Source organism: Staurois parvus, unplaced genomic scaffold (assembly GCF_062004578.1).
Source record: "Staurois parvus isolate SC_StPar_1 unplaced genomic scaffold, SC_StPar_1.0 ptg000231l, whole genome shotgun sequence".
In the NCBI taxonomy this organism is placed as follows: domain Eukaryota; kingdom Metazoa; phylum Chordata; class Amphibia; order Anura; family Ranidae; genus Staurois; species Staurois parvus.
In genome coordinates, this window is record NW_028318027.1 from 1 (window position 1) to 72,089 (window position 72,089).

The 72,089-nt window shown below is 44.8% G+C and overlaps 1 protein-coding gene across 1 annotated transcript; it reads left to right on the plus strand.

The window, feature by feature from the left end:
- Positions 1–309: 309 nt before the first annotated feature.
- Positions 310–27,620, plus strand: LOC149460359 (tripartite motif-containing protein 60-like; the record flags this gene model as incomplete). The annotated part of the gene is made up of 5 exons (XM_089679789.1): positions 310–423; positions 664–847; positions 8,749–8,853; positions 9,076–10,260; positions 27,574–27,620. Coding segments are annotated over 5 exons (1,635 nt in total), but the record flags the coding sequence as incomplete, so codon positions are not given.
- Positions 27,621–72,089: the final 44,469 nt, after the last annotated feature.

Consider the following 72,089-nt stretch of genomic DNA (forward strand, 5'->3'; position numbering starts at 1 on the left):
GATGAGGAGAAGGATGAGAAGACGGAGAAGGATGAGAAGACGGAGAAGGATGAGAAGACGGAGAAGGATGAGGAGAAGGATGAGAAGACGGAGAAGACGGAGAAGGATGAGAAGACGGAGAAGGATGAGGAGAAGGATGAGAAGACGGAGAAGGATGAGGAGAAGGATGAGAAGACGGAGAAGGATGAGAAGACGGAGAAGGATGAGGAGAAGGATGAGAAGACGGAGAAGGATGAGGAGAAGGATGAGAAGACGGAGAAGGATGAGAAGACGGAGAAGGATGAGGAGAAGGATGAGAAGACGGAGAAGGATGAGAAGACGGATGAGAAGACGGAGAAGGATGAGGAGAAGGATGAGGAGAAGGACGAGAAGACGGAGAAGGATGAGGAGAAGGACGAGGAGACGGAGAAGGACGAGGAGACGGAGAAGGACGAGGAGACGGAGAAGGACGAGGAGACGGAGAAGGACGAGGAGACGGAGAAGGACGAGGAGACGGAGAAGGACGAGGAGACGGAGAAGGACGAGGAGACGGAGAAGGACGAGGAGACGGAGAAGGACGAGGAGACGGAGAAGGACGAGGAGACGGAGAAGGACGAGGAGACGGAGAAGGACGAGGAGACGGAGAAGGACGAGGAGACGGAGAAGGACGAGGAGACGGAGAAGGACGAGGAGACGGAGAAGGACGAGGAGACGGAGACGGACGAGGAGACGGACGAGGAGACGGACGAGGAGACGGAGAAGGACGAGGAGACGGAGACGGACGAGGAGACGGACGAGGAGACGGACGAGGAGACGGACGAGGAGACGGACGAGGAGACGGAGAAGGACGAGGAGACGGAGAAGGACGAGGAGACGGAGAAGGACGAGGAGACGGAGACGGACGAGGAGACGGACGAGGAGACGGACGAGGAGACGGACGAGGAGACGGAGACGGACGAGGAGACGGAGACGGACGAGGAGACGGAGACGGACGAGGAGACGGACGAGGAGACGGACGAGGAGACGGACGAGAGACGGACGAGGAACGAGGAGACGGACGAGGAGACGGACGAGGAGACGAGGAGACGACGGAGGAGACGACGGAGGAGGAGACGACGGAGGAGGAGACGACGGAGGAGGAGACGGACGGAGGAGGAGACGACGGAGGAGGAGACGACGGAGAAGGAGGAGGAGACGACGGAGAAGGAGGAGGAGACGACGGAGAAGGAGGAGAAGACGACGGAAAAGGAGGAGAAGACGACGGAAAAGGAGGAGAAGACGACGGAAAAGGATGAGAAGACGACGGAGAAGGATGAGAAGACGACGGAGAAGGATGAGAAGACGACGGAGAAGGATGAGAAGACGACGGAGAAGGATGAGAAGACGACGGAGAAGGATGAGGAGAAGACGGAGAAGGATGATGAGAAGACGGAGAAGGATGATGAGAAGACGGAGAAGGATGAGAAGACGGATGAGAAGACGGAGAAGGATGAGAAGACGGATGAGAAGACGGAGAAGGATGAGAAGACGGATGAGAAGACGGAGAAGGATGAGAAGACGGATGAGAAGACGGAGAAGGATGAGAAGACGGATGAGAAGACGGAGAAGGATGAGAAGACGGATGAGAAGACGGAGAAGGATGAGAAGACGGATGAGAAGACGGAGAAGGATGAGAAGACGGATGAGAAGACGGAGAAGGATGAGAAGACGGATGAGAAGACGGAGAAGGATGAGAAGACGGATGAGAAGACGGAGAAGGATGAGAAGACGGAGAAGGATGAGAAGACGGAGAAGGATGAGAAGACGGAGAAGGATGAGAAGACGGAGAAGGATGAGAAGACGGAGAAGGATGAGAAGACGGAGAAGGATGAGAAGACGGAGAAGGATGAGAAGACGGAGAAGGATGAGAAGACGGAGAAGGATGAGAAGACGGAGAAGGATGAGAAGACGGAGAAGGATGAGAAGACGGAGAAGGATGAGAAGACGGAGAAGGATGAGAAGACGGAGAAGGATGAGAAGACGGAGAAGGATGAGAAGACGGAGAAGGATGAGAAGACGGAGAAGGATGAGAAGACGGAGAAGGATGAGAAGACGGAGAAGGATGAGAAGACGGAGAAGGATGAGAAGACGGAGAAGGATGAGAAGACGGAGAAGGATGAGAAGACGGAGAAGGATGAGAAGACGGAGAAGGATGAGAAGACGGAGAAGGATGAGAAGACGGAGAAGGATGAGAAGACGGAGAAGGATGAGAAGACGGAGAAGGATGAGAAGACGGAGAAGGATGAGAAGACGGAGAAGGATGAGAAGACGGAGAAGGATGAGAAGACGGAGAAGGATGAGAAGACGGAGAAGGATGAGAAGACGGAGAAGGATGAGAAGACGGAGAAGGATGAGAAGACGGATGAGAAGAAGGATGAGAAGAAGGAGAAGGATGAGAAGAAGGACAGTTCTGTCACAGTTTCTGTCTATTTCTGACAGTTCTGGGACATTCACTCCATACAGCTGTTTCAACCGCTGTATGGAGGGAATGTCATGGAACTATCAGAAATAGACTATTAATGACAGTTCTGGGACTGTCCTTCCATACAGCGGTTGAAACATTGTATCTATTTGTTTCCATAAATGGATCCATTTATGGAAACAAATAGATACAATGTTTCAACCGCTGTATGGAAGGACAGTCCCAGAACTGTCATTAATAGTCTATTTCTGACAGTTCCATGACATTCCCTCCATACAGCGGTTGAAACAGCTGTATGGAGTGAATGTCCCAGAACTGTCAGAAATAGACTATTTATGACAGTTCTGGGACATTCCCTCCATACAGCGGTTTCCGGCAAAAAGTGTATGTGCAGAGTTCCTCTATTCTGCAGATACACTTAGAGGAGCTCTGCACATACACTTTTCTTCCTCTTCCTCATCTTCTTCTGAGGATGAGGATGAAGAAGAAGAAGTAGGATGAAAATAAGATTAATTCCAAGCCGGCAAAAAGTGTATGTGCAGAGCTCCTCTAAGTGTATCTGCAGAATAGAGGAACTCTGCACATACACTTTTTGCCGGCTTGCAATTCTTCTTCTTCTTCCTCTTCCTCTGAGGATGAGGATAAAGAAGAAGAAGAAGAAGTAGGATGAAAATAAGATTAATTCCAAACAGGCAAAAAGTGTATGTGCAGAGCTCCTCTAAGTGTATCTGCAGAATAGAGGAACTCTGCACATACACTTTTTGCCGGCTTGGAATTATTCTTATTTTCATCCTACTGCTTCTTCTTCTTCATCCTCAGAAGAAGAGGATGAGGATGAGGATGAAGAAGAAGAAGTAGGATGAAAAGAAGAATAATTCCAAGCCGGCAAAAAGTGTATGTGCAGAGTTCCTCTATTTCTGACAGTTCTCTCACAGCTTCTTCACATGTACAGTGGTTGAAACATCTGTATCCTAAATGTAAACTAATAGATACAATGTTTCAACCGCTAAACATGTGTTCCTTCTGTCAGAAATAGCGGAGCTCACTGCAGGGACACTTTTGCCGGCTGATCGGGAAATGTTCGATTCGCGCACCCGAAGTAGGCAAAATTTCGGTTTCGCCGCGAATCGAATATTTCCTGAAATTCGACTCGAATTCCGGTTCGCCTGGTTCGATTCGCTCATCTCTAATTATAAGAAAGTGGAAGCAACTGGGAACAACAGCCACTCAGCCACCAAGTGGTAGGCCACGTCACATGACAGAGCGGGGTCAGCGCACAAGTACTCAACTGTCTGCAGAGTCAATAGGTAAAGACCTCCAAACTTCATGTGGCCTTCAGGATTAGCACAACAGTGCGTAGAGAGCTTCATGGAATGGGTTTCCATGGCCGAGCAACTGCATCCAAGCCTTATATCACCAAGTGCAATGCAAAGCGTCAGATTCTGTGGTGTAATGCACACCACCACTGGACCCTAGAGCAGTGGAGATGTGTTCTGATGTGTGAGTGACCAATCACGCTTCCCTGTCTATCGATCCGATTGACGCGTCTGGATTTGGCAGTTGCCAGGAGAACTGTACTTGTCTGACTGCATTGTGCCAAGCAGGGGCAGACTGACCATTTGGAAACTTGGGCACTGCCCGAGGTCATAAGGGGGCCCCATGAGATGCCCCTGGTACCTTTTACACAGGCTTTTTTTGAGTTTGGGCAAGGACACAGGGGCCCCATGATCCCCTATTGCCCGGGGGCCCCCATGATTTGTCAGTCTGCCCCTGGTGCCAAGTGTAAAGTTTGGTGGAGGGGGGATTATGGTGGGGTTTTTTTTTTCAGGGGTTGGGCTTGGCCCCCTAGTTCCAGTGAAGGGAACTCCTAAGGCATACCAAGACATTGTGGACAATTTCATTTATTAACTTTATGGGAACAACCACTACCTGTTCCAACATGACTGCGCAAGTTTGGGGTGGAGGAACTTGATTGGCCTGCACAGAGACCTGACCTCAATCCCATAGAACACCTTTGGGATTAATTAGAGCGGAGACTGCGAGCCAGGCCTTCTCGTCCAACATCAGTGCCTGACCTGACAAATGTGCTTCTGAAAAAATGGTCCAACCTTCCCATAGACACCCTCCTAAACCTTGTAGTTGGCCTTCCCAGAAGAGTTGAAGCTGTTCTAGCTGCAAAGGGCGGGGCCAACTCAATGTTGAACCCTACGGACTAAGGCTGGGAGGCCATTAAAGTTCCTGTGAGTGTAAAGGCAGGCTGAACAATACTTTTGGATATATATATATATTCTGGGGATTACACTCACACTGGTGCAAAGTAAAATCAAATTCCCCTTTTCACACAAAAACAGCTTTCTGACAGCAAAAAGAAATCAAACTGTCCCAGCAGCTTGATAATAGTCCTTTACACAGAAATAATCTTTGTGGCTTACCGCCATCCACAGAATAGATAGCACTGTCACTCCAGGGCTGTGTGCTCACCTTCCTCTGAGGTTCAAACAGTGCTTAGCCACTCCACCAAAAATGGCTCAGCAGTTTAGGAGTAGACAGTGTTCCTCAACCATGTATCTACCTACACAGCTCCCACAGCCCTCTACCATTAACTCAAAGTCTTCAGAGACCCACAAACTAAAAAACAGGAGAAACTGCTAACCAATTTTCCCTTGTCAGCATTTCCCTGAAACCTCTCAAAAGGAGCAAAAATACCACCCCTCTGACACATCCTTGGTGCCTTCTAACATATATGTAGTAATCTGGGGCAGCTCTGGAATGACCACCAGCTAGTCTGGTGAAAGCAAAAAAGACAGCTTACTTCATCCAAAGTCTAGAAACAGTCCAAAACCTGATATCTGAAGCTAAACCACAAGCTCACCATTAATGTTCAATCACATACAGGGGGTTAACCTCCTTCACAGTAAGGGCAGCAGCCCATATCTTGTCTGACCACTTACCACACAACTTCTGAGTCTCTCCCATTGACTTCCCTGACACACCTTTTGATTTCCCTTTGCTGACATTTAAACCTTCCTCACCTGGAACTTAACCCCTTTGGGCCCAAAGTCCTGGTAGTCAGGACTCTAATACAAATGTAACCATCTTGGGAGTACTGCAATGTCTGTGTAATTGTCTCCCTTAACAAGACCACACCCTAAAAATTGGGGAACTATATCTGCCATCCAGGATAAATTCCCAGTGTCCTGTACTATACATATATATATTTGCAGGTAGCCTGGGAAAGTCCTGTTCAGGATTTACACATCTCCCAGGCACCTTTGGAGACCTTAGTCTATTCCAGGTTTTCCGCCTCTCCCTTTCAATTTAGTCTCACCTGGACACCCAGTCAGTACTCTGCAGTCTGGGGAGAAAACAGGTCTTCTCTGTTGGAACTAAAGGTTGGTAAAGCTGTGTATGTGGAGGCTGACAGTAGGTTTGGGCAGCCTGTTTGTTAGGATTGCTCATGTGCAGTAAAAGTTGAGACATGGATAGGCTTTGTAGAAAGTTTCATTTTTCTTCTCAAGCATTGTCCAGCACCTGGGAACGTCACCAGTGTTTGCTGCAACGTTACTGGACTGGTATAGACATGTACACACTCTCAATGAAGAACTTATTGAACAATTCCAATTTCCTCTGAAAGGAGTGGACAGTTGTTATAAATCATATAGTATTGTTCTTGCCACTGATCTACACGTTAGCTCTTTTGGGTCAAGCTGGCTGCTCTATAGTAAAGGTTGCACACACTGTATGAAGCCTCAGCTATATACTGTATTCAGCTCTGTGATCCAGCTCTGGGACAGGAACTATCCCTTCCCATTTTGGAATACAATTGAGTTGGGCTGAGTGCTGACCTCAGGAGTAATCCATAGACTGGGGAGAGCTCTGAATGGAAGGTGGATGACAACCAGCATTGAGGGACTCAGAAGTAGACATAAGTGGTGTGTGTAGGAAGATGGGATAAGAATTTGAGCCAGACACCGTGCTGTACAAAGGGCAAAGTCTGCAGGGTTGTATTCCAAAAGGAGAGCCCTACACATTGTTCTACTATACTGTCTAAGGACCAGGGGTGGACTGATAACTCATGGGGCCACCGGACAATAGGGGATCATGGGGCCCCTGTGTCCTTGCCCAAACTCAAAAAAGCCTATGAAAAAGGTATCAGGGGCATCTCATGGGGCCCTGGGGCCCCCCTACTGACCCCGGGCCCTTGGGCAGTGCCCGAGTTTCCAAATGGTCAATCCGCCCCTGCTAAGGATACATTGTCTGGACTGGAGATGAGGCTGGATGAGAGATTTATCCAAATTAAAGAGTGGAATGATATTTAGTATCCGATCATAGGTATTATTTCTCCTGAAGTGTTTGTGTGTAACTCTATGGAGTACTGTTGTTGAAGATGATATTCATAAGCTAGTGGACAGACATCTTTATTTCCATAAAGGGTCTAGTGCAGGGGCGGACTGACCATTTGGAAACTCGGGCACTGCCCGAGGGCCCGGGTCAGTAGGGGGCCCCATGAGATGCCCCTGGTACCTTTTTCATAGGCTTTTTTGATTTTGGGCAAGGACACAGGGGCCCCATGATCCCTGTTGCCCGGGGGCCCCATGAGTTGTCAGTCCGCCCCTGGTCTAGAGAGATGCACAACAGAAACATTTGTTTTGGTTCTACTCCATTGTTTAATATGATAATAATTTTGTTTCATCATATTCAAATGGATTTGAAGTTCAAATTTTGGAAGACAGTGTGGTGTGTGTGTGTTTTTTTTTTTTTTTTTTTTTTCCATTCTATTCCTTTTTTTTATTGGAAAAACAGAATGTTGGCCACACAAACAGCAACGTGGTAGATGGAATCCTTTATTTGGAATCATTTACATGCAATGTGATAAGAACATGACCGCTCCAAGACAGGATAGAGGAGCAGGACATATTGCATGTAAAGGATTCCAATAAAGGATTTCATCCACCACATTGCTGTTTGTGTGGCCAACCATTCTGTTTTTCCATTGCATCTGTGATCATGGATTGGGCCAGCACCTGCGTGTCTGTGGAGGGGTTCTGGAGATCCGGCACTCACCTGGAGTAGATATTTTGCTCTTTCAGTTGGTCTTTACACTTTTATTTATTTATTTATTTTTTTATTCCATTCTTTTCTATTTAACCTTTTCTGTTGTGGTGTTTTTTTTTTTTTGTTTTTTTTTCTCTTTCCAACATCTTATTTCTCTCTTTATTGCAATATGTTTCCATTTCGAATTTGAAAAAAATTAGTTTTGGATTCCGTACTATTTGGATTCAGAATATTGTATACAATATCAAAATAACAAAAATTTGTCTGAATTTTGATTGGTAATTAAACTAATTGCACATGTTTAAAAGTGTCTTCTAGATTTGTTTAAAATGAAGTGCTGACATCCAGTATATTCATCTAATTTGTTCATTTAAGGTGAGGTGGAGAAGCCAGCAGACCTTGGGTGGAATACACCCATCATGACGTTGTTTTCGTAAACTAAACAATAATTCAACGACTTACTAAATGTCTCTTATTTTTTTCCAGATTGTCAGGAATCCTCCCATGCATTATCTATGTTCAGGGGTGGACTGACCATTTGAGCACTCAGGCACTGCCCGAGGGCCCGGGGTCAGTAGGGGGCCCCATGAAATGCCCCTGGTACACTTTTTTTAGGCTTATTTGAGTGTGGGCAAGGACACAGAGGCCCCATGATCCACTATTGCCCGGGGGCCCCATGAGTTGTCAGTCCGCCCCTGTCTATATTCCTCCCTATAAGGAAAGCTATGACTACCAAAGATGAGCTTTACATACTGTATGCTTTGGGGAGCAGGACATTCTTCCGCTACCTATGACTGGCTGTCAGCTTTGACTGCTTCCCAGCAGGATAGTTCAGACTGGTTAAACATTATTAATATTATTATTATTTTTTTGTTCAGCCACCAGGTTGTTCAGATTCCCCCATCCACACAAGAAAAGTTGATAGAGGAATCTTCCCCGCTGTGCCATTGTATTCTGACAGCGGGGAATCTTCTGCTGTCAGAATGCATTGATCAGTGCAGCAACCAATTGGCTGCAAGCATTGATCGAATGAAAGTTTCCAATATTACCATTGGAGAGAAGCTGATCATTAGACTGACTTTTGTCAAGCAGGAGCAGCCATAGATGGATCCAAATTCAGCCAGTCCCTGTTGAATGGCCAAATGTTGATCCATCTATAGCCACTTTCAGTCATGCCCTGGGTGGGAAAGTATACAATGGGTCACATTGGAGTGTCAGAGACTTTCATTATCGTTTCTCTCTTCTGCTTTCAGCAATGGCATCTGCTGATCTGAGGAAGGAGCTGGAATGTTTCATCTGTTCGACCATTTATACAGATCCTGTAACACTAAAATGTAGACACAACTTCTGCCGGGACTGTATTGGCCGTGTGTTGGATACACAGGAGGGGTCTGGAGGTTATTCCTGTCCTGAATGCAGAGAAGAGTTCCAGGAGCGGCCTGAACTGCAGAGGAACATAACACTGCATAACATAGTGGAGAATTTTCCATCTGTTCAGCCAGATCAGGAGGAGTCCAGGGTCTCTACTAACTGTATTCACTCTCTTGTACCTTCTGTGAAATCCTGTCTGTGGTGTGAAGCTTCTCTGTATGACAATCACCTGAGAGTCCACAGCAGGTCACCAGAACATGTCTTATGTGACCCCACCACTTCTCTGGAGAGCAGGAAATGCTCCCTCCATAAGGAACTACTGAGGTATTACTGCATTAAGGACTCCACCTGTATCTGTCTGTCCTGCAGGTTGGATGAGGAACACTGGGAACACCAGGTGGAGACTCTATATGAGGCCTGTGAGATGAAGAAGAAGAAACTGAGAAATGTTCTACAGAAAATGATGACCAACGGGGAGGAGACGGAGAATAGAGTCCAGAGTCTGCAGGAATGCAGGAGCAAAGTACAAGGAAAAGCAGATGATGAAACAGAGAGAGTCACGGTCCTGTTCAGAGACCTCAGGAGACGTCTGGAAGACCTGGAGAAGAGAGTCCTGAGTGAGATCTCTGAGCAGGCAGAGCGGGTCTCTCTATCACTGTCTGATATGATCCGGGATCTGCAAATAAAGAAGGAGGAGCTGTCCAAGAAGATGGGTGACATTGAGAAGCTGTTTAACATGACGGACCCACTGACTGTCCTACAGAAATCAGATATAGGTGACTTGTGTGATACCGAAGATGAGGACAGAGAGAGACATGAGCAACTACTCCATGATGGAGGAGGTCTGGAGATGGCAAGGATCTCACACACATTACATGCAGGTTTATCTGAGATCTTGTCTGGGGTAAATAGACAGAGATATACAGGCACACCTATCTATCCAATTTCTAGTGCAAAGGACAAAGTTCTTTCGAGGGTTACAGACTTATTACTGGATGAGGGGACAGCTGGGAATACTCTACGTATATCGGATGACAGGAGAACTGCATCCTTCTCAACATCACACCAGAATCTCCCAGAAACACCAGAGAGATTTTGGTGTTCTCAGGTGCTAAGCAGTCAGAGTTTCTCCTCAGGGCGACATTGCTTGGAAGTGGAAGTCGGGGGGTCAGATTGGTGTATTCTTGGGCTGTGTTATGCCAGTATAGACCGGAGAGGAGTTCAGTCAATGATTGGATGTAATTCAAAGTCCTGGGGTTTGGAGAAGTTTGGGGGTAGTTGGTACTCATTGACACATGACAAGAACAAGATTCCATTACCTGGCAGGATCTACAGTAGCAGAGTCAGGATCGAATTGAATTATGAGGCTGGGCGGATCACCTTTTATGAAATGGGTGACCCGATCCGACACCTCCTCACCTGCACCTGCACCGCCACCTTCACTGAGCCCCTCCATGCTGGGTTAGGTATATGGAACGGTTGTATAACGCTATCTGTATCGTATCAGTTGTGAGAAATCTACCCGAAGACTGGTGACATCAAGGGGGGGATCTGATTCATAAAATACTCAGCCAATGCTAGGAAGCAGTGGACAAGAACCAACGCTACTGATTTATTTATAAAGCTGCACACTCTGGGGCCATCATCTTCACTTCACCACCTAGTGGGTCCCTTACCCAGGAGCAGGCATGCAGGAGTTCAGATTATTTAGGCTTCACTAGCTGCATGCTTGCTCCAGTTTGGTGAAACAGAAGGTGATGAAGGTTGGGGTTACAGCCCTGGAGCCTCTACCTATGCAGCGTATCTATAGCCAAAACCTATTTTTTTTTCTGTTTTTGGATGGAGTTGGGAAAGATTAGAACTGTCAGATTTATACTGCTATCCAGGGTTCCATTGGATTTTTTTTTCCTCAATTTCTGTCCTAAGTTTTACCAGACAGGATATGCGGAGAATTCTCCTACAACAGGGACCAAAATAAAAATGTTTTTCTTTTATAGAACAGAGGGAGGAGTGAAAACTCGAACATGCTTTTATTTATTTTGGGCATTGTTGTAGATTTTTCTTTTATATCCTGTCTGGTAATATGTTGTCACCGGGACAGGAAGTGAAGGAAAATTTTTATTTTGGGCCCCTTAGCAGTAAACAACTTGCCAGGGGATTCAGACCTCCCTCACTCCATCCGAAGCTAGAAAATGAGGTTTCTGTATTTGTTTCCTTCTATAATGTGTAAAATGATGACGTGATATCAGTGATTATTCTGGCTGTGTGTGTTTTGTGGTATTGTGGACAGTCTCGGGAAGTGGAAATCCTCACCTTTTAGGTATACGTGAATACTGATCAATGATTTTGATATAGATGGATATAATGATGGGACTAGTACTAGAATCAATATTAATGCAACCTGTATGATCCTTGTGGAGCAGAATACATTTTATATCCTCTATGGCCCTTTGATGAGTCAAGCTGATAAGGGGTTCGTAGATAGCAGAAATGTAATGTCCTTATAAATTGTATTGCTTGTGCTTGGGATGGTCCTACATGGCATCTGACCAGGACTGGTGTGTAATTACTTCTTGTTTGATGAAGAGGTCCGATCCTTGGTATACCTGCCATGTCTAAGGTTCTCCACATGCATTAATCTCTGTACGTTCTAATCTTCATTTTGTAATTCTTCTCTTCAAAATAAACTTTTAAAACCTTCTTTGGGATCAGAGGTTGATGATTTCCTCATCACATTCCACAATAACTTTGGCTGTAATACTGATGCAACACTTTTTTTTTTTTTTTTTTTTTTCCCTGAACAAACAGGCCTTTCTGTTGTTAGACCAATATCGGAGGTGTCAAAGCACTTGTGGCTTCTAGGTTCTTAGACCATAGATATGCTCAGGGACATTCCGGTCCTTGATCATCTCCATGGTCAGCTAGCAGAACAGCCGGCTTCTGTCTTGGGCTCTATGAGGGGAACCCCCTTCCACTGCATGTAAATGTGATCCAGTGGCTAATTAGCTGCTAGAATCACTGACTTTTTTTTTTTTCAGCCAGCAATGCTGAATAATGTAAATGTACATTGCTGAAACTGTTTACTGATATTTTTGTGTCTCTGAAAATAAATATTCTATACTACAGAGAGGGAAAGATGAGCAGATCCTCTACTGCTCACCTTTTCATTTTGGATCACAGAGCTCCTCAAAGATTGACATAAACTTTATAAAATGTGTCTTTACTGCATGCACAACACTTTTTTTTTTTTTTTTTTTTTTTTTTTCTTCCCTTGTCTGGGAGGGGAATCTTCTCACTGACATTCCCACATTCTGGAGTTGGGAGTTAATACAAAAAAAAAACATAGTGAATTTAACAATTTTTTTTTTATTGATTTTTCACTATATATATATATATATATATATAGGCAAAAAGTATTTAGTCAGCCACCAATTGTGCAAGTTCTCCCACTTACAAGGATGAGAGAGGCCTGTAATTGGCATCATAGGTAGACCTCAACTATGAGAGACAAAATGAGAAAAAAAATCCAGACAATCACATTGGCTGATTTGGAAATAATTTATTTGCAATTTATGGTGGAAAATAAGTATTTGGTGAATATGAAAAGTTCATGTCAATACTTTGTTATATATCCTTTGTTGGCAATGACAGAGGTCAGATGTTTCCTGGAAGTCTTCACAAGGTTGGCACACACTGTTACTGGTATGTTGGCCCATCCTCCATGCAGATCTCCTCTAGAGCAGTGATGTTTTGGGGTTGTCGCTGGGCAACACGGACTTTCAACTCCCTCCAAAGGTTTTCTATGGGGTTGAGATCTGGAGACTGGCTAGGCCACTCCAGGACCTTGAAATGCTTCTTACGAAGCCACTCCTTTGTTGCCCGGGCGGTATGTTTGGGATCATTGTCATGTTGGAAGACCCAGCCACGTTTCATCTTCAATGCCCTTACTGATGGAAGGAGGTTTGCGCTCAAAATCTCACGATACATGGTCCCATTCATTCTGTCCTGTACATGGATCAATTGTCCTGGTCCCTTTGTGGAGAAACAGCCCCAAAGCATGATGCCACCCCCATGCTTCACAGTAGGTATGGTGTTCTTTGGATGCAACTCAGCGTTCTCTCTCCTCCAAACACGATGAGTTGTGTTTCTACCATACAGTTCTATTTTGGTTTCATCTGACCATAAGACATTCTCCCAATCCTCTTCTGGATCATCCAAATGCTCTCTAGCGAACTTCAGACGGGCCCGGACATGTACTGGCTTAAGCAGGGGGACACGTCTGGCACTGCAGGATCTGAGTCCCTGGCAGCGTAGTGTGTTACTGATGGTAGCCTTTGTTATGTTGGTCCCAGCTCTTTGCAGGTCATTCACTAGGTCCCCCCTGTGGTCCTGGGATGTTTGCTCAGCGTTCTTGTGATCATTTTGACCCCACGGGGTGAGATCTTGCGTGGACCCCCAGATTGAGGGAGATTATCAGTGGTCTTGTATGTCTTCCATTTTCTAATTATTGCTCCCACAGTTGATTTGTACACACCAAGCTGCTTGCCTATTGCAGATTCAGTCTTCCCAGCCTGGTGCAGGTCTACAGTTTTGTTTCTGGTGTCCTTTGACAGTTCTTTGGTCTTCACCATAGTGGAGTTTGGAGTGTGACTGTTTGAACTTGTTCTCAGTATAAAAGACACCTGTCCACAACCTCAAACAGGTGCCATTGATACAGGTAATGAGTGCAGGACAGAGGAGCCTCTTAAAGAAGAAGGTACAGGTCTGTGAGAGCCAGAAATCTTGCTTGTTTGTAGGTGACCAAATACTTATTTTCCACCATAATTTGCAAATAAATTCTTTCCAAATCAGCCAATGTGATTGTCTGGATTTTTTTTTTCTCATTTTGTCTCTCATAGTTGAGGTCTACCTATGATGCCAATTACAGGCCTCTCATCTTTGTAAGTGGGAGAACTTGCACCATTGGTGGCTGACTAAATACTTTTTTTGCCCCACTGTATAACGTTGAAAGAGAACAAAATAGAAAAAAGGAGCACATTGATGGTAAAATCTTCATGGTTACAAATAGAGATGAGCGAATTATTCAAAAATTCGATTTGGCTGATTCGCCGAATTTGTGGAATAAATTTGATTCGATGCGAATTTAACTTATTAAAAGGGTTTCTAGGCTTCAGAGAGCCTTTATATTAGTGCAGAACACTGTACCTTTTAATTTAAATGCCCTTGGAGTCTGCTGGGGAAGAGAAATAATACTGTCAGTCAGTATGACATGCAGATGAGTGCCGCCGATCTTAGAATCACCGCACACTTCACTCCTTTGGGCAGTCACGGGGCCAAAACCAGAGTGTGGAGCCACAGTGTGGCGGTGGAGGCAGCAGCAAAGGGAGGCCATACAGCACCCTATGACAAAATGGAAACCACCAGCAGTGTGAGGAGACCTGAAAGTGGCACATGGCAGAGTGTGGCGATGGAGACAGCAGCAATGGGAGGCCGTACAGGGACCCATGACACACTCTGGACCTGGCAGCAGCATGAGGAGGCGGTACAGGGGCCCATGGCAAGAAGAAGAAGAAGAAGAGGATGAGGAGGAAGAAGAAGTAGGATGAGGATGGAGAAGGAGGAGAAGGAGGAGGAGGAGAAGGATAAGAAGAAGAAGAAGAAGATCTGCAGAGAGCTCCGCTATTTCTGACAGTTCCTTCACATTTACAGCAGTTGAAACATTGTATCTATTTGTTTCCGAATAAAAACATCTGTATCCTAAATGGAAACAAATAGATACAATGTTTCAACCGCTATAAATGTGAAGGAACTGTCAGAGAACTGTCAGAAATAGCGGAGCTCTCTGCAGGGACACTTTTTGCCGGCTGTAGAAGGGATGAAAATTGGCGGATCGGGGAAAATTCGATTCGTGCATCCGAAGTTTGCTAATATTCGGATTCGACGCGAATCGAATTTTTCCTAATATTCGAAACGAATTCCACTTCGCCAGGTTTGATTCGCTCATCTCTAGTTACAAACATAATAACGTCACATAGCCACCGTGGGGAGGCTATCAGAACAGCACAGTTGGAGAAGGGTGGGAAGGGGAGAAATTATCCCATGGGTGCCACACTGCCTCAAACACAGCTGTCGAGCTGGAATGTATAGCAGTCAGGTATTCCATCTGTCGTACATTAGCAATCATTTTAAACAAAGTTGACATTGAAGGCGGTATAGCGGATAACCAACACCTAGGAATGCTTCTTCTGACCGCAGTCAAAATATGTGTGGAGAGTTTCCTGGAAACGTCAAGCTCAATAAAAAGTATAGGGGCTCAAAGGGGAGAGAGGTATGTAATAACAATTGTAAAAAAGACAAAACCTCTTCTCAAAAAGGGACAATGGATTCACAAGTCCAAAAAATGTGGAAGAGGGAGCCAAAGTCTTTCCCACAACGCCAGCAGGCAGAAGAAGCAATCGGGTTAAGTATGAATAACCTCAGGGGTTTTGTACCACAACATCAGAATTTTGTATGCATTTTCTCTATAAACCACACAGACAGAAGATTTAGATGCGTTTTCCCAAATTTTCTTCCACTGTGTTAGATCGCTGTTACATTTTAGAAACTGGGACCACTTGCTCATGTAATGGTGAGTGTCGTTAGAGAGGGGGGTAGCGTCAATTAAGAGTTTGTATGTATTGGAAATTATACCCCTTTGATGTGGACCCTGTATACATAGACGCTCAAAGGGAGAGGGTTTCCCGAGAGTCAAAGTGGGGGACATGGTGGTGAAAAAAATGGCATAGCTGAAGGTATATATAAAAATGTTGGGAGGGCAGATCTTTTTTCTGGAGGTATGAGAATTGTTGCAACTTCTGTGTAACAGGATGTACTAGGTGGCACAATTGGAAGATCCTGGCCTTGACCCAAGGGAGCATCAGGGACACGACCAAACTATCTGGAAGATTGGGGGTTAAAGAGGATATTAGTCAGTGGAGAGCAGTCTGAGGTCAGTGCAAACCTGGTCCTACATTTCCGCCAAATACTTATGGAAAATTGCATGGAGCCGAGGAAGAAACGACGGAAAGGGGCAAGGTCCACCGGCGAGGATGACCAGAGGAAAGAGCAAGGATGAATTGGAGTCAATTGTAAGGACTCGATCTCAGTCCACAGATTGGGAGGAAACTGGGTGGACCAAAATTCATTATTTTAAAGTACCAAAAAAAATTTAACAAATGAAGGAACTCTGTAAAGTTTCAGGGAATGATTTACTCAAGGCACAGACATCTGGGAGTAACCACTTTCAGTACATTTTCTGTAGGTGGCATAGACAGGCTGGATCATGTATACGTCATGCAGCCTGTTCTGGGTGTTCAGCATGCTGCTCCCATGACAGGGGTGTGGATACCGGTACATGCCTGCATTTGGCAGCCAAAGGATCATGTGATCACAATCTCAACAAAGCTGTTATGAATTAATTTCATTCCTAATAGCTGTTTACCATAGAGTGATGTTGTGATTGGCCCACAGCTATCATGGTATCTGGGCAAATCACAACATTCTGTACCATGTGATTAGCTGGACTAGTCACATATCATTAGTAATCACAGCTTCTATGAATGTAACCCATTCATGACAGTTGAAAACATTTCTGTTATTATGATTATCATTGTAACCGCAATCAAAGTGTGTAGCAGGGGCGGACTGACCATTTGGAAACGTGGGCACTGCCTGGGGTCAGTAGGGGGCCCCATGAGATGCCCCTGGTACCTTTTTCATAGGCTTTTTTGAGTTTGGGCAAGGACACACAGGGGCCCCATGATCCCTCTATTGCCCGGGGGCCCCATGAGTTGTCAGTATGCCCCTGGTGTGTAGTTAAAAAAAAAAAAAAAAAAAAAAAAGTTCTGCAAGGGCGCAAAGAAGACAATTGTTCTCTATGTACCATGTTCACACCAGAATACCAGTATCGCATGAACATTTTTTTTTTCAGCTTGGGAATCTGCGATGTGCAGCGCTACTCTCTTAAGAGCCGCTGTTTTTGGGACCTTTTTTCCTGCACAGCCAAGCACCACGCATTTTCCATTTGTGTCCAGACACAAGAAACAGTCCATGGGCTTGGTTTTGTGTGGGAATTTAACTTGGATAGAGTAAAGGGGTTATTGGAAGCCTAACTTGATTTTAGAATAACACATTGAGGACAATTTCTTTCTCTGAAAAAATGGCAGATGAATGATTGTGTTCCAACCCGAACCCTGACAGTCTCTAGCCAAAGTGGCAGCTTGCAGGAGCTCTGAGTTCCCTTAAATGGGTTTTTAGCAAAGTCCCAACTTGTAGGAGCTCTAAGTGAACAAAATACCAGCTCACTTGGCTATGGTATCTGATCTCAGGACAAGGGATTGGGTAAGCTACGAACTGTCCCCTGAAGACTTGGCAAGAACGTGCATCTACCATTGCAACAGAAGACGTTGTTTGTGTGACCAACCTCAAAATCTAGGATTATCTCTGTTGTCAGGTCCATCATTATGTAAGTGCAGTATTTAGTCAACAATCCTGGACTATCTCAATGACCATCACCAACTAGAAATGTAGACTCTTTACAATTTTGATATCAAACTATTGTTTTTAAGAGCCAGCTGTAATCAATGCCAGGATATACAGTATGAACGTATTCAGACAACCTACGTATAAAATCGAACTTTTTTGAAAATATTGGAGCATTCATCAATTCAAACATTTATTTGACTTTGGAGAAAGATGAATTATTGCATGTAATTTCTTATGACTATTACATTTTCTGCTCCATGTTTCAGCATTCTCATGTGTATTTATTTTGTTTCGTATTGGTACAACACAAAGTGGAAAAACAAACAGCCAAACTGACGCATTTTACACAAAACTCCAACAAATGGACTGGACAGGATTATTGACACCTTCAATTTAATATTTGGTAGCACACCCATTGGGGGAAAGTAACTGCAACAAATGGCTTCCTGTAACCATCAATGAGTTTCTTCCACCTCTCTACTGGAATTTTGGAGCACTCTCTCCAGCTGCTCCAGGTCTCTCAGATTGGAAGGGTTCCTTTTCCCAACTGCTGCTCTGAGATCTCTCCACAGGAGCTGTATGGGATTCAGATCTGGACTCATCGCTGGCCAGTTCAGTCCTCTCCAGTGCTTTGTCTGAAGCCATTTCTGGGGGCTTTTTGATGTGTGCTTTGGGTCATTGTCCTGCTGCTATGTGTACCCATCACCTCTCATGGAGACCCAACTGTCTGACACTGGGCCCTGCATTGCACACCAGAATTCTTTGGTAGTCTTCAGATTTCATAAGTCCATGCACAATGTCAAGACATCCAGTGTCGGAAGCAGCAAAGCAACCCCAAAATATCAGTGACCCCCCCCCCCCGCTCCTCATGTGTGACTGTAGGTACTGTATTCTTTTCTTTAAAGGCCCTTATTGCTTTTTATGAAAACAGTAGAATGAGGGGATTTTGGCTTCCTCAGGTACGTTTTGGTGAATTCCAATCTGGCTTTTTTTTATGTTTTTGTGTCAGCAGTGGGTTCTTCCAGGGTCTTCTACCATAGTGTGAGCTAACACAGTTTGTACCTGAAGGTCTGCTCAAATTTGCCTGGAAGTTTACCAAGGTTCTTTATCCACCATTTGAACAATCCTGTGTTGCAATCTTTGATCAATTATTCTCTTTTGTTCACATCCAGAGAGATCAGCTGCAGGGTCACAGGCTGCAAATTTCTTGACAATGTTGTGCACAGCGGACACAGGAACATTAAGATCTTCGGAGATGGACTTGTAACCTTGAGATTGTCCATGCTTTTTCACAATTTTTGTTCTTAAATCCTCAGACAATTATTTTCTGCTCTTTTTCTTCTCCATGTGGCACACAGAGAGACACAACAGAGAGGTGGAGTCCATTTTTCACCATTCTCACTGGTTGCCTTTGTGACTTCTATATTGTCAGCACCTGGTCATTGATACAGGTGAGATTAATTACAAATTACAGGAGTGATGCAAACTGGAAATACAATTTTTTTTTTACAATTTTGAGAAGGTGCCAATAATTTTGTCCAGTCCATTTTTGGGGGTTTGCGTGGAATGTGTCAAATTCAGCTTTTTGTTTCTCAACTTTTTTGTCATACCAATAGAAACAAAAGAAATAAACATGAGAATGCCGGAACATTTGTAATTGCAACAATTTTCTGGGTGAAGTGCTACAGTGGTGCCAATATTTTTGACTATGACTGTAATTTGCAATTTTCGGTTGATTTTCCCAGGGTATTATTATTATACAGTATTTAGCGCCAAAACGTTTGCTCAGCGCTGTACATTATAGTGTGGGACAGTACATGAGACAATACAGTAACAATACAATCCAATACATGAGGGGTTCGAGGGCCCTGCTCCTTGGAGCTTAGAATCTATGAGGGAGGGGATAGTGGTACAGGAGGAAATGGCTGTGGGGGATGGAGTGGTAGGAGGAGATTGGCTGTTAGATGAGGGCGGGGTAGGCTTCCCTGAAGAAATGGGTTTTCAGGGTGTGCCTAAAGGTGAGGAGGGTAGATGACAGGCTGATGGATTGGGGTAGTGAGTTCCAGAGGATGGGGAAGACCTGGAGAAGTCCTGGAGTAGGGCATGGGAGGTGGAGACCAGGGAACTGGAGAGTAGGAGGTCTTGTGAGGAGCGAAGAGTACGGGTTGGCTGATATTTGGATATCAGAGTAGACTGTTATGGCTGTCTTTGCATGTACCATGTGCTTTAAGAAAAATACCAACCATAACCTTGTTGAATTTTTTTTTTAAACATTGATCTTTGGTACAATCTAAATGTTTGAGTAATTAATCGAATGAAGTATAAAAATAATATATTTTCTTTCCTGTACAAAACTTGGCTGTAACTTTGGTGGATTCGGTATCGAGTTTAGTTTTAGAAGTTTCTGCCATAGAAAGATCACTTTCTGACATTTCCGGAACATATGATTCGCCAAAAATTGTATTTTCAGCCACCGATGGAGACACCCCCTTGTGATATGTTAAGTCACATGGGGTGATTCAGGAACTCATAATTCACCAATCTCATGATATTGCAAAGTAATGCCTCAAATACTGATGAGGAGACATGGGGACAAGAATGCACATGCTTTGCGACCATCACTACAGTTCAGATTGGGCTGTTTCCCATCAAGGGCACGTTGCTGGAGGCTATCAAAGATAGTGACGTGTAAGTAAGAGTGCACTGCCTAAAATGGGGGAAACTTTGGAATGACCATTTACTACTGCCGAAGGACTATTGCCACAAAGTCACTGCAGCATGTGTGTTCCTTTACTGAAAATGTTCCAAAGAAACTACATGGACTTGGAAGAAAAGTAATCAAGCAGCTTATTCACCCTGAGAATGAAGAAATCCTTGTTGTATACTAAAAGGTTGTAATCAGTTCTCCAGAACAAGGGCAGCAATTGGCACATGCCTGTGATGGAACCTGACGTGGAGAGGAAGGTGATCTTACACCTCTGGCTCTGCACCCCTGGTGAAGTGACAGGAGGCATGAGTGCCTGGCAGTTCTGGCGATGACAGCTGCAAAGTCTGTGTGCACAGCTGAATTGGTAGTATGCATTTGACAGGGAGGTAGGCCATGGACAGCAGAAGCTTGGCAGGCTGCAGAAGTAAGGCTGGCCACTACAGGCTAGACACAAAGCAGGGTCAGACACTAGCAGGCACATCAGGAACAAAGCAGTGGGCAAAAGAGTAGTCAGCTTCAGGCTAGAGTTGGCAAAGGTAAGCAAACAGACAGATGGATCAGGCAGAGACATGGTCAAAGACCAAGATAGGGGTCGGTTCAGACAGAAGTGTGGTCAGATGGATCAGGATGACAACAGAAGATCAGGAACAGGTAGCAGAATGCTGTAGACTAGTGGTCTCCAAACTATGGCTTGGGGGCCAGATGCAGCCTTTTGCCTGCCCTTATCCAGCCCTTGGGGCACTTTTCTCCCACTGATACAAGACACTGTTTCTCTCACTGATACCAACAAAGGGGCATAATTCCTGGTAATAACATCAACAACAGGCACTATTCCTCCCCAATGACACCTACGATGGGGCACTATTCCTCCTCAATGACACCTACGATGGGGCACTATTCCTCATATTTACATCAACAATTGGGCACTATTCCTCTCACTAAAACAAACCATGAGGCACTATTCCTCCCACTGACACTAACAATGGGGTGCTATACTTTCCCCTAATGCCAAAGATGCATTGGTTACTCCCAATGACACAGGACAATATCTACTCCCAATGGCTCCAGTCCGCCCCCCCTAAAGTCTGAAAGCCAGTAAACCAGCCCTTTGTTTAGAAAGTATAGAGACCCCTGCTACAGACCATAAGGCAAAGTCCTAGTGCAGCAGAAGTGTTTAGCCCAGTATGCACCAATCTAGTGGTGGGCATGTGCCAACATCCGAGTCACCACTGATGCCTATGAGCATGCTCACGGGTTCAGCAATCATCTCTCAGGGCATTTAGGGTCAACATGTCCCAGAACATCTGCTTGGCTTCAATTGAAAATTGAATCCACCTTCCTGGTGCCAAGGTGAGGTCCTCTTTCATTAAATATTCTATGAAACAGTGTTGCGCAATCTAATGAATACAATTTTTATGCCATATGTGCAATCATCAAATTAAAGTGTCTGTGCAATTACCTATAAAACCTTTTTATAGAGTGCATATGATCACCACAGTGTGTACGTAAACAATTTTACCCCCCCCTTCAATAAAGTAGCCTATATAATATACCACAAAATGCTAATTCCCCTAAATAGAATACCAGTCATCTATACCAGGGGTCCCCAAACTATGGCCCTCCAGATGTTGAGGAACTTCAAGTAATGCTCCCAGAGGCATGATGGTACTTGTACTTCAGGTGGAGGGCCATAGTTTGGAGAGCCCTGATCTATACAATAGAGATAGATATACTACACTAGGACGTATAAATTATATATTAAATATATCCTCCCCTGTAATTTATCCCCAACAAAGACTAGTAGTGGTCCAATGTGATACACAATTAATTATAAATTAAAAATTCTCTATGAAGCAATTTATGTCAAAATTCACACTCAACCCTCAGGGTACTAATGTTTGTAACTTAAAAATTCATTTAGATTCTTTCTGGCTGACGGTCCTGATCTTATTGCTACCCCACCAATGAGGTTTATATCTTTTTATTCCCCAAAATTGTTAGGAGTCTTGATGGATCTGTTATGCTGTAATATGAAATGTTTGGGAAGGTTATGTTTCCTACAGCCTTTTACAATATTGCCAATATGTTCTTGCATTCTTTTAGCCAACATTCTTTTAGTCCTGCCAACATATTGTAGGCCGCATTCACATTCAATGCAGTACACTACTCCTTCTGTTCTACATGTAATGCAATCTCGAATATCATACTGTTGGCTATAAACATTTTCCTTCTTTTAAATTTCTTTTTTGTACTCCGACATCCACAGCATCTACCACAAGTGAAGAAATCTTTTTCATTGAAGAAAGAAATGTTATTATTATTGGGTGTATCCACCACATTTCTCTCCAATCTATTTCTTAATTTGGGTGCAATTCTATAAATACATTTTGGTTTTATCCATTGTTAGGATCCCCCAATGCTTCTATACAATTTTTTTTCTATTATAATATAATAATATTGCTACTGAATGATCATCCTTATTATCCTTTCTTTATTCCAAATTAAATCCTGCCTATCCATCCTGTCCACCTCTTGTTTTTGATCTTCTATATATTCCTTTCCATATCCTTTTTTGATAAACATATCTCCAATCTCAGTTGCTTTCTTGATGTATTCTTCCCTTTCAGTGCAATTTCTTTTGACTCTCATAAGTTGCCCTTTTGGAATGTTCATCAACCACGTAATATGATGGCAACTGTCCATCGTAATGTAACTATTTTATCTGTGGTTTTGAAATATGTTTGAGCTGTAATACCGTCTCCCTGTATTGATATCATGAGATCCAGCAAGTGAATGGACTTCTTGCTCACTTCCCATTTTAGAATGATATTCTTCTGATTGTTATTCATCTTTGCCATAAATTCTTCCAGGGTTCTTCAACTACCCTTCCATATCACTATAATATCATCAATAAATCAACAGTATAGGATTAATTCCTGCGTTCTCTGTTCAAATATCGCCTGGTCCTCCCATCTTTATTATTATTATTATACAGTATTTATTAAGCGCCGATAGTTTGCTCAGCGCTGTACATTACAAAGGGGGACAGAACATGTGACAGAACAATACCAATACAATGCAAAACATGAGGGGATCGAGGGCCCTGCTCTTTCGAGCTTACAATCTAGGAGGGAGGGGATGGTGGTACAGGAGGAGATAGCGGTGGGGGATGGAGTGGTAGGAAGAGTGGAAGAGGTCAGCAATCAGCAGGGGGTGGGGTAGCCTTCCCTGAAGAGATGGGTTTTCAGGGTGCGCCTAAATGAGAGGAGAGTAGGTGATAGTCTGATGGATTGGGGTAGGGAGTTCCAGAGTATGGGTGACGCCCTGGAGAAATCATGGAGGCGGGCATGGGAGGAGGAGACTAGAGAACTAGAGAGAAGGAGGTCTTGTGAGGAGCGGAGTGTGCGTGCTGGGCGGTACTTGGATATTAGCTCGGTCATGTAGTTTGGGGCAGTATGATGGACAGCTTTTTATGTCAGTGTTAGGATTTTGAATTTGATCCGTTGTGCAATCGGAAGCCAGTGGAGGGATTGGCAGAGGGGGGTGGAGGACACTGAGTGGAGGCCAGTGGAGGGATTGGCAGAGGGGGGTGGAGGACACTGAGTGGAAGCCAGTGGAGGGATTGGCAGAGGGGGGTGGAGGACACTGAGTGGAAGCCAGTGGAGGGATTGGCAGAGGGGGGTGGCAGAAACGGAGCGGTTGGAAAGGTGAATGAGTCTGGCTGCCGTGTTCAGGATTGACTGAAGTGGGGATAGCCTGTGGCGAGGCAGGCCAGTGAGGAGGGAGTTGCAGTAGTCGAGTCGTGATATGATGAGGGAGTGGATGAGCTGTTTAGTTGTTTCTGGGGTTAGGTAAGTGCGGATTTTGGCGATGTTGTGGAGGTGGAGTCTGCATGAGTTAGTTAGTGATTGGACTTGGGGCTGGAAGGATAGATTGGAGTCTAGAATGACCCCAAGTACTCTGGCCTGCGGGGCGGGCCTGATAGTGGCATTGTTGGACTTGATGGAGAAGTCAATGGGGGGGGGGGGCACGGGCTGGGGGGAAGACTAGGAGCTCGGTTTTGGAGAGGTTCAGTTTAGGAAGTGGAGCGACATCCAGTCTGATATGTCGCTCAGTAGGTGTGTGATTCGGGCGGAGACCGAGGGGGTGAGTTGAGGGGTTGAGAGATAGATTTGTGTGTCGTCGGCATAGAGGTGGTAGTTGAAGCCGTGAGAGTGTATGAGTTGGCCAAGGGAGGAGGTGTAGATGGAGAAGAGAAGGGGCCTGAGGACAGAGCCTTGAGGGACCCCAACAGTGAGGGGGAGTGAGGAGGAGGTGGTAGCGTTAGAGGTAACGCTGAAGGATCGTTTTGATAGGTAGGACGAGAGCCAGGAGAGAGCAGAATCTCTGAGGCCAAGGGAGTGTAGTTTTTTGAGGAGGAGGGGGTGGTCGACTGTGTTGAAGGCAGCGGAGAGGTCAAGGAGCAGGAGCACTGAATAGTGGCCATTAGCTTTGGCGGTTAGGAGGTCGTTGGAGAGTTTGAGTAAGGCAGTTTCAGTGGAGTGTAGGGGACGGAAGCCGGACTAGAGGGGATTGAGGAGGTTGTTGTCATTGACGTGAGAGCTTAGGCGATTGTAGACTAAGCGCTCAAGGAGATTGGATGTGAATGGGAACAGGGAGATGGGTCTGAGGTTGTTCAGAGGGCTTTTTAAGTATGGGAGTGATGTGCACATGCTTCAGAGCGGAGGGGAATGTGCCGGAAGAGAGGGAGAGATTAAAGATGTGGGTGAGGGAACGTAGGATGGAGGGGGAGGGAGGGAGGAGTTGTGAGGGGATAAGGTTGAGGGGGCGGGTGGTGAGGCGGGCATCAAAGAAGATCTTGGTGACCTCCTCGATGGTAGTAAGGTCAAAGGTGTAGAGTATTGAGGGGGCTGCAGTGTGAGGATTGTTAGGTGGGGTGGAGGTTGGAGCAGTGGTGAGGTCGAGAGAGAGGGGTGATGAGGGGGTAACTGTGTGAGAGGGGACGGGTTTGGAGGGAGTTTGAGCAGTGGTGATGTCCTTGTGAATTGTGTCAATTTTGTTTTTAAAGTGATTGGCAATCTCAAGGGCGGTGAGTGAGGTGCTGGGTGTAGGTGGGGGTGGAGACAGTAGAGCGTTAAAGGTGGAGAAGAGTCGGCAAGGATTGGAGGAGAGGGTCTTGATGAGGGTCAGGAAGTACGCTTGTTTGGCAGTGTGGAGGGAGGAGGTGTAGGTGTGGAAGGCAGATTTATAGCTGGTGAAGGCTTGTTGGGATCTGGTTTTGCGCCATAGTCGCTCCAGGGCACGACTGTGTCGTTTGAGAGTTTTGGTGTGATCAGTCTGCCAGGGCTGGAGCAGTCGGGGTCTGATGTTTCGTGTGATTAAAGGCGCTGTTGAGTCAAGGGCGGCTGACAGCGCGTTGTTGTAGGCACTCATAGCCAGGTCGGGGCAGGACAGGGGGAGGATGCTGTCGTGGAATTGATCAGCTGCAGAGTGGAGGGGAGCAGAGTTCAGGTTGCGGAGGTTTCGGTTGGTAGTAGTATGGCATTTGGAGGGGTAGGGGTTAGGGGACGAGGAGATAGAGAAGGTAATCAGGTTATGGTCAGAGAGAGGGAAGGGGGTGTTAGTGAGGTTGCGGGAGTGCAGAGGTGGGAGAAGACAAGGTCCAGGATGTTTCCGTTGTAGTGGGTGGTTGATTGAATGCACTGTGAGAGTGCGAAGGAGGAGGTTAGGTGGAGGAGTTGGGATGAGGCCGGGTTGTCAATGTTGACAGGAATGTTGAAATCCCCAAGGATAATGGTGGGTATCTCAGAGGAGAGAAAGAAGGGTAACCAGGAGGAAAAGTCATCAAGGAAGCGGGATACGGGTCCGGGAGGTTGGTAGATTACGGCAAACTAGCCATGAATAAGTTTTCAACACTAGGGGCAAACTTTGCCCCCATCAAGACTTCTGTTTTTTGTTTGTAATAGCTCCCATTGTACCAAATATATCCATGTTCCAAACAGAACCTCAAACACTCTTGAATATATTTCTTCTCTTGTCTTCCCATATTATTATTACCATTGAAGGCTCATTCCGTTGCCTCTATAGCTTCTTCCTGGTTGATGATAGTATAAAGAGATCCAACATCTGCTGTTGCCAAGATTATATCTTCTGTCTCATTGATTTATTCTAGCAGTTGTAACATATCTTTGGTATCTGTTAGATAAGACTTGGTTTTCTGGCCTTCTGCTTGCAAAAAAAAAACATCAATATACTGGCCTACCCTCTCCGTTACTGATCCTATCCCATTTACTATGGGCCTTCCTGGTGGAATATATTTATCCTTATGGATTTTAGGTATACAATAATGATTGGTACTCTACATGCTGCAGGTGTTAAGTATTTCTCTTCTCTTCCATCCAATATTCTTTTTTTCCATTCCTTTTCTAATCAATTTCTCCAATTAATTTTTTTTTTAGATCTCATTGTTGAATTGCATACCAAAGTATGATATGAATTCTCATCCATTAACAATCTTCTCAGTTTTTTTCTTCTTTGTATTTTTCCTTCGCTAAGACAACTATTCTGCGTCCCTTGTCGGCTATTTCTTTTATGCCCCTCCCGATGTAATTCGGGTCATTTTATATGTGTTACCTTCAATTTCATCAAATAATCTAACACCATCTTCTTAAATACATCTACATATTTTTTATTTCCTATTTTATTATTATTATTATTATTATACAGGATTTCTATGGCGCCAACAGTTTGCTCAGCGCTTTACAATATAATGGGAAACAATACATCCACAATACAGCTCAATACAAGAGGGTTAGGAGCAGGGGCGGACTGACAACTCATGGGGCCCCCGGGCAATAGGAGATCATGGGGCCCCTATTTCTTTACCCACACTCAAACCCTATAAGGTACCAGGGGCATTTCATGGGGCCCCCTACTGACCCTGGGCCCTCTAGCAGTGCCTGAGTGCTCGAATGGTCAGTCCGCCCCTGGTTAGGAGGGCCCTGATCCTTGGAGCTTACAATCTAAGAGGGAGGGGCTAGTGGTACAAAAGGTAATAACTGTGAGGGATGGACTGGAAGGAGGAATAGAAGATTCCATTATTAGCTGAGGGCAGGATAGGCTTCCCTGAAGAGATCGGTTTTCAGAGATGGCCTAAAAGTGAGCAGAGTAGGCGATAGTCTGATAAATTGGGGTAAAGAGTTCCAGAGGATGGGGGAAGTTCTGGAGAAGTCCTGGAGACAAGCATGGGAGGAGGAGACAAGGGAGCTAGAGAGCAGTAGGTTGTGTGAGGAGTGGAGAGTATTTGTGGGTTGAATGTAGATTTATTCCTCCCATATATAGCATATTATTATTCTGCTCCACTCTTCTCATAAATGGTGCTTGGGGATTCATCAATCTATATTTTTTTTATATTGAGGTTTATAATATATTTCTGAATACTGACAAATGTCTCAAATTTGTTATGATTTTTCAACAGGGCAGATTTTAGACCCTTATCCAGGACCTGTAGTTCTTCTCTTTTGAGTAGAATACCGTAATCCTTGTGATTCTTTTTGGTGTTCATCTTTCTTAATTTAACTTCCAGATCTTTCTTTTCTACATACTTATTCGATTCATCAGACAGTGTTTTATAATCTGCCATTTCCTTTATGATTATGGTTATAGCTTATCCTTGGATGATTTCATCTGCTCCTCTATTTTCTTCATTTTCCTTTGTTTACGCTTTAACAAAAAATGCAGCACTTCTTGTCTTTTTTTCATTAAAGAAATGATACCATTCATTGATGGATTCCTGATCTATTAATCCATCCTTTTTAGGGACGTCTCACCTAAGTCTTCTTGGGACGATTTGATCTGAAATAAACCTATCCTATGTTGCCAAATCCCAAATATCACAAATTGTTTATGCGCACACTGTGATGATCATATGCACTTTATAAAACGTGATCTGGGTATTGCACAGGGCACTTTAACCACTCACCTACAGGGCACTTCTACCCCCTTCCTGCCCAGGCAAATTTCCAGCTTCCAGAGCGGTCACACTATGAATGACAATTGCACGGTCATGCAACACTGTACCCGTATGACATTTTTATCATTTGTTTGAGACAGCTTTCTTTTGGTGGTATTTAATCACCTTTTGGATTTTTTATTCTTTGCTAAACAAACCAAAAACCATTGAAAATGTTGGGAAAAAAAAGTTTTTTCTTAGTTTTTGTTATAAAATGTTGTAAATAAGTTTTTATTTTTTTCTTCACTGATGTGCGCTAATGAGGCTGCAGTGATGGGCACTGATTGGCTACACTGATAGGTGGCACTGATGAGGAGGCACTGGTAGGTGACACTGATGGGCATTGATAGGCATCGCTAATGGGCACTGGTAGGTGGCACTGATGAGGAGACACTGGTAGGTGGCACTGATGGGCATTGATAGGCATCGCTGATGGGCACTGAAAGGCAGCACTCATATATGGCACTGATAGGCAGCACTGACTGGCACTGTTAGGTGGCACTGATAGGCAGCTCTGATGGGCACTGATAGGCAGCTCTGACGGGCACTGATAGGCGGAACTGACTTGCACTGATTGGCAGCACTGATAGGTGGCACTGACTGGCATTGATAGGTGGCACTGACTGGCACTGATGGGTGACACTGAAGGGCAGCTCAGATGGGCACTGATATGTGGCATTGATGTGCACTGGTAGGCACTGATATGTGGCACTGATGGGCAATGACAGGTGGCACTGCTGGGGCTACACAGATCATCAGGGCACACTGATCATCAGTACTCTGATGATCAGTGTACATGTCCCATCTGAGTAAAGCCGATTACTGGCTCTCCTCTCCTCTGTCGGCGTGACAGCTCGTGAGGAGAGAAATGCAGATAACCGGCATTTCCCTATTTACATGTGATCAGCTGTGATTGGACACAGCTGATCACATGACCGAGCCGACAACTTCAGCTCTTTCCATTGATTGGTGATCCGCTGTGTCTGAGGGACACAGCGCACCACCAATCGTCGCGCTGCGCGCCCCCCGGAGCCACACCTGCGTGGTTAGAATGGGGGGACGTCATATGGCGGGCGGGAGGCGGGTCATTTGAAGATTGCACATATGGCATAAATTGTAATCATTAGATTGCGCAGCACTGTTTCATAGAGTATTTACTGTTTACATTTGTGGGAACACATTTACTCCTCATGCACACTGGACGTTTGTTATAGCAGCTGTTTTGAGCTTTTGACTTTTTTTCTACAGCCAGTAAACTCCTCAGCCGGTTATGTTATGTGTCCATGCACACAGACTGTAATCAATGTGTTTTGGCTGGAAAAAAAACCCAGGACTAGTAGGTTTCTAGAGGAGTTTTTTTAGCTGTAAAAAACATTCTAAAGTTGTAAAACGCCACAAACTGGCATTTTTGGACTTTTTATTAATCAAAAATATATTTTTTTTTTGGTAGAAAAAATGATAAAAAACGCAAACGCGGGTAAACGCTGCTAAACACTAATGCAAAAACACTAAAAAAAAAGTTGAAAAAAAAAAAATCACGTTTTTAATGTGACTTTACCAGTTACCAGTGTTCTCAAAACATCCAGTGTGCATGAGGACTTCGTGTCAGCGGCATTAACATGTTGGAAGTGGGAGTTTGTGAATTGCTCTTAACCTCCTCGGCGGTCTGATTATTTCCGATTTTTTGTGCTGAAAGCGGTACCATTTTTTTGCATGGAAATATGTAGTTTTTTTATTGTAGGCTGTAATTTTTAGGAATAACTCCCTGAAATCTGTCCAAACAAGAGTCTAGTAAACATCCCGGGGATGATAAAACTTGAAACACGAAATCATAAATTATAATTTAATAAATAATCATAAAAAATAATAATAATATCATAATACATTTAATTCAATAATATAATCAAACCAAAAACACTGAAATGTGAAATATAGCGCCAAGTTCGCACATCGCTGAGCTCAGTCGCAGAATCGTTTTCAGTGTCTGATGAGGAATTTCCCCCACGAATCATTATCACTCAATTCTGCAAGTGGTTCTGATTTACTATCGCTGTTCTCTAGCCGGTCTAAAACCGCGTCTGACCTAAAGGGACGCTTTTTGGACGCCATGGACGTTTCTAAATTTCCAGGCAGAAAGAACAGTAAAAACGCAGGCAGGGCGCCGGACAAAGCACTCGGGACAAAATGTATGTGAAATGGTTTGAAACAGCAATGTTTTACTATGTAATTAGTCATTTTTAAAAAAATGACATTTTTTAAAAATTTCAAATTTGCCGCCGTACCGACGTCACAGGGACCGGAACACGGAAGCCGGAGGAGATGGCCGGGGACGCTGCAGGGGACGCATCGTGGGAGCGAAGGACAAGGTAAGTGCTGCAGGGAATCCCTGAGCAATGCCGCATGGTAAGCCCGAGTGTAGCTCGGGGGGGGGTTACCGCTTTTGGTATTGACATTTTCCCCCGATCTACACTCGGGAATACCGCCAGGGGGGTTATGTTACTTTACAAACCTCTTTCATTTGGCACCAAAGTCCCTATCGGGGGCGGACTGACCATTTGGAAACTTGGGCACTGCCCAAGAGCCCAGGGTCAGTAGGTGGCTCCATGAGATGCCCCTGGTACCTTTTTCATAGGCTTTTTGAGTTTGAGCAAGGACACAGGGGCCCCATTATCCCCTATTGCCCGGGGGCCCCATGAGTTGTCAGTCCGCCCCTGGTCCCTATATGTTTGGTTGTGACTTTCTGCTTCTTTCCAAAGGGAGGACGCAGTGCTAGCAGTGTACACTTGACACATCAATGCTTTGGGGCAGCAGCAATTGTTCCCCTTGTTCTAGGCTGCACCGTTCAGGAGCTGTGTGTGGAATGACCCCAGACATGGATGGTGCTTGAGGACCCTGGAGCCTTGAGTCCCAAATCTGAGACTTTGATCACATTGCATTCAACGTCCATCAGCAGAAAATTGTCAATCTTGATGTCCTGATGGACCATTATCTGTATGTGCATGAAATCCAATGAGCTCACTGTCGGTGGAACATAGCATTTTACCATATAGTATCTTCTTTTAAACCAACCTGGAGAAAAAAACATAGACAAAAATAGTCACTTGACAGAAATGTGGCAATTTGTTACTTGACACAAGAAACCCATCTTATCCCTTACAGAAAAATACATTAGCTCAATACACTAGGAGGGTGCCTAGAGGAAACTTGTCAGCAGGGGCGGACTGACAACTCATGGGGCCCCCAGGCAATAGGGGATCATGGGGCCCCTGTGTCCTTGCCCACACTCAAAAAAGCCTATAAAATGTAACAAGGGCATTTCATGGGGCCCCCTACTGACCCCGGGCCCTCGGGCAGTGCCCGAGTGCTGGAATGGTCAGTCCGCCCCTGCTTGTCATCATACAAAATGGGTGCTGCCATTAATTGTGCAAGATTCATCTTAACCACTTTCCTACCAAGCACTTTTAACCCCTTTTCATCTTTCAGTGCTGTTGCACTTTGACAATTGCACAGTCATGCAACACTATACTTTTATGAAATGTGTATCATTTTTTCACATAAATAGAGCTTTTTTTTTTGTTGGTTATTAATCGCTACTGGGTGTTTTTATTTTTTGCTAAACAAATGGAAAAAAAAACGTTTTCCAATATAAAATTTTGGAAACAGGTAATTCTCCTTCACTGATGTGCGTTTGAGGCTGTACTGATGGGCATTGAGGAGCAGGCAGCACTGATATGCGGCACTGACTGGCACTATTGGGGCTGCACTGATTTGTTTCCTGATTATCAGTGTTGATGTCTCTATTCACACTTCCCTGTTATTGACAGTACTTTCATCATGCTGACAGCATGAGGAAAGTACCGCCGATAACAGGCAAGTGTGTTTACCTCGTGATCAGCTGTGATTGGATACAGCTGATTATGTGGTACATCTGCTGTTATTGGCTCTTTGCCATGTCATGTGTCTCAGCTGTGTCCAAAGAACACAGTGATCACAGCACCGGGTGCATGCTGCTGGGAGCAAGGTCCTGGGTGGACATAATATGACATCATTCCAGAATCATGCTGTAGTCATCGTTCGGCTACAGCGTGGTCAAGAAGCGATTAATCCATCTAAATCTTGCTTCACAATACCTAAAGTAAGTCACATACCTAAAAGCAATGAACAAAGCACATTATAGACTCCACTAGCTGGCTGTACTGGAAGATGATTCCTTAACCACATGCCACACAGCCACTGTGGAAATACATTGGCAGGGCGGCACGGGCAGGCAAAACCGCGTTTTAAAACGTGTTTTGTAAACAGGTAGGGGGAGCACCGCCTCCCTAACTGTCCCGCCGATCACAGCCGTGGATGTCAGTTGCCAGGTCACAGCCGGTCGTTACCGGCTATGTCCCGGCGATCGGCGGCAATCAGTGACAGAGAGCACAGCTGCAGTAGCTGTGCTTTCTGTCAGTTCCCTGACAGCTTCAGGACAAGCTGATCGGGACAGAAGAGTTTCTCTCTCCCGATCAGTGTGTCCCCCGTGCAGTACACACCCCGCCCCCTAGTAAAACACTCCCCTCACAGATAACCTTTCCCTGCAAAATAAAGTTGACCCCTTCCTCCCCAGTGCCATTAGTACAGTGTCAGTGTTTTTTTTTTTTTGCACTGATCACTGTATTGGTGTCACTGGGGATGTCAGTGACCCCAAGTCAGTACCCCCCAATGTCAGAATGTCCGCCGCAGTCCCGCCATAAGTCCCTGATCGCCGCCATAAGTTGCTGATCGCCGCCATTATTAGTATAAAAAAAAACTAAAAATCCCAGTATCTTTCCCGCCATTTGTAAACGCTATAACTTTCACCTAAACCAATTAATTTACACGTATTGGGTTTTTTTTTTAGCAAAGACATGTCACAGAATGCATTTTGGCAGACATTTATGACTAAATTTGATTTTTAAATTTTTTTTTTACTGGACATGTTTTATAACAAAAAGTCCAAAATATTGTTTTTTTTTTCCTCAAAATTGTCAGCCTTTTTTTTTATAGCGCAAAAAATAAAAACCGGCGATCAAATACCACCGAAAGAAAGCTCAATTTGTGGGAAAATAAGGATGTAAATTTCATTTATGTACCGTATTGCATGACCGCGCAATTGTCCGTTAAACTAGCACAGCGCTGTATAGCAGAAAAATGGTGTAAGTTGCAATATTTATACCATAGTTTGTAGACGCTATAACTTCACACAAAGCAATCAATATACACTTATTGGGATTTTTTTACCAAAAACATGGAGCAGAATACATTTTGGCCTAAATTTATAACCAACTTTGAGTTTACTATATATTTTTTATAGCTGAAAGTAAAAAATATTGTTTTTCTTCAAAATGTTTTTGTTTATAGCGTGAAAAATAAAAATAACACAGGTGATCAAATACCACCGAAAGAAAGCTCTATTTGTGTGGAAAAAAAGGATGTAAATTTTGTTTGGGTGCAGCGTTGCATGACCGCGCAATTATCAGTTGAATTAGTGCAGCGCCGAGTAGCAAAAAGAGGCGTGGTCATTAAGGGGGGTAAATACTCAGGAGGGCAAGTGGTTAAACCCCAAAAAAGTGATCTCATGGGTCGATGAGGTGTGTCTGGCTGCTGAGGTTGAGATACATTCCATATTCCTTCAAGACGTTGTCCATGGAAATCATGTCTTTACTCAGCAGTTTCACAGCCAATAACTGATCTGTCAAAGAGAGGAACAAAAGGGAAATGAGTATCATAAACTCCACATTAGAGAAATGATAAAACTTATCAAAAGTCTACTGAAGCAACTTAAAACTGTTGTTTAAAGCTATAGCAGTGACTCATTAAGATCCATAATCATCACTCAGACACTGGAAGTGAGGGGAACTTGCAGAACCTAAAAGAATGCTGACCAAAGCAAGGTTCATCCTTTGTAAATACTTCCTGTACACAATGCTCAGGCTAACATTCACAAGATGAAATTAAAGAATTACTGGTTGAAGAAGGCCTACATTTTGTCCTGCTGATTTTATGAAGCTGAACCATTCCATTGATTCTTTCATTTTGGATATCACACTTTTATCTTCAGTAAAAAAGGAAATAAGGATCTACCTAGATCCCATTCCCAAGTGATGCAGGGTTTGTTCCTGTGTGAGGTTACATCGCTAAATAGGAATATAAAGTAGAGATTGCATGCCTCTGTGGATGTTTTTTTGTTGCAAAGAGCCTCTAAAGGCATGAGGGGCCTGGACCAGGCATTGCCCGCTCATTGAGAGAAAAGAAAATGTATTTGTGCATAAGACCAGAATGATAAAGCGTGAGGGGCGAGAGAATTATTTAGTGCTTCAAGGGGAAGGAGGGCACCCAGAATGCGGCCACAACTGTCATAAATACACCGGGGACATACCCAGGGGCAAAAGCATATGTTTAGGCAGGGGCCATGGGCTATTGCTTAATGGCTATGGCATCTGGGCCTGCTCTAAGTAGACCCAGCCCTTGATTGTGTTGTGAATGTGCCAATCCACTACGTGCAAGAGCAGGCAAGCCTTATGATAATATTGTATATCGGGCAGACATATGCCACCCTTAGTCTTGGGTAGGGTGAGATGGAAACAACTTATTCTCAAGAATTTGCCTTGCCAAATAAAAGACGAGCAGATATGTCTGAAGGTGCCAAAGAATGAAGGAGGAAGACGGATGGGGATAGTTTGTAGCAGGTAGAGAAAGTGAGGCAAATGAATCATCTTAATAGGGGCGGCTCTTCCAAACCAGGATATTCGTAAGTTCGCCCAGGACCCAAGGTCCCTGCACAGACGGTCTAGGGCTGGGATAAAGTTCAGAGGGGTATAGGTCTGACAGGATTGCAGGGATTTGGATGCCCAAATCACTCCAGTTGCCCATGTAAAGGGAAAGTTAGATCTGCAGAGAGCTACCACGGACTCTGGGAGTGTTATAATGAGGGCAAGAGATTTCATGTAGTTTATCTTAAAATTAGAGATGTGACCAAACTGCTCTATTTCTCACAAAAAATTAGGAATGGAAATAAGGGGGTCCAATAGATAGAGGAGTATGTTGTCTGCAAATGCTGAGAGTTTGTAAACATGATCCGTGACCTCAATGCCCTTTATATCTGGGCTTTGGCGCAATTTGCTTAGGAAGGGCTCCAGGGTCAAGACAAACCGCATCAGGGACGGGAGGCAACCCTGTCACCTAACGTTATGAAGCTCGAAAGTGTTTGACACATGACTATTGACTTCACCTGAGCCACAGGGCTACGGTAGAGGGCTTGGACATAAGCACACATGCATGGAAGAAGACCCACCAAACGCAATACAGAATCCATGTAGTCCCACGCCACTCTGTTGAATGCCTTCTCCACATCCAGCGAGAGAATCCTGGTTGTGAGTGTGAGGTCAACCAGTGGTGAAAATTCAGAGCTTTTGTGGTATTGTCGCGACCCTCCCTACCGAGGATAAAGCCTGCTTGGTCTGTGGAAATTAGAGATGGCAGCATGGAAAGCAGTCTATTAGCCAATTTTTGCAAAGAGTTTTATATCTACATTCAGGAGGGAGATTGGGCAATAATTAGTGACCTGGGTATCATCTTTGCCTTCATTTGGAATGACTACAATGTGGGCCTCCAGGAGATTCGACTGGGCATTTGAGGGCAACGATAAGGAGCGGAAAGCCTCAAGAAATCAAGGCTTGAGATCATCGATAAAGGTTTTGAAGTATTGCAAAGCAAGGCCATCAGGGCCTGGACTCTTGCCTGTTTTCATGTCCTTCAGTGCTTGGTCAAATTAGACTGGTGAGAGGGGAAGCTCCAATTTATGTGCCACCTTTGAGGATATTGGTTTAGGATGGACGCACACAAGAAAGTCCTTCATGATCAACTCACTTTTGGTCACTGTGGGAGTCAAAGTGCTGGAGGGAGACAGATTGTAGAGCTCTTTATAGAACCTCTCGAATTGCGCCACTATCGATTCATTTGATGCATGAAGCCCCTTTTAAGCGTCCCGTACCTGGTGGATCGTCCATGAAGAAAGCTTTGCTTGCACTGCCCTAGATAAAAGGCAGCCACACTTATTGCCGTCTTCATAAAATAACCTACTTCTACGAAGTTAACATTTAGATTTCTTCTCTAGTTCTGCAAGGAGCTGGGATCTGACTGCAGTCAGTTCCTGGTGGGTAGCTACCGCCCTGTTTCTTTTGTGCGTGCGTTCAAGAGAGCTAATTCAGGATAGTAAAGAAGAAAGTAATGCTTGATGTTCCTTTTTCTGTTTGGCCATCAAACACTTGTGAGCCTCTCATAGAATGAGCGGAGAGGTGCCTGGAGTGTCGTTACGTTCAAGAAAGTTGCGCACACAGGATGGGAGATGTTGGGACGTCAACAGGATCCTTCAGGAGGGCAGCGTTAAGACGCCAGATTGTGGAGCTGGAATGTGTTTCTGGAAATGCTAGGGTAAGCATGATCGGATTGTGGTTGGATAACACCATTGGCTCAATCATGGCCTGTTGCATTAAGAAAAGGTCAGCTTGCAGGAGGAAAAAGTTCTCAATTCTGGAGTTCTTCCGGTGTAGTAAACTCCATGAATCTTGGACACGCAGGCCAATAAGTTGGTGTTTGATTTGTCTAAGAGCTCTAAAGGGTAACGGTGAAGAACCTGTGGATTTCCCTATGATGGGATTAAGGGGAACATTAAAGTCACCCCGAGGGTAAGCAACCCAGACACAAACCTGTCTAAAAGCTCCCTGAATTAGCGAAAAAAGCCACCTTTTTGGAATTTGGGGTGTAAATATTCACAATGGTAACTGGCCGTGCTCCAAGTCTGCCCCTAAGGAAGAAGTAGTGGCCTTAGGGGTCCTTTAATTTGTCTTGCAATTGAAATGGGACATGTTTAGCTAGGAGAATAGATACACCCTTTGTTTTGGATGCCACACTGGAGGAATGGAATGCCAGGGGATAGAAGACATCCTGAAACCTAGGAATGGCTCCAGTTTTGAAGTGTCTCTTGAAGCAGGACAACATGGGCTTTGAGGCGACGGAATTCCCTTAGGACTTGGGAACTTTTTTCTGGTACATTCAATCCTTTTGCATTAAGGGATAGTAATGTTATACACGATTGGGAGGAACGGTGTTTATGTAAAGACATCAACTGCTCTGAGGGCCTTAAGTAGTGCAATAAAACTGAGCTCTCCCAGGGGGCCCTAGGCCCACCCAGGGCTTAGAAAGGTTATAAAAAAGGGGGTGGGGAAGGGGTGGGGGAGAAGTGTGGTGAGAGAAGGATATGTGAAGAAAAAAACGGGAGGAAGAGCAGGCAGGAAAGAGAGAAAGGAGAGAGATAGGTAAGTACTCAGGAACATCCGGAGGTGGAGCTAGAATACTAGACCACCTAGAAGAAGTATAGGGGAGGCCGGGGAGTCCAGGAGACTTGTCCAAGTCCGTTGTGTGGGTGCGTGGGCAAAGATGACCAGGGGGTGAGAAGCCCGCCAACCAGAGATACACGCGTATGAAAAGTATAATGTACGAAGGAAGGGAGAAGGGGGGGAGAGAGGGAAGGGAAAGAGTTGGGGGGGTGAGGAAAAGACCTGGGGATGTGTGTGAAGGAGCAGGAAACCAACAGGGGTTGGGTGTAAGGAACATCCAGTAGGGCAGGAGGGGGAGCCACTAAGACCTAGGCCCTCCTGATTGGGCACTGACCGTACATCACCGCATTCAGGGAAAAGATGTTCATAGGAAACACGTAAATACCAAACCCTAGGAAGGTAGGTTAACCCGCCCAAGCCCCAACGAGCTACTTATATAAAATATGCAGAACAGAAATTTTACCAGCTATACAATATTACACAACATAGCATAGACAATGAAGTACACTGTATTACAGTGGTAGGAGAAGTCCAGTCCAGTAGCAGTCCTGTGGAGGAACTATAGCATGCATACAGATCACATTACCATAAGTATCATATTTCAACTCACGGACCTGTAAAGTGTAGGGAAAGATAAGTTAGGCTGAGAGGATCACTTTCACTCTATGGGGGGGGGAGGGACCTGGAGAGAAGATAGAAGGAACAGGGGGGGGGGGAAGGGACCTGGAGAGAAGATAGAAGGAACAGTGGGTTAGCCTGGGGAATAGTTTGGTTCCTCTCGGAGCAGTGCTGAGGGTGCCCATGGTCTCGGGGAGGAGAAGAGAGGAGGGAGCAAGGAACAGAGAGCGGGTGCATGTCTATGAGCTGAAATACAACGTTTCATGTAACAGTACAGTACAACAGGATAATGTGGCTAAGCCACCAGGCTAAAAACAAAACTACTAGCGGCTTACGTCCCTCAAAGGCCACCCCGATCTTGGTCTTGTTGATGACTTGAGAGTGGAGACTGAGGGGATGATGCTTCATGACGTACACAGGTTCAAGAGCTGGGAAGGATACCCCAGAACAAAGTGGTCGCTTGCTTGAGGCGTGGGGATTCTATAGGCTGCTGAGTGGATGGGAACCAGAGCTACAAGAAGTGTGAGGTAGTGATCTAAACCTCAGGGAGATCTGTCCATATTAAGGGTAATTATAGACATGTTAGTTATTTTCCTTAAAAAAAAAAAAGAAACCTTTAGAATCACTTTAGGCTAGGTTCACACCTATGCAGGTTTGCTTTTCATCCATTTCTGCAGTGCGTTTTGGCACCCATGTTTTTTATTCATTTTGCATGGGGTTTTTTTTCCAGTTTGGTTGGCTAGTGAGAAAAAAGACACTGGTTTGGTGTCACAAGATATCAGATGGCATTTTTACTTTCTAATTCCTGTCTGTAATCTGTGCATGCTGCAGATCTGTCACCATCATGGCTGCAATCTCCTTATTCCTGGCAATTGCCACGTGTACAGCTACAGTCATGCAGGAGGAGGAACAGAGGAGAAGACACAGATATTGGATACATTCGGTGATAGCCAATAGACAACAGAGAGGATAATTTTGGATCATATATAAGGATCACAGATGTCTACAAAAAGGCGAACAGAAGTTTAGAACTGTTCCTGTAGCTACATACGTTTGTCATAACCTCCCCCTCCAGCTTCCTTTTATTTTTTTTTTTGCTTATGCTTTGTGCTTCTTCTCTTGTTTTGTTTTTCTTCCTTTTTTTTCATTTTTTGTTTTTTTAATCACTAACTTTTTTTTTGATAAATTGCTGGGCCTACTGAGCAGCAAGCTGGAGTGACAAAACACCTTCTTCCAGGACTCCATCTTAGCAGTAGAAAGGCTGATGATCACATTAAGGTAAGTGTTTATACTCTAAACTGTCGAGTAATAATGACAACATATATTGAATTGCAAAAAAAAAAAATATTTTTTTTTTATCACATACACTTTTGTGCAATAAGATAGTAAAATGCAATAAAACTTAAAAAAAAAGCATTCCAGAAAAAACTGATCTAATGCTTTTTTTTTTTTTAAATAAAGAAACACAAAACGGCATTGTTGCCAACACATTATGACATAAAATTGTAAAAAATTGTAAAAAAAAAAAAAAATGTACATGGTCTGATAAACGTGTTCCTTCTGGGAGGCATCTTGCTGCTCAAGGTACTGGGACTGGGGCTCTGTAAAGCGTGGTGTAGGTTCCATGTATCTTTGGGGAGCACTGGCAGGTGAACACATTGGGTGCCGACTTTCTCCTTCCGGCACAAAGCAGGACACAGGTGGCCCTGGTGGTGGCATGAGCTCCATAGGTGTTCCCGAAGCATGATAGCCATATTATGGTGCATGATAATTTGGCCATACAGGAGTCTGGTAAGCACCATGCATTGGGTATGGCACATACGAGGCCTGAGGTGGTGTCTGCTGGGGCAAGCTTGTAGGTGGGGGTGGGTTAGTAGAGGGAATGAAGGAGGTCAGGCACTGCATCATTGCAATTCTCATCTCCCTGTCTTTCAAGAGGAACTTGCTCAACAAAGGGGACTAGTGTGTTTACGTACTGCTGGGATAAAGACATTTGGTTATTAAATAGAGCTACCAGCTCATTTAATGTATCCATCATTTTTTCACTTTGATGTGGAGTCTTCCTTCTTGATGCTCATCCCCTCCGAGATGTAGTCGATGGTGCAGCCGGCCTGCTCAACTCTTCCTCCTCCTCTCTCATCTCCTTTGTCATAGTGGATATGGGCGAACCAGTAGTTGGGGTGTTGAAGGACACTCCCCAGGGTCCTCTGCCCATGCTTGAGATTCCCAGCTGAACTCAGTGCTGCAAATGCAGAAAGAAGGTACATCAGAAAATTCCAAATATTATTTTTATTTCAAACAAAAATGATTGTAATGATGCTATGATCCCAGCTTACTTTCTCATCTCTAGGATTGGTTTGCGGAACTCCAGATCCAGGGGTAAAATTTGTTGCACCAGACCCACTTTTTGCTTGCCGTTCTATATGCAGCTGCTTATTGTAGGAGTCTTTTACTCTATGCCATCTTGTATGCAACTCTTTAACGGCAAAACATTAAAACAATTTCTTTTTCATTTCAGGTACCCTGCAACAGGACATTCTTTAGCCAGTCTACATTTTCAGCTTATGGTGGGGAAATCAACTGCAAGCTATATTGTCCATGACACCTGCACTGTCATATGGGAGGTACTGAAGGATGTGGTCTTCAAGAAACCAACAGCGGAAGAATGGTGCAACATAGCTTCTGTGTGTTTCAAGAGTGCTGTAATTACCCAAATTGTCTGGGTGCGATAGATGGGAAACACAGTCGCATAATAAAGACAGTAGCTAGTGGCAACAGTTTTTATAACTATAAAAAATATTTTTCATTTATGTTATTTGCAGTGGCAGATGCCAATTATCATATACATATAAAATGCAGCGCTGTAAAATTATCAAATCATGCAAATCAACACAATAATAGTCCTGAAAAGGTGCTCATTAATTCCCAGTGCCAATGGAAAGAATGCAAACTAACCAGAAGTGCATTTAAAGTATGCATGTGTGTAAGAAATCCTGGAGATTCCCCTCTCTCCCTCTGGTCAGAAAATGGATATGTGCTGAAATGGATGATGATAACGACCTCTTGTGGAAAAGCGAAATCCTGCAGGCCAGGAAGCTCCCAGGATAGGATATTCCTCTTCAATGGAACCCGAGCTGAGATTAAATCACTCTGTGGCTGTGCAATTGGGAGAGAGACCCCTCACAGAGAACACAGAGAGATACTCATAGTGTAGTATATTACTTCAATTTATTTAAAAAAACAAGTAAAAAACATGTAATCAGGTGGCAAGTGAAAGTGACCCACTGACCCTCTTAAAATTAAAGGTGGCCACCGGGCCTCCACATGGCACCGGCGGCGTAGTGTCAACGACGTCCACAGGCTCCTCCTAAATGCCAATTATCATTTCACTTACATAGATATTGGGTCTTATGGGAGCAGCTCAGACTCAAGTATTTTCTCACACTCTTTATTCCGTCCGATGCTTCAAAACAATGACCTGACCCTGCCACCAAACATTCTGCTACCAGAAACAAGGGGTTCTGCTCTACCATATGTATTTGTAGGCGATGAGGCATTTGCTCTCAGTCAACATCTTCTAAGGCCCTTTTCAAGTCGCTTCTTGGATGTTGAGAGGAAAGTGTTTAACTATCGCCTCACTCGGGCCTGTAGAGTTGTTGAGTGTGCTTTTGGCATCCTTGCCAATAAATGGTGTTTGTTGCATACTCCCATCCACCTAAACATGCAGCATGCTATAAAAGCTGTTAAAGCAGCATGTGCCCTGCATAATTGTATTCGGGAACGGGATGGATTTCAGTACGAGGACACAATTAAACATAACATGTCAAATGCAGATTGCAGAGTGGTGCCGCTATCAGGGATGCATTCTGTGCCTATTTCTTGTCTTCAAATGGTCAGGTGCCATGGCAACCTGAGGTTATTTAAAATTTTTGGTCTTGGTTTTGAAGACAAAAATACTGCTATGTAAGGTTGTGAAATTAGCATTGTTAAGTTTGCAAAACTGTTTCTTATGGTAAAAAAATATTATTTTATTTATTTTGGGAGAAATTGAGATAATAAAAAAGTCATATCGTGTTGCGGTTTTTTTTTTGGTAATCTAAAAAAAAAAAAAAGGTACAGCAAACATGAGCTACGCTGAAACCAGATAATACAGATAGTACTCACTTTTTTGTTTTGTTTCTGTTTCTTGGTGAAGGAATCCCATTTGTTAGAATAGAGTTCTTTTGGCAATTTCCACCCATCCCTGTTGCTGCTTCGACTTGTTGTGTTCTGGGTCAGCAGGACTATATAGGTACATAAGCTCCGGGCCTCACCAGCTTTATGAGCACCTCAGTTTGCACCATGTTGCCTTGTCTTGTATCCAACTTCCTAGTTGGAAGGCAGCATGGGAAGTCTGTTGTCAAGGGGAGGTGTTCGTAGTGAAGCATGTAAAAAACACAAAACACATAAAAAAATGCACACACAATGCATTGAAGTCTATTGGACCAAAAACGCAAACTGCAGCAGAAAAAATAAGTTCTTGACCCTTTCCAAAAAACGCACCTGCAAAAAATGCATAGATGTGAATGTGATCCATAGGAAATCATGTTAAATGGCATGCACTGCTGTGTTCCTGCAAAATGCATAAAAAAAAATCACACAGGTGTGAACCTGGCCTTAAGGCTAATGCTAGAAGCGAAAGGCATAGCTATGCTTCTGCTCTGCTCTTGCAATCCTCTTTGTTCTCTTTTTTCCAATATGACCCCTGACATGTTCTGCAAAGCATTGTGGTCATTTGGGAGGTAACCAAAAGCAGAGGGAGGAGTTTCTGTAATGTACTGTAAAAAAAAAAAAAAACAATAAATGCTAATGCTCCTAAAATGCTACTACTCGCTGACACAAAACGCAGTTATTTTACCTGTTAACTGTAATTCCAGGAATCTTCCAGGACAGCTTCACGTGACAGGCTCCTCCCACCAGGAAACACCTGATCCACTTTTTTCCCATAAGTAGCCTCGCTCCACAGAGGACCCTCAGCACAGGAATATTACCGAAGGCCTAAGATAAAGCATAAAGATAACAGTAGGAACAACATATGTCCAGGTTATTGTATGATGGAACGCCAGCATATAACTATTATTATTATACAGTATTTATATAGCGCCAACAGTTTGCTCAGCGCTGTACATTACAATGGGAGACAATACATGAGACAGTACAGTAACAATGCAATACAATACACGAGGGGTTCATGGCCCTGCTCCTTGGAGCTTACAATCTAGGAGGGAGGGGATAGTGGTACAGAAGGAAAAAGCTGTGGGGTGTGCCTAAAGGTGAGGAGGGTGGGTGACAGTCTGATGGATTGGGGTAGTGAGTTCCAGAGGATGGGGGAAGCCCTGGAGAAGTCCTGGAGATGGGCATGGGAGGAGACTAGAGAGTAGGAGGTCTTGTGAGGAGTGGAGAGTACGTTTTGGGTGAAAAATGGATACCAGGTCGGTGATGTAATTTGTAACTATACAGAAATCAGGAGGGAGCGCCACTGTCCTGGAAGATTCCTGGAAAAACAGTTAACAGGTAAATAACTGCATTTTCCCAAGTCATCTTCCAGGACAGCTTCACATGAGAGGATTGAATAGGAATACTTAGGGCGGGGCTGCAGCTTGCAGGACCTTCATGTCAAACGCCTGGTCCTTGTTGGTGATCGGGTCCAACCGGTAGTACCTGGCGAAGGTGCTGTAGCTGGACCATGTTGCGGCCCTGCAGGTCTGTCCGGGGGAGGATCTCTCTGCCCATGTAGCTACGGTGGCCCTAGTCGAGTGTGCTTTCAAGCCAGGTGGTGTTGTCAGTGATTCAGTTTTGTATCCGTCTGAGATGGCTTGTTTTGTCCATCTTGCGGTAGTGCCTTTAGACACATTTTATCCTTTCCTTGGTCCTTTAAATTTTTTAAAGGACCAAGACGAAGACAAATAGGCTGGACGAGCATCTCCATGCTTTAGTGCGCTTGATGTACGTGATTAGGCATCTTCTTGCATCAATTTTGTTCAGGTCTCTTTGGCATTGCTAGGGCTCCTGCAGATGGTATTACAATTTCTTGTGTTCTATGGAAATGTGACACGACCTTTGGTAGGAATGCCGGGCCCGTATGGAGGATAATCCTGTCCAACAGGATTGTGCAGGAAAGGCTCTATCACTGACAGAGCTTGAAGTTCGCTGACTCGGCGATCGGAGACTAGGGCTATCAAGAGGGTGGTTTTGAGGGTCAAGTGCCTGAGAGAGCATTTTCTCAAGGGTTCGAATGGCTCCTGTTGGAAACTTTTTAAAACTGTGCCTAGATCCCAGTCAAGGTATTTTGGCACACACGGAACTCTGCGTCTGGATATAGCCCTCAGGAATCTGACCACTAGGGGATCCTATACTAACTTCAGCTCCAGTAAGTTAGACAGAGCAGCTACTTGCACTTTGATGGTGGTGACCATTCTCTTTGATAAGCCTTTTTTAGCTAGCCTGCTCCTCTCAGAAGCCATGCTGTCAGGGAGAGCTTTTCCGGGTGTGGGTGTACCACTGCCCCCTGCACTAGTAGGTCGTTCATGGGTGGTATCGTCCATTGGTCCATTAGGCTTAGTTTCTTCAGGAAGGAGAACCATGATCTTTTGGCCAGAACAGAGCTATCAGGATGACTCTGGCCTGAGATGTCTGTATTTTCTGTACCACTAGTTGTAGTCTGAATAGTGGAAAAGCGTAAAGGAGGTCCCCCTCCCATGGCTGGGCCAGTGCATCTGTTCCTGCACTCTGGGGATCTCTTTGAAGACAGAAGTACTTTCCCAGTTTTGCATTCCTTCTGCTTTCAAAGAGATCTATGGAGGGAGTGCCCCATCTGCTGCAGATTTGAGCAAATGGTGTGCAGCTGAGGCACCATTCTGGCTGGTTGATTTCCTCTCAGCTCAGCTGGTCTGCTATCAGATTTAGGTCTCCCTTCAGATGGACTGCCATGATAGATTTTAGGTTTCTTTCTGCCCAGCTCAGGAGGGTTTCTGCCAGTTCTGTCAGTTTTGCCTCTTTGCCTGTTCAAGTATGTGACGGACATGTTGCCCGACAGGATCAGAATCTCTTTTCCTTCTATTTTCTTCTGAAAGGCCGTAAGCGATCTGAAAACTGCCAGTAATTTCCTGAAGTTTGACATTTTTTTGGTTTCTGGGTCCCACTTGCCCTGGGTCAGGCAACCCTCCATGCGCACGCCCCACCCCCACATGCTTGCGTCTGTGGTGATTTTTGTTGGGTTGGATTGTTTCCATCTTCTCCCAGCTTCCAGTGTGTTAATGTTTCCCTACCACTCCAATGACTCTCTCACTTTGTGCATGAGGTAAATGCTGGAATCTAGAGACACTTGGCTGCCATCCCAGTGGGAGAGGACGTGATTCTGTATAGTTGTGGAGTGTAGTTGCGCCCATTGTACCCCCGGTATGGCTGCTGTCGTGTGGCCAACGAACTTCATGGCATTTCTGATTGTGCAAGTGGCCGTCCCCTGGAGGCTCCTAGCATTTTGTTGTAGTCTGAGCACCTTTTCTGGAGTCAGGTATAAGCAGGTGTTTGTGGAATCCAGAATATATCCAAAATATGTGATTCTGTTGGAACAGACTAACTGTGACTTCTCCATATTTATTAGCCATCCTAGGTTTTCCAAGAGCTCTTTCCGTGTCTGCAAACAAGAGTAGGTTGTCCAAGTAGGGGATAATGTTTATCCCTTCTAGCCTCAAGGCTTTCAGAGGTTCCGCTAGAATTTTCATAAATATCCTTGGTGCTGAAGACAGACTGAAAGGGAGTGCATTGAATTGAAACAAGATCATTCTGTTCTTACCCTTTAGCGCAAATCTTAGGAAATTTCTTGACTTTTCCTTATCGGGATGTGAAGGTATGCGTCCTTTAGGTCTATTGATGCCATGAGTATTCTGGAATACTCTGAATGCATTTTGGGTAGTCTGTAGCCATTGCGTGTAGAAGTGTCCCAGTCTTCCTCCCACCTGGCTCTTCCAATCACTTGGACTGAGTTTTGTTTTCCTCCTGGTTATGGTTGAAGAGAGAACCTCCCTTCTGCTTTCCTCTTTTTTAGACCCAGGATTTCTTTTGTCCCTGAAATCTGGCTTCTCTGTTGCGTGCTGCCTGTTGGGATGAAAAAACCTCCGTCCCGCTTGCGTGCTGGGGACTGGAAATCCTTTCCTTTAGTCGAGATACCTCTCTAGGATCAAAGTCAGCTCTGGCCCAAAGAGGAGCTTTCCCTCAAAGGGCAGGCCGCAGAGCTTGGATTTAGAGGCTTTGTTCCCCTGCCAGGATTTCAACCAAATGAGTTTATGAGCCCAGTTGATCTTGCTGTATATTTGATGGTTTCAGCCGATGCTTCTACAATGAAGGCTACTGCTTTTTCCAAGACCGGTAGCAATTTAAAAATGTCTTCAGCCGGTGTGCCTTCTTCAAGGTGAGAGCAGAGGTGGCCCAGCCATACGTCTATACGTTCATTCTGGAAACGCAGGTTGTTGCTATTGATGGTTTACGCTTCCCACGCTCTTCTGAGAAATGTGCTGGTCTTGCAGTCCATTGAGTCCTTTAGGGAACCTCTATCTTTGAAAGATAAATCTGTGGATTTCTAAATCTTCAGAAGGGGAGCATCCAGTTTCAGGCAAGACTCCCACATCTTCCTCCTTAAATGGAAATCACCTTTTAAGGTTTTTAGGAAAAAAGCTTTCCTTTCTGGCTCTTCTCATTTCCTTTTTATGGTAGACCATAGGGTGGTATGGACCGGGAACGTGCAGCTGCTTCTCTTTTGTAGCCCCGCATATAGCTGGTTGTGCAGAGAGAGATCCGGTTGTTCCTCTTCTAAGTCTAGAGTATCATAGATTACCTTCAAGAGGCCTTCTGTATCTTTTACTGGAAAAAGGAACTTTTGCGTCCTGTGATCTTGGTCTTCCATCTCGACTTCCTCCAAGTTGGAAGTGCCAGAAAGTTCCTCTTCTCACACCGCGACAGAGCCCGGATCCTGTTTTCTCTTTCTCTAACTGGTGGGGAAATGCCTGAGGTGCTGGGTTGAGGCTCATCTGGGGCTGGTTCCTGCATCTGTTCCCTGAAGTTTTGAAAGGTTTTGGACATCTCCTGTGTCATTTTGTAGAAAATCTTTGAAGAGGGATCCTGACTCTTTCTTGATCAGCTTATCGATGCACTCCTGGCACAGCTACTTTTTCAAGTGCTAGCGAGTTTCTTTTTGCAGTTAACGCACTCTCTCTTTGTCTCACAAATTGCCTCCTTTTCCCTTCTGTCCTCCTCCTGTGGACCCATCTAAGGACAGGGAGACACAAGGTATAGTCCTCTTGTAAGCCGAGGGCCCTGGGGGACACCCCCTAATGTGTACCCACTGGCAGACCCGAGATCCCCGAGGTGATGGATAGAGAGAAGAGGAGGAGGAGGGAGGAGAGAAGAGGGGGAAGGAGGGTCTTGTACCCCCTCAGGCCCCCCTCTCTGAGATTCAGCATATAGGAGGAACTATGATGGGTATAGAAAGGGGGGGTCATGACAGACTACAGACTCCTAATTTGTTGCTTGGCTCCCCCAGCATGGACAGACCTACCTCCATTCTGGCCACATCCTGCCCTTGGCTTGACTCCCCCCCGCTCCCTCCAGGTCTGGTTGCACCGACCTCCCCTCATGACTACAGTGGATGGGGTGGTCGTGGCATGGGGCAAACTTGCGGATCACCGCCCATAACCATGATGGTGGCAGTCTGCTTCCTCTTCCTCGGGCACCAGAAGTGATGTTCACAAGTCCCGGCACTTGGGAATGACGCCATCGACCCATGCCTCCTGAGATGGCGTGCAGCGGAGTAAAGGTAGGGTTTGCCCCACAGGGTAGTGGTCCCTTACCTAGAGCAGGCCCTAGGTAATTATCAGCATTTTTCATCCAGCATTTTTTACCTTATAGTGTGCATGGAGCCTAAAAATAAGCTCCTTATAAGTTTTTTTTTTTTCCTTTGTCTTATTTTTTTTTTCCTAGAAGAAAATAATGTTGTCCTATATGTCCGTGGACAAAATTGTAGTCTTGAAGCATTTTTGAAGCTTCGGTGTTGAGGTTCCATTCAAGTTCGCTTATTAGGTTTCTAGCAGCTACTTATGAGCATTTGTTTCTGCCCCTAGAAGCAGATAGTGTTACCCTGTCCATGCACACTATTGTAGTCTAGAAACTTTTTTGAAGCTTCAGCATTTAAGAGCAGAAAAAAAAACTCTGTTGGAGCGGTCTTTCAGTGGGAGCCAGTGTCAGGTGCGGAGATCCTTTTCTTTCTTTTTTTTTTTTTCAGGTTGGTGGGTGGTGTCCATCTTGATTGATGTTGGATCTACACCAGAAGACAATTTTTATTTTTTTTAATAATGGACGTATCAAAAATGGTTGTGTTTTTTGCTATTTTTTTAGCAAATGAGCAGAGGTATAATGTAACCCATACTCATTCATATAGAGGGATGTGAGGACCTCCTTGCTAAAGAGGGCTTCCAGATTCCAAAGAGTCTCCCCCAAAAGCACTGACCAGGGAGCCCCCCTAACCCCCCTTGTTTAGGGCATGTGGCCTGATATGGTTCAGGAGGGTGGGGCACTTGTACCCCACCTTTCCTGGCCTACCAAGCTGCATGCTTTAATAAGGGTCTGGTTTGTATTTTGGGGAGACACAACTTTTTTTTTTTTTTTTTTTTAATTTTGGTGTGGGGTATCCCTCAAAATCTATGCCAGACCTAAGGGTATAATATGAATTTTTGGGGGACTCCATGCCTTTTTAATTTTGGTGTGGGGTTCCTCTGAAAATCCATATCAAACCCAAAAGGCCTAGTATGGATTAGGGGGACTTCCACACTGTTTTTTTTTCTCAAGTTTTCATTGCCAGCAATTGCTACTGAAAGCTTAACCATCCATTGCTAAGGATGCCGCAGCCGACTTGCGGGCCCATTCCTTAACAACCAGCTATTCACTGGTTAAGGACACCAGCAGCTGCCCGCTCCTTTACAAAATGCTATCGCTCCTAAAAGAAAAATATTAGTGTTTTTATCCAGCGTTTTTCTAGTGGGTTTTTAGTTTGGTATGTGTTGAGCCTGAGGACAAACATTTCCCAGAGCATCTACATTGATTCATTTAAGAATTCCCTCCACCTTCTTGCTGTCAAGGTGAGATCCCTATTTATTTCCCTATACATTTGATGACCCTCTGCTTCTTTCCACGGGAAGGATGCAGCAATAGCAGTGTACACCATGACACCAAAGGCCTTAATCAATGCTTGGGAGCAGCAATTGTTCCTCTTGTTTTAGGCTGCACAGTTCGGGAGCTGTGCCTGGAGTGAGTCAAGACATACTGTAAGGAACCACCTGGTGGAGCCTCTAGCAGCCCACTGGTCAGGCTTCCCCAGAGCATGGAGTCTAAGTCCCGGTTCACTTGTTCACCAGGGCCCCTGATGGTGGGGATGGACTTGGAGCGAACTGAGACCAGGTCGCTGCCCCCGGGTATACCCACCAGTGGTAGAGGAGCTCGCCAGAGGTTCCTGCTGGGTGAGAGCCTGATGTGAGGAGGCAGGGATAACCCGACGGGATGGACGGAGGAGTGGGTGCAAGGTCAGACAAGCCGAGTCGGTAGCCATGGGGTCGGTGCGGTACAAAGCAGCGGGCATGGAATGGTCGGGTCACACGCCAGGTCAGCAACAAAAGATCAGATCCACAAGGGGGCATCCCGGAGCGAGGTCAGGCAAGCCAAGGGTCGGGGCAGGAGAAATCAGCAAGGCCAGAGCAATCCGGGTCAGCAACAATCACAAATACACAGGTTCAGGAACAGGATATCAGAAAGACAATACGGCAACCAGTGACAGCACAGGGGGGATTTAAATACCGCGCCCTGCGCTGTCATTGGTGCCAGGAGTGCACCTGCGGACCCCAGTGCGGCCAGCCTGGACCTAGCGCCCGTACACCAGTGCGAGTCGGCATACTGTGCCGGGACCCTGACACATACAGTGGATGGTACTTAAGTATTTTTGAACCTTGCAAGTCCAAAATCTTCCAGTTTAAGTACATTGCATTCAAAGTCCACCAGCAGAGCATTATCAGGCGTGAGGTTCCATTCTTTTGCTATGCCTGAAGTTCAATTCCCTTGCTATCTGTGGAACATTGGACTGAACCATGGTTTATATACGACAACCTGTAGAAAAAAGTAAAATATAGCCAATAGACTTTTAGTAGCTTTAAAGCTCTGATGGGTTGCCTGCTTCTATCTTGTATCATCTCAGTAAGACTCGATAAACAGTTTCATTTGGAGGCTACAATGTTTAGCGCTCTCCCTACTTTCTCAAATGTGGATCTCAGCCAGGGTCCTGATCTATGAGCCAATGAGCTCCACAAATCAGACTTTACTTTTATATCATTTAAGAAATACAACACTTGTAAACATGAAAATTGGCCTCTGTTTTCACCATGAAACATTGCTTAGGTGAAACTAGCTTGAAACTAAATACAGGCATACCTTGGTTTACGAACGCGTTGGTTTGTGTAATTTTTGGTTTACAAATGAAAATCTGTTGAAAATAATGCCTTTGTTTATGATTTTTTTTCGCAATATGAACGGACTAATTGGTTTTCAATGCATTAACAGTATTTTTTTTTTAATCATGTCCCTGTACAGTACTATGCCTTTAAAGTGAACTTTATAAAGAGTTCTGAACAGATAAGACTTTTTTTCTGACCTCCGGAATGGATTAATTGGTTTTCAATGCATTTACACATTTTTTTTTAATCATGTCCCTGTACAGTGTTTATGCCTTTAAAGTGCACTTTATAAAGAGTTTTGAATAGGTAAAATACTTTTTTTTAAACTTTTTTCTGACCTCCGCAGCGGATTAATTGGTTTTCAATGCATTCCTATAGGGAACCGCGTTTCGGTTTACAAATGTTTTGCAATACAAAAAGTCCCGCAGAACGCATTAAATTCCTAAACCGAGATACGCTTGTATCAAAAGCAATAAGCTGTCAAGGTCCTACCTTTTCCCTGAGGTTATGTTACTCCATGTGCTGGCGTCCATCTTGGATTCTGCTGTGCATGATGGGAATCCTTTTATGCCTTCAGGTTTCTGTGGTCCATCCCCCAGAGGGGTGTGGCTGATGACATATAAGCCTGTGGCCCGCACATGCTCTTTGCACTTGTGTCTTGTGTCTTTGTGTTGCTATTACTCTGTTCTGACTCTCGTGACTCTCCTGGTATTCTGATTCGGCTTGTGACTTGACTATTCTTTGTATTCTCCTTTGATCTGACCCTCTGTTGCTGAACCCGGCTCGTGACTTGTGATTCTCGTCTGCTGTCCTGTACTGTTTTGTCCTGTTGTTGTTGACCCCGGCTTGTCTGACTACTCTTTTGTCTCTTCCACCAGCTACACGCCATTGGCGGCGGCCATTACCGCAGCTGAGGTGTCTCGGGGGCCGCGACCTGGTTCCTGGCTGCGTCAAGTCCATCCCCACCATCAGGGGCCCTGGTGAACGGCAGCCTGAGACTTAGACTCCGCGCCCTGAGGGACTTCGGTCTGTGGGTGGTGGTTGTCGTCAGCCAGTGCGTTACATTGTTAGGCCTGCCTGTCCGTTCCTCAGCTCCTGCCCTGACATAAGCAAAATGATGTTGGCCAATATTTCACTAAACAGTTGGCCAATATATTGTGTTTTTGGGCATTTGGGGATAAGAAGAAGAAAAAAAAAACACATTGACTGATCACAATGGGAATATACTTCAGGAAACTCTCAACATACAGAATTGGAGCTGCTATAGACAGAAGAAGATCCAACATAACCCATCTTGATCCACTTGCAACTGAGCAAAATCACATACGTAAAAACAAGCTTTTATTCACACATTCCACCAAGTCAATGCACCAGGTGAGCATTTATTAAACATCAGAAAAACTTTAAAGAAAAAAGGACAGAGATCACAAATTAAACTTAAAGATTATTCAGTTCTTATATTTGACTTTATTATGGATTGAAGATTTCCAGCTGGAGCCACCTCCGGGACAAACACATAGTCACTGCTGGTATGAAAGGTGATTTCCTGGCTCATGATGATGTGTGGATGACGGCTGAGAGACATTCCATATTCCATCAAGAAGTTGTCCATCGGAATCGTGTCTTTGCTCAGCAATTTCACAGCCACTAACTGATCTGTCAGAGGGAGAGGCAAGCATCATAAACTTGCTAAAATCCTACTGAAGTTTGCTAAAAGCTTGTATAACTCTATAGCACTGATTGCCTACCGGACACTTTTACCCCCTTCATGCGCAGGGCATTTTTCAGCTTTCAGCACTGTCGCACTTTGAATGACTATTGTGCGGTCATGCAACACTGTACCCATATGAAATTTGTATATTTTTTTCACACAAATAGAGCTTTATTTTGGTGGTATTTAATCACCACTGGGGTTTTATTTTTTGCACTATAATCAAAAAGAGAAAAAAATTAAAAAAAGTTTTTGTTTCTATTATAAAATTTAGCAAACGGGTATTTTTTCTCCTTCACTGATGTGAGTTGATGAGGCTGCACTGATGGGCAGGCATGGATTGGCAGCACTGATGAGGTGGCACTGGTGGGCATTAATGAGGAGGCACTGATATGCAGCAATGATGGTCACTGATAGATGGCACTGCTGGGCGCAACTGCTTGTACAGCACTGATGGGGGGCACTGATCATTAGTGCCCTGATGATCAGTGCTGATCTATTCTGTCACATTTGATGGTTATCGGCAGGACTTTCCTCATGCTGTGACAGTGTAAGGAAAGTGCTGTCAATAACCGGCAAATGTATGTACTCCATGATCTGCTGTGTCATTGGACACAGCTGATCACGTGGTAAAAGGCTGTTGTGATTGGCCTTTTACTTCATCACATGATCAGCTGTATCCGTATGACATGGAGATTGGCGGGTGCACGCCGCTGGGGGCGCGTTCTGGGAGGACATGATATGACGCCCTCAGAACTGGACAACCACACTGTAGCCATCATTCGCTATAGCATGGTTAGCAAATGGTTAAGATTCATAATCCTCACGCAAAAACTGGAAGTAAGGGGTGCTTAAAGAACTCCGCTGAAGGCAAGGGTACTGCTTCCTGTGTACAAGGCTCAGGCTAACATTCACAGCTAAAATGAAACTGTTCCTGTTTGCAAAGACCTAAATGTTATCCTGCTTATTTCAGTCAGATGAGCCATTCTGTTGATTCTTAGGTCTTGGATATCACCCTCTTGTCTCAGTTTGGAGGTAGAGATCTTCTAGACATCTGTTCTCGTTTTCCAACAGTTTGACTCAAAACAAATCTAAGTGTCAGAGATGCAGATGTGACCAGAGATGTGTGGACTGACACAGGGAAACGCAGGCTTCAGATATGGTATAAATAAGACAATTTATTAAAGACTAACAATACAAACATAAATGCAGTGCACCAAACCCCAAGCTAACACAAATACATACAACAAGGTGAAACAAACCCAAACCTAAACTGATATAGATACACAGGTACATACACATATAGAGCACAACGTAGTCAGGCAGGCCGGGTTGATAACTAGGCAGGTAGGTACAGGAGGAGCAGGCGGAGAGAATGGTCAGGGTCACAAGCCAGGGATAAAAACAGGAGAAGTCAGCAGAGGTCAGGATCAGGCAGGGTCGGCAAAAAGTCAGGCAGAAACAGGAACAGGAATGCAGGTTACAAGATACAGGGGCCCATGGAAAAACACACACCAAGGCACAGACTGCAGGTCTGGCCATCCCTTAAATACACCTGCAATCAGCCCCAGGTGATGTCTAATTGCCGAAGTGAACCTCTGGTTGTTGAGAGCACCCGCTGGCCAGCCCTGGTACTGCAGCCCACAAGGCAGGTGAGTCCCACCACTATTGGCAAGTCCATTCCTGACACTAAGCTGCAGATAATTCCTGGAGCTTTATCCTTCATGGACTATACTGTAACCCTACAAGCTTCCCCCATGTTTCCTAATTAATAGGTGATAAAGTGTTATGTGATTTCCACCTCAGCTCCAATATTTAGGGCTCTTTCACATGGATGTTCCGATCGAGTCCACCTGCCCGTTTTTCAGGCGGACCCGATCAGAACCTCCATTCTCCTCTATGGAGCAGCAGGTATAAACGGACATGTGTCCATTTACACCGTCGATATCTGATCCAATTTTCATCCAACCCGATCCAATGTATGGAAAGGAAATTGGATTGGGATCCAATTTCCTTTCCGTACATTGGATCGGGTCGGATGAAAATGGACAGGCAGTCTATTTTCATCCAGCTGCCCATTGAGGAGAGTGAGCAGCTCTGTGTCTTCTCTTCAGCAGCAGAGCAGACACAGAGCTGTCATCCGCTTGCTCAGCAGTGAGATCTCCCACTGAGCAAGCGGACCCTCTCCGTGTGAAAGGACCCTAACTTATCCCATGATCTGGACGAAGACACAAAGCAGCACTTGATGAAGCTCCAAGAATGGACATCTTGCACTCTTCATGTTACATGTGTTACTGTATCCCTGGTTAGGTTTTCTGGAGAGGTTTCTGCTTTCTATGGCAGGTGGACATATTTTTCAATGTCCACTGCAGAGCACCTATTGAGAGCATTGAGGGTCAACATGTCTAAAAACATCTGCCTGGCTTCAACTGACAATTTCCTCCACCTTCCTGATGCCAAGGTGACATCCTTTTTCAGAGCAGAGCAGACACAGAGTTGTCATCCACTTGCTCAGTGGAGAGACCTCCCACTGAGCAAGTGGATCTGCTCTGTGTGAAAGGACCCTAAGTTATCTCATGATCTGGATGAAGACACAAAGCAGCACTTGATAAAGCTCCAAGAATGGAAATATTACGCTCTTCATGTTACATGTGTTACTGTACCCCTGATTAGGTTTTCTGGAGATGTTTCTGCTTTCTATGGCAGGTGGACATATTTTTCCATGTCCACTGCAGAGCACCTATTGAGAGCATTGAGGGTCAACATATCTAAAAACATCTGCCTGGCTTCAACTGACAATTTCCTCCACCTTCCTGGTGCCAAGGTGAGATCCTTTTTCATTTGCCACCAAGGAAAGTTCTTTCATATTTAGTCATGACCGTCTGCTTCTTTCTAAGGGAAGGACCCCAGTGCTAGCAGTGAACACCAGGACACAAAAGGCCCACACATCAATGCTTGGGTCCAGCAGCAAGTGTTCCCCTTGTTTTAGGTTGCACAGTTCAGGAGCTGTTTATGGAATTAACCTGGACATAGATATTTCTTGAGGACCCTTGGAGCCTTGTGAGTCCAAAATCTGCCAGTTTGATCACTCAAAGTCAATCAGCAGAATATTGTCCAGTTTGATGTTCCTTTGCTATGCATGAAGTTGAATACACTTGCTATCTAGGGAGCACAATGTGTTACTATATCTTCATTTAAAACAACCTGTAGAAACCTTTTTTGTCATGTGAAACTTGTAAAAGAAAAACTATGTATTACATATACCTCATAGCATCAGAATGCTCATTAAATAATAAAGATCCCTTGATTGGTTAGATGAAAGTGACCTTACCTTAATGTGGTGAGGATTCCGCTGTGATGAAGTTGGATTAGTTTTCTTTGAGTATTGGGTTCCTCTGCAGATCAGCTCCGGACAACGTCACCAAATCTCCAGCTGGGCTGTAGTAGATGAGTATACCGGAATCTCTGGAAGTAGAGTCATTGATCAGAGGAGGGAGAGGACCTCTTTATACAAGGGAGATGGGCGGGAAAGGCAGAGAATGGAGGCTTTCCATTGGATGACTTCTAATTGAAATGTTGTGTAAATAACCCCGCACTGTTCTTGCTGATTTGCATATAAACTGGTTTTCTGGAGAATAGGTGATGGGATTAAACATGATGGAAATGGAGTCACTGATCAGAAAAGGGAGATAGGTGGGTAAGGCAGAGAAAGAAGGGTTTCCATTTGCTGATTTCTAATGAAAATGTTACATAGATAACCTCGAATTGTTTGCGCCAATTTGCATTTAAACAGTTATTCTGGAGAAGAGAAGATTAAGATTAAACATGATGAAAACCAAACACTGATCTAAAACTTTCCACCATAATAACTATAAAATGTAAATAGCTTTTTTGTTAAATTGGTACTTTTTAATCAATCTGTAATCAGGTAAAAAAAATCAGATTGAGAAAAAATGAACCGGATAAAATATTGAGAAAGAACAGTCTCATTGGAACATTGGCAGCTTCAGGCTAGTTCTTTAAAGTGGAGTTCCACCTAAAAAAAAAAATACTGGTAAATAAAAAAGTAAGCAAAATTGTAGCTGCTGACTTGTACAATACAGCCACTTACCTGTCCCTCGGTCCTGCGGTATCCTCATCATGGCTGGTTTCACCGGCCGTCTTCTCTCCCTGGCGCCGGCATCTTCAGTGTGGGCACCCGGCTGTGACAGCTTGTGGCTTCACAGCCGAGTGCCCACTGCGCATGCGTGAGAAGTGCTGCACTTTATGAATGGTCCCATAGTCTTCTGGGACCTGTCACATGTCCCACAAAACTATGGGGAGAGAGGGGGGTAGGATGACTTCCGCTTCCGATCACCTAGGTGATCACAGCATAAATGGGAACGGGTACCTGTTAAATTTGGGTGCCCTCTCCCCAAAGATGTCAATCCTTAATGGGGGGCTTAAAGTGGAACTTACCCTTTTGGGTGGAGCTCCGCTTTAACCCCTTGCCCTCCAGAAAATTCCCCCCCCCCGACCAGACCATTCTTTGCATTACTTTAACTGACAATTGCGCAGTCATGAAACGCCGCACCCAAATGAAATGTATGTCCTTTTTTTCCCACAAATTGAACTTTCTTTTGGTGGTATTTGATCGCCTGTGCGTTTTTTACTTTTTTTGTGCTATAAAAAAAAAAAAGAGTGACAATTTTGAGAAAAATTTAGACTTTTTGCTATTAACCTCCCTAGCGGTGTGATTATGTCCATATTTCTGTGCATAAGTGGTACTTTTTTTGCATGGAAATATGTAGTTTTTTATTGTAGGCCTGTAATTTTTAGGAATAACTCACTGAAATCTGTCCGAACAAGAGTCTAGTAAACATCCCGGGGATGATAAAATTTGAAACACGAAATCATAAATTATAATTTAATAAATAATCATAAAAAATAATAATATAATAATAATAAATGTAATTCAATAATATAATCAAACCAAAAACACTGAAATGTGAAATTTAGCGCCAAGTTCGCACATCGCTGAGCTCAGTCCCAAAATCGTTTTCAGTGTCTGATGAGGAATTTCCCCCACGAATCATTATCACTCAATTCTGCAAGTGGTTCTGATTTACTATCGCTGTTCTCTAGCCGGTCTAAAACCGCGTCTGACCTAAAGGGACGCGTTTTGGACGCCATGGACGTTTCTCAGTTTCCAGGCAGAAAGGGCGGTAAAAATGCAGGCAGGGCGCCGGACAAAGCACTCGGGACAAAATGTATGTGAAATGGTTTGATACAGGAATGTTATACTATGTGATTTTAGTGAATTTAGTGAATATCACTTTTTGTCATTTTCAAATTTCCCGCCAGTTCCGTCCCCCGTACGTCCCGACGTCGCAGGGGACGGAACCCAGATGACAGATGCCGGCATCCACTGGATTACATTGCAGGGGACACTGCAGGGGGGACATCGCGGGAGCGCAGGACAAGGTAAGTGCAGAAGAGATCCCGGAGCAATGCTGCAAGGTATTCCTGAGCGTAGATCGGGGTTACCGCTTGTGGTGCTGAAACTTTACCCCGAGCTACACTCGGGAATACTGCCAGGGGGGTTAAACATGTCCAGTAAAAAAATAGTAAAAAATAAAATTTTGTCATAAATTTAGGCCAAAATGTATTCTGCTCTGTGTCCTTGTTAAAAAAAATCCCAATACGTGTAAGTTCATTGGTTTACGTGAAAGTTATAGCATTTACAAATGGCGCTATAGATACTTGAAATTTTTTTTAACTAGCGGTGATCAGTGACTTATAGCAGGACTGGGACGGGCATTCTGACACTGGGGGGGGGGGGGGAAACTGACTTGGTGTCACTGACATCCCCAGTGACACCAATACAGTGATCAGTGCTAAAAAAAAAGCACTGACACTGTACTAATGGCACTGGGCAGGAAGGGGTTAACATGAGGGGCGATCAAAGGGTTAACTGTGTGCTGTGTTTGTTTAGCTAGGGGGGCGGTGTCTGTGTGCTTCACTGTAATCACACTGATCGGGATGGCTGTGTTGTGTAGTGTGCCCAAGCCAACAGCGAAGAAGACTGTTAGGCTGGCCATACACTATACAAGTTTCTGCCCAGTTTCCTTTAGATTTATCTTCAGCTATGTAGTACAAGGGCCGGCCTAATTGGATACAATTGAAAGTTTTGTCAGATTTGACCTCATATTATATGGTTTTTGGTAAATCTAAACCAAAAATCTCAAGAAAATTGTATAATGTATGGCCAGCCTAAGTAAACAAAACAGTCTTCCTCCCCATCAGAGATGCTCAGTAATCATTGGGTGTCAGCGGGTAATTACCGACCGGGACCCGATGATTGACATCCATGGCCCTGAATGGTGATGTGGGTAGGGTTCGTGCATGGCTCATGTTCGCCCCCTACCCGGAAATGCAGAATGACATATAGATACGTGATCCTGCGCAGATGCCTCCCTGTAGCTGTATATCTGCTTGGCCGGTCCTTAAGTGGTTAATTTTCAATGAACGCATTGTTTTTACTACACTTAGTAGCCTAGCTGCGTTTACACACGTCAAGAGTTTTTCTCTGCCAAAACCCTGCTGCTCCAAGGCACTGACCTTGTTCTTTTCCTTTTTTTCTTCTGATACTAAAAGTCTCTGTGCATGGATACATACAGTAGGATAACATGGAGGGGGGGTTCAAAGCAGTAAAAAAAAAATGCCTCACACCCCTAAAAGTGGCTGCAAAAATGCCCTGTGTGCATGAGGCCTTAACGTGTTGGCTGGCCAAAGATGGATTGAAATTCCCCCGATCCGTATGTGGCCGTTACCAATCAGCAGAAGTCAATATACCAGTTTGCTCTGTCAAGGCGGAATGCTGGGAAACGTTCATCCGGTCACCAGCCATTGGGTTGGAACTTTGATTAGTGCGTTTGGACAGTAGAAGAATCCCGCTGTCAGAATCCAATAGCAGATCTGGCCTGCAAAAGAGAACCGCTTTCATTGTCTTGGTGAGAAAATAAAGTCCTTCTTTTTCTACAAAGTTGCCGTAATCTTGTGTTCTCTTCACCACATTCTCCTGTCAATGGAAGGAACTGGTGGGGGTGGTGTACATGAAGTGCCAATATCAGGGCTGAGATGTCTTCACTCTCCATTGTAGATTGCTTATTGAGGTGTGTCAAAAAAAATAAGAAGAAAAATAATTATATATTTGTTAGAAGGCAGTCTGGAAAAGTCCAGTTCTGGATTTCCACATCTCCCGAGCACTTTTTGAGACTTCTGATCTATTCCAGGTTTTCCACCTCTCCCTTTCAGTCAATTTAGTCTCACCTGGACCCCCCAAGGTCAGTACTCTGCTGTCTGGAGAGGAAACAGGTCTTCTCTGTTGGAGCCAAAGGTTGGTTGAGTTGTGTATGTGGAGGCTGACAGTGACTAGGCTTGGTCAGTTTCATCCCTGATGGGTACATAGAGCTGAGACATGGCTAGGTTTTGTTGAAATATTCATTTTTCAGCCTCGTGCACATTGGATGTTATAGGACCACTAGTAGTGTTAGCTGTAGAATGTCCTCTTAAAAACACAAGTTTTGTTGTGTTTTTCTTTATGTATTTATTTTATTTATTTTTCTTTTACATTTAGTGGTTTTCAGTGTTTTTTTTTTTTTTTTTTTTTTTTTTTTTTTTTTTTTTTTTTTTTTTTTTTAGTAAAACTATACTCAAAAGTTTGAGGCTCATAAACACCAGATGGCCCTTTTTTGTGTATTTATCAGCATTTTTAGAGTAGTTCTGTGCTTTTGCAGGGTTTGTGTGGGTCCTCTTCTTCCCCCCCTCTTGTCTCTTTGGGGTTGTGTCTTTATTGGGGTTTTTTGTCGGGGTGTGTTTTTTTTTTTTTTCCCCAGCCAGTAAACAACCCTGCCAAAAAGCGCTGATTAAAGCCTATGGGATTTATGTACTACAGCTGGTTCACTCAGAATCGTGCGTGCTTCTGCACAGAAACCAGTCGGCTTCCAGGTTTTATTGGTAAAGCTTCATTGAACAAGCTGAATGTAGAAGCTGATTGGCCCCCAAGAACAGCTGCACCAGATTGAGTGAACCGGCTTTAGTAAATAAACCTCTGTGTACATGGACACATAGGATAACATGCTGGGGGGTTTACTGGCTGTTGAAGGGGAAAAAAAAAACATCAAAAGCCAAAAACAGCCGCTGTAAAAATGCCCTGTGTGCATGAGGCCCTTCTCTGAAGCATTGTCCAGCATCTGGGAATGGCTCCCGGTTTTTTTTTTTTTTTTTTTTTTTTTTTTTGTTCTATAAAAAATTTTGCAAACAAGTAATTTTTCTCCTGCACTGATGGGCGTTGATGAGGCTGCACTGATGGGCGTTGATGAGGCTGCACTGATGGGTGGTGTTGACCATCAGGGCACTGATCTTCAGTGCCGATCTGCTCTGACAGCTGCTGGGTATCGGCAGTACTTTCCTAGCCCTGTGACAGCGTGAAGAAAGTGCTGCCGATATCCGGCAACTGTATATACTCGGTGATCTGCTGTGTCATTGGACACAGCTGATCACGTGGTAAAGGGTCGCTGTGATTGGCCTCTTACCTCATCACGGGATCAGCTATGTTTTGTAGGACACAGATAGTTGGGTCCACACCCCCTGGGGGTGTGCGGGAGGACGTCATATGACGTCCTCCCAGAACTGGGTAACCGCGCTGTAGTTGTCATTCGGCTATAGCACGGTTAGCAAGTGGTTAAAGATGATCCAAAAAAAGGTGGAGGCATCTTTATCCTCATAAAGGGTCTTCTAGTTTGGTTTGAAATTAAAAGTGCTGACATCCTGTATTAGCCATCTGGTCATTTTGGGTGAGCTGAACTAGCCAGAAGCTCTTGGGTGGATTGAGCACATTGTGTCTGTAGATTAACCTCTTCCCGTCCGGCCGATGTCGCTAAACCGCCGGACGGGAATGCTACCAATGCAGGTGGACGTTTCTAAACGTCCCCCCCCCCGTATCCATTGCCTATGCTTGGAGCGTGCGGCACCACGATCGGTGCCTGCTGTGTCTGGAGGACACAGATCGCTGTATGGGACCTCTCTGAGGTCCCGATTCATGTGATCTCTGGCCAATCAGTGATCACATGAACAGTACTAAACAAGATGTCCCTTCCTGACATTGCTTACTGCTTGTGAATTCTGTGAATCATCAGGTCACATGGTACAAGGCTATTCCCAACACCCTTGTACCATGTGACAATCTGTGACCAATCACAGCTCGCACAGTATTTCTCAATGGCTGCAGGAATGCAGCCAGAGAGGAGAAATTTATTTTTACACCCATAATCAGTATAAAAGGGGAAAAAAAAAATCTTCATCACCCCCCCACAAGTAGTACAGTGTCACTATGGTGACACCGTATTAGTAGAATGACAGTATGTTTAAAAAAAAATATATAAAAAAAATCTAAAGTGAGAATTTTTGAGAAATTCTCATTTTTGGATATAAACTAATTTTGGTTATTTTTTTACAAAAAATATTAATACATTTTGGCCAAGATTTAAGAGACTACTTGCAAAATTTTAGAAAACTTTTTTTCAAACTTTTTTTGGACTTTTTTATAGAAAAAAATAAAAATGCCAGTGGTGAATAAATACCACCAAAATAAAGTTTTATCTGTCTCAAAAATTGCTAAAAAATTCATATGGATACAGTGTTGCATGACCGTGCAATTGTCATTCAAAGCTGAAAATTGGCCTGGACAGGAAGGGGGTGTAAGTGTCCGGACTTGAAGTGGTTAAACAATGTTACTGCAGCATAAATGTTTGTTTTTCGCTAGATAGGGAGGTTGTCAGGAATCCTCCCATGTATCTGTGTAGGCAGGTACAGTCTGTTTTCTCCACTGTAGGTGGCGCTTGACCAGTCAGTCTGGAAAGGAAGTCGAGAGGAAACTGGTTCTCTGTGGTTTCTTGGGTTAATGGAGCAGTGTTCTGGTTGGCTACACTGCAGCCATGTGACCCTCGGTTGCTATCTTGGATCTACAGGGTCTATATTTCTATCCCAGGGTTTATATTTGAGTCCCTGCCCCCAGGTTTTGGTGAGCATTTTGCAAGTGGCTAGTGTAGGGAGAAACCTTCCGCTTGTTGTTTAAAGTAACTAGCCGCAGGGAAAGGTTCCTGATGAAGAGGGACAGGCTTTGGGACTGGACCAGCCAGACCAGGTGGCACTTCACCCTCTGAAACACACTTGTTGGCACCTCTTCCCAGCCACATTTGCTTGCATTGAACTGTGAGTTGTGTCCCTAAGCTGTGCTCTGCCACTAGTTTCTGTAATTTTGGCATATTGCTCAATGCAAGTTTCAAGTTTTATTACTACTGAACATTGTGTGTTCACCATGCTTGGCAGGAGATGTCTCTTGCAGCGGGTGTGGAAAGGAGGACTGGGCTCCAGTATGGCTTTGCATCCCTCGTACTAAAGTTCAATGACTTTACCGTACCCCTGGAAGAATGGGAGGAGAGGTTGGAGAGTGCCAGACACCTGTACTCAGAGGTTTGGTTTTGTGCTGCCCTAGGCAAGACTAAAACCGGGGAACCCCCCTGCATCTAAATGTGTCCCAACCCTCCTGTTTAAGATCCACCCCTTCTTCTTTAAGCTCCACCTCTTCCCATTAGAGCGCCCTCTTCTTCTCTGAACATTAAAAGTGGATAACGAGTGCATTTTATTTTTTTTATGTACCATTACAAATGTATATGATTTTAAGAGATATTTATATAAAATATTGAAAAAATGTAAATTCAACCATTTTTACTTTATTTTAAGTAAACAGATATATAAATATTTTTAACTTAAATGCAACTTTTAGCCTCATACAAAAATGCTTGCTTTCCATTTTAATAAACATTGTCAAGTCCTGTGCCTCTCTTTGGTTGTGCCTGTCGGAATCCTATGCTCCTTTATCTGACAGAATCATGCTGGACCAAGGGCGGACTGACCAGTTGGAAACTCGGGCACTGCCAGGGGTCAGTAGGGGGCCCCATGAGATGTCCCTGGTACCTTTTTCATAGGCTTTTTGAGTTTGGGCAAGGACACAGGGGCCCCATGATCCCCTATTGCCTGGGGGGCCCCATGAGTTGTCAGTCCGCCCCTGTGCTGGACACCAAAAGCCCCATGGCTGAGTGCTTTTGAGGGCCTTCCGCCTAATTCAGAGCTGAATAAATAAAACCTATAAGTCATAACTTTAAGTGGAAACTGTTGAATGTCATTCCACAAAAAACCTTTAGTTTATCTAATTCACACTTTTTTATTTAATTCATGAACTGTGTGGCAAAGCTCTTGATAAACTCATCAGAGTCCAAAGATTTTGTGAGTGTTGCCAACACAGCCAGGGAATTCAACCTTTCCTCTCCCATTCTGGATCGCAAGTAGTTTTTCACGCGCTTCAAAGTTGAGACAGAACGCTCAGCTGAGCAGTTACTTGCTGCTGTGCACAAAAAACATTCTTACAGCAATTTCCACATTTGGATATATACTTTGCAATCCTCTCATCATTCAGGACATAGCTAGAACAGAGGTATATTCTGCCGAAGAACTTATGAGGTGTGAACGAAAGTGGAGGCACTCCTCACCAAAACACTCCTGATCCAAGTCTTTGCTGTAGAAATGACAAAGGTGACTTGCATGCTGTGATATTGCAGATGGCTCTGTTTTTGATAGATCCGTAATAGTTTTAAAATTTTCTAAAAGTCATAAGCAGTTTTTTCTTTTGCGCTCAGCCACTACGTTGTAACAAATTACGTAAAAGGTGTTTATCCAGAAATTTTCTTGAGTTTCCTCTGCTTATGTCTTGCTGGAAGTAGCTGAACTTTTCTTCGATTTGTATACCTTTCCTCTTGATCTCATAGTTCTTGACAGATGATTTTTTTCCATTGCTGTAGCTTCATAAGTCATGAACATTTCTCTGGTGTCATGAACAAACTGGATCAGTGATTCATAGAGCTCCAATACAATTCCAACGTCAATGCTTTGGGGTTTTTTACTAACTGCTCCAAATCTTTGTGGACTAGTACCCCATATGTGCAGTCTCCAAATGTATTGTATTCAGTAGACCTTCAGCTTCCTTGCTTGCTCCTAGTGCCTCTGTGGCATTTTCCTTAATTAAGGCTTGGACTACTTGAGACCAATTCAGAATTAAGCTCCAACAAGCATCTTCTCTGGATGACCACCTTGTGTCAGATAATCTCTTTAATGATAGCGAATTGAGCACAGATAAGTGTTCTTGTAAAATCTTCCATCTGTGAGTAGAAGCAGTAAAAAAAAGTCAAGGTATTGTAGGAGACAGAAAAATGAGCAGGCTTCAGTGCAACTTTCAGCAGCATGCTTCCCTACTAGATTTAATGAGTGTGCAGAGCATGGAACATAAACAGCAAGGGGGTTTCTTTCCAGAATTCTGGCTTGCAATCCTCTATAATCACTGGACGTATTGCTTGCATTATCATATGACTGACCAAGACAGTTGGCAATATCAAGATCATATGACTTAAGCGTGGTGAAGACCACTTCAGCCAGTTGTTCCAATCAGGGGCGGACTGACAACTCATGGGTCCCCCGGGCAATAGGGGATCATGGGGCCCCTATGTCCTTGCCCAAACTCAAAGCCTATGAAAAAGGTACCAGGGGGATTTCATGGGGGGGCCCCCTACTGACCCCGGGCCCTCAGGCAGTGCCCGAGTTTCCAAATGGTCAGTCTGCCCCTGGTTCCAATTTATGTCCAGGATTTGTAACCAATTGTAGAAAGCTCTCAATTGGTAAGCCATCTTCCTTGACATACCGTAAGACGAAGGCCAGCTGACCAATGTGGGCGTTATCTGGTGTTGAATCAACAATGAGAGAATATTTCATGGCAATTGCCTCCTAACTATCTGCTTTGTAACAGTATCAGCCATAAGGTGAATAAAAGTCTCACAAGTAGCAAATGAGAGGTAAGATGTGACTCCTTTTCCTGCATTGCCATAACGGGCAATGTGTTCAGCTATAAATGGGTCGAATTCTGAAAAATTCAAACATGTAGTTTCCATTGTGTGGAACCAAAACGGTTATCTTTCCCTCTGAAAGCAAGTCCTCCAGTACCAAGAGCCCTAACAGCAGCAACAACTTTTTAACACATTTCTCCAATATTGGATTTGATCCAAACGCTGCTTTGTGAGACTTTCATCAATTCTCCCCAATGTACATGCTCTTGATTTTAAAGAGCACACAGGATTTGTGTTCAGCTGAATTCTCATGTTCATTTAATCGAGCTGTGCCATTTTTAAAATCATTGAATCCACTCATTGCCAACTGGGACTTGCCACCAAATGGCATGGAGCACAAAACACATCTCCTTTGCTTTTGGAGTAAACCAAATGGCTCCTTTTTGTTTCTCACCATTAAAGTATTCTTTATCAAACAAGTGTTTCGTTGGCATCCTAAAGGTGTTGGCATACGGCCTTCTAGACTGTGTGAAGTCCAGATTGTCATTCTGAATTATTCCATGTTTAACCACATGGTCTCGGGTATAATCATTTAAAACCCATTCAGCGGGGTCAGAGCTCACTCCTACTAGTACGGCAGGATCATCAAATTCTCTTTATCTCGATGGTTCTCCACCAGATTTAGAAGTCTTGGTTCCACTAATACTACTGGCACCCTCTGAAATGTCAGAACTGCAGAAACAACTACATCAGTTTCACAAATGTCACCAGTTAAATCTTCAGCCACCTCCCCACCCTTTTCAGTACTAGAAGAGGCCACAGGTTTGGAGGAAATAGATATAGATATATATAATTTTTTTTTTCCTTACTTTGGCTTTTTTTTTTTTTTTTCCCTGTACCCTGCTTCACTTAGCATTTTTCACCTGTCACTCATGGCTGCTGAGGATAGTACCATATTTTCCGGCGTATAAGACGACCCCCTACTTTCCTGTTAAAGTATAGGGTTTGGGCTATACTCGCCGTATAAGACTACCCCTCTTCCAATGCACACCAAATAAAAATGAAAAACATCAGATTTGATTTCAATATGGTATGCTATTTCAGTATGGTATTCCAATGATGGGGCACTATTCCTCCCACTGACACCAATGATGGGGCACTATTCCTCCCACTGACACCAATGATGGGGCACTATTCCTCCCACTGACACCAATGATGGGGCACTATTCCTCCCACTGACACCAATGATGGGGCACTATTCCTCCCACTGACACCAATGATGGGGCACTATTCCTCCCACTGACACCAATGATGGGGCCCCATCATTCGTGTCGGTGTGTGAGGAATAGTGCCCCATCATTAGTTAGTGGGAGGAATAGTGTCCCGTCAGTGGGAAGAATCGTGCCCCATCGTTGGTGTCAGTGGGAGGAATAGTGCCCCATCGTTGGTGTCAGTGGGGAGGGGGAATAGTGCCTCATCGTTGGTGTCAGTGGGGGAGAGCAGCGGCTGCTCCTTTTTTCAGATTTTTGCGGGGCCGCTCGGCTCTGCCTCCTGGCTGGTGATTGGTCGCCTGTGTGCCTTTCCAGTGCTGGCACCCAATCACCGGTGAGGAGGCGGAGCCGAGCAGCCGCACGGCCATCGAGCGGCCGTACTGAAAGAAGGATGCAGCTGCGCTTCCTGGACCGGACAGTCGTGGGACCGGGACTAGAGCCAGGTAAGGTACAGCAGCCCCTCTGCCCACCCCTGTACTTGGTGTCCATTGAAGGAGGGGGGGGGCGGCGCCGTGCCGCCCCGCCCCTCGAAAAAGTGCCACCCTGACACCGGCTCGCCGTATACCGGCGTATAAGACGACCCCCGACTTTTCAGAAGTTTTTCTTGCGTTAAAGTCGTCTTATACGCCGGAAAATACGGTAATGCTGTGATGAATAAAGTTAGATGTTATCTGAGGTGGAACTTTGTACTTACATATTTCACTATTAACACTTACCTAAACTATAGACAAGTTTTGTAAATGCAAAGAAACAAATGCAATCAGTCTGCTCTATTAGCGTAGCGGGGAAGCCCCCTGTACATAGCGTAGCGGGGAAGCCCCCTGTACATAGCGTAGCGGGGAAGCCCCCTGTACATTTTGACACATCCTGGCAGAAGCTGGATTCAGCGACCTGTTTAAATAGTAAGATTCCTGTATTACTTCTGCCAGCATCAGAGTTAGGAGGTTGTGTGATTTTCCTGATGGAAAGTTCCGCCCAGGGAAAATGCCTAGTGTGCCTTGCGGTAGATACACCTCTGAATACACTGTACAACTGTCACAGAACTGAACCACCATTGTATAAAAGATGTTGACACAACCAGTAAAATCTCATGATTTCAAAAGTCCTTCTCAATCACTGCATTTCTGAACTTTTTTTTATAAAAGTAATCCCTGCTGATCCCATCCCACTAGAAAGTTCCTTATACAGGATCGTCCTGTAAAATGGTTTCAAAGCTCAGCCAAATTACTGCTCCTGGCCTGAGACCCCTCATGCAGATTACTGTCCTTGGTTGGGCCCCACCCACATCCCCGGGCTCAGGGGTGGATTGCCTACAACGCAGTGGTGTGAACCGGGCACATAGGGACAAGGCATTTTGCCTTTCCCTGCAATGGGACTGCGTTGGAATGGATGCCCAACACACTCTCACCACACATGGTGCCAGTGTACTTTCAATGACTTGTCACTTGCCAGCAATGTTGAAGACTTTTTCAAAAGAAGAAGAAAAAAATGTCAGTGCTACTGCAGCACTTTCTGTAAATGAGATTCGCCCCATTCACAGGTAGGATACTGGTTCCCTCCAGGCATGTTATTTAAAAACAAATAGATGTTTTTAATGTCTCATTAAGCATATAAAAAATCTACTCCTTGCTTAATGGATTAAAAAAAAATGCTTACAATTTCCTTTTTATTACCTTCACAGCAACTGTTCTACCTGAGAAAAAATCCCATTATGGTTATTCTTGTGGATGAGCTAATGTTTGGTCTGAACCCAAGGCAAACTGTTGCATGACAGCGGATAACCATTTCAAATCAGCTGCAGTCATGGAACTAACCATTCTGAAGCCATATGTAACAAGGGGGCAGGGATGCTGGTGACAGCATTGACTCAGTGGTCACAGAGCTATCTTTGGTCACTGACGCCAACGGTGGGGCACTATTCCGGTCACTGACGCCAACGGTGGGGCACTATTCCGGTCACTGACGCCAACGGTGGGGCACTATTCCGGTCACTGACGCCAACGGTGGGGCACTATTCCGGTCACTGACGCCAACGGTGGGGCACTATTCCGGTCACTGACGCCAACGACTGTTAACTTGCTGACCCCTGCTCCAGCCTAGGTGCTTCAGCCAGCATACCTGGTTGCAGCAGCACCATCTGCATTACTTACCTCCTTCCTTCACTCACTGGTCATGCTGGTGCTCGGCTCCGTCTTCTCACAGGTGATTGGCCACCTGTGTGACTCTCCTGAGCTACAGTTCTGGCGCCCAATCACCGATGAGGAGGCTAAGCTTGCAGACTATGTCGTCCCGCCCACACATCACTCTACCCCTCCTCCAGCAGCACTTCCTGGACTGGATCCTCATGTGACTCGGAACAGAGCCAGGTAAGACACAGCAGCCCCTGTACTAAATGTCTCTTCCGTTGGAAGGGGGGTGGCGGTGGCACCATGTCGCCCCCCCCCCCAAAAAAAGTGCTGCCCTAGGCAAACTCCTTGTTTGCCTCACGGCAAATATGCCCCCTGCCTGTACTAGGTCCTGGTCAGGCTAGTGGTAGAGCAGGCTATTAATGCTTTAGAGAAGGATACACGCAAAGTGGTTATGTTGCTGCCAGAAGAGGAATCGGTCACTGTAGAACAGATTGTCTCACACTTTGAGGGCTTCTTTGGGGAGAAGATGGCACTGCTGAGGCAGAGGTTCTTCAGCAGAAAACGGAAGGATGAGAACATCACTTATTACCCAGTGGCTATGCAGCTCTTCTGGAGGAGCCTGAAGAAGCAGGACATGCATGGCTGCACTGATTAAACTAGGTTTGATTACAAGCTGAGGTATCAATTTATGGCACACCATGAGGTGTTGCATGCAATTGCTGGAGAGCAGGAAGAGGCAGATGTGACTTTAGCAGTAACCAAAAGTATGAGCCAGTGTACCTCCAAGGAGGTGGCCTTGATGCCTTCACCACTGTCAGGCTGCAATCTGCATGGAATTGGCTAAGGATGTAGCCACTTTTTTTTTAAGCAAGACTGAGCCTCTTTCAAAAAGGACTCCTTCCAACTCCAGAGTGTGAGAATAAATTGTGCAGGGACCCAAAGGAGGACTGGAAATGCTGACCGTGTGGCTGATATGATCATTGTTTAGCCTGTTTGCCTTGGTTAAAGGATAGGAAGTCCCATGCTTGATTGACACAGGGTCAGAGGTCACTGATGAAATATGACTTCTACATACAAAGACTTGGTTCACAGGAACAGTTAGACCCCTGCTGGCTCTACCTTCAAGCAACCAATAACCTTCCTATGGTGGGGAAAGGCAGAACCTGGCTGAAGATCCAGGGGATGAAACAAGTGAGTAGTGGTGGCAGTCACTGCCTGCAGTCTAGTAAACCTGGTGGTGCCTATAGTGTTGGGCATGAATGTATTGAAAGACCTTGACTCTTACCCCACCTGCTAGCCTTATATGAATGCTTAAGCAGACAAGCCCGTGGCTTTGAGTGCTCCAGGCCTTTGGACATCTAAGTCTGGACAATGTGCTGTCTTCAGTTGGGCCTCAAAGTCCATCCTTTCAGGCCAAGACTCAAACTTTGAGCCTGTGGTCATGACCAAACTGTGCCACCTAAGTGGTATCCGGAAGTCCTACATCACTCCCCACCATCCTCAGGGCAACAGGCTTCATCCGCATTGTACAAGAACATTGAGAGTGAATGCAACAGACCAAGCAACTGGTATTTGACAACACAAGGCTGTAGCTCTGGAGTAGGCCTTCAAAGAATTGCCCTTATGGCTGGGGGACCAGGTGTTGGAGAAGAACACACAACACAACCCAGGTAGTAAGCTGGAGCAGAAATGGGAATGCAACCCATACCGGGTGGAGAAACCTTTCCCACCTACCCCTGTCTCTGAACTGATTCCTGAGGACCCGATCCCCCTAACTGACTACCCCAAAATACCTGCTGAGAATCCAAAAGCTTTAGACTATGCCAACCTCCCACCTATGCAAGAGGCACCTCCTGGACCAGTTCTTGCCACCTATTGAACTTTATTCTCCAGTCACCAGTGATCTTGAACCCAAAGGCTCTGAAGATAAGCCAGCTGAGCCAGTCACCCCGTCTAGTGCCACAGACTGTACTGGTTTAGAGGAAAATCCTACTTTGGGTACAGGTGAAAGAGGCCCAAGGATATCAATGACCCATTGCTGTCTGTGGGCCCCCCAAGTAAGTACCTGAAGATGATGAACCTTTTCCAAGTGACTGACAAAAGCCCAGACAACTGCTGGATTGTGGGCACCTACCTACTGTTTAACTGTTTATTGGGTCTGCCTTAACCAGTTTTATTGCATTGTTTACATTTTTAATGGTGTTGCAATGTTGAGGACAGCATAAGGGATTGTAGGTAGGTGCAGTCTGTTTTCTTCACTGTAGGTGGTGCTTGACCTGAGTGGTACCACAGCCTGGAGAAGTCAAGGGAAAACACACTCAAGTCATCTTATAGGACAGCTCCATGTGAGAGGCTCCTCCAAGGAAACACCTGCTCCACCTTTTTCTCCTATAAGTAGCCTATCTCCCAGGGGGACCCTCAGTATTAGTGTTTCCTCTGGCCAGGACAAGCTGCACCTGTTTGTGGGGTGTCTTTTTTTTTTTTTTTTTTTTTTTTTTTTTTTTTCTTTTTTTTTTTTTCTTCTCCCCCTGTCTGGTGAGGTACTGAGGCCCCCATTCCTCTTAGCAAGGCAGGGGTCTTTGTGGGGTGGCTTCAGCCAGGTTTTTCACTCAGAAGCACCCCTTTGGGATGGGGAGACAGACCCCTGGATGGTCCAAGCTGGGCTCTCCAGGGTGTAGAGCCCACTCTGCCGACCTATTTGGCAGTGCCATCCCTGGTGGAACAGAAGTAAGCTCACCTTCCTCCTGGATCTCGGTAGCATGGCACCAGGAAGTGTGGGATGCCACGGCAGCATAATTTCCGGGCATCGGGACCATTATGTCACTTCCAGCACAGGTGGAACAGGAAGCAGACCGTCACCTTTTTGGTTAGGGGCGGCAGACCGCAAATTTGCCCATGCCATGGCCGCTTCTTCCACCGGCAGCCATGAAAGGGAAGTTGGCGTGCAGGACCCTAGGGAGGGGGCAGAGCCCCGTCAACCCTACAAAAGCAGCAGAACAGAGGGCAGGCTGTGGCAAGAATGGAGGCAGATCTGTCAGAGCTGGGGGAGGCCTGCAGCAAGGTAAGCAGTTTGGCTGCAACTCACCCCCCTCCCCCTCCCAGCCACCCTCTTGTCTTTGGGGGGTTGGGGTGGGCCAGGGGGATCGGGGGTTCTCTCCTCCCTCTCCCTATTCTCTACAGCAACCTAGGGATTTGTGGGTGCACATAGGTCAGTCCCCCGGGGGCCCCTTGGCTTACAGGATACCTTGTGTTCCCTGTCCCTAGATGGGCCCACAAGAGGAGGATAGAGGGAGAAGAGAAACTCCTTGTGAGTCAAAGAAAAAATGTGCTACCTGCAGGAAGAAGCTAGCTAGAGCTTGGCAGAAGAAACTGTGCCAAGAATGTATCAATAAGCTAATTAAGGAGTCTGGATCCCTCTTTAAAGACTTT